This window comes from Heterocephalus glaber, unplaced genomic scaffold (assembly GCF_053883595.1).
Source record: "Heterocephalus glaber isolate CG9 unplaced genomic scaffold, H.glaber_assembly_v1.0 deba00001773, whole genome shotgun sequence".
NCBI lineage: Eukaryota > Metazoa > Chordata > Mammalia > Rodentia > Bathyergidae > Heterocephalus > Heterocephalus glaber.
The window spans coordinates 8,804,145-8,865,092 of NW_028258463.1; the positions used below are offsets into that span (position 1 = coordinate 8,804,145).

General features: G+C 60.3%; 1 protein-coding gene and 2 long non-coding RNA genes across 19 annotated transcripts; 1 reads left to right on the forward strand and 2 right to left on the reverse strand.

Annotated features, from left to right (window-relative positions):
• Positions 1–1,088: 1,088 nt before the first annotated feature.
• Positions 1,089–60,680, reverse strand: Srcin1 (SRC kinase signaling inhibitor 1). 17 transcript variants are annotated; one of them, XM_087202342.1, is made up of 22 exons: positions 60,300–60,672; positions 50,936–50,998; positions 39,200–39,498; positions 36,519–36,617; positions 30,923–30,946; positions 27,754–27,949; positions 27,098–27,296; positions 26,716–26,809; positions 25,479–26,350; positions 24,186–24,278; positions 23,931–23,974; positions 23,457–23,644; positions 22,587–22,762; positions 15,725–15,855; positions 15,491–15,638; positions 15,129–15,375; positions 14,245–14,479; positions 13,343–13,497; positions 13,084–13,236; positions 12,509–12,631; positions 8,484–8,630; positions 1,089–4,241 (listed from the first exon to the last, which is right to left on the reverse strand). In XM_087202342.1, the coding sequence occupies exons 1-22, from the start codon at positions 60,469–60,471 to the stop codon at positions 4,107–4,109; spliced, it is 3,993 nt and encodes a 1,330-aa protein (XP_087058468.1). In that variant the 5' UTR covers positions 60,472–60,672; the 3' UTR covers positions 1,089–4,106. The 17 variants fall into 17 exon arrangements, with proteins under 17 accessions (XP_087058468.1, XP_087058473.1, XP_087058458.1 ...); XM_087202344.1 differs by lacking the exons at positions 1,089–4,241; positions 8,484–8,630 and adding exons at positions 9,781–10,029; positions 10,932–10,989 and having other exon boundaries at positions 60,300–60,675; XM_087202332.1 differs by lacking the exons at positions 1,089–4,241; positions 8,484–8,630 and adding an exon at positions 8,647–10,029 and having other exon boundaries at positions 30,923–30,943; positions 60,300–60,680.
• On the forward strand, positions 27,285–28,902 carry LOC110344777 (uncharacterized). The gene is made up of 2 exons (XR_015447754.1): positions 27,285–27,393; positions 28,037–28,902. It is a non-coding gene; the product is annotated as an uncharacterized LOC110344777 (long non-coding RNA).
• LOC147821041 (uncharacterized) lies at positions 43,625–50,929 on the reverse strand. Its single transcript, XR_015447753.1, has 2 exons — positions 45,281–50,929; positions 43,625–43,848 (listed from the first exon to the last, which is right to left on the reverse strand). It is a non-coding gene; the product is annotated as an uncharacterized LOC147821041 (long non-coding RNA).
• Positions 60,681–60,948: the final 268 nt, after the last annotated feature.

The following is a 60,948-nucleotide window of genomic DNA, read 5'->3' on the forward strand; positions in this document are numbered from 1 at the left end:
CCTGGCACGCTCAGGAGCTCCCTGTGTACCTGCCTGTCGCAGCTATGGCAGGCTGCTTCCTGGTGCCTCCTCGGTCTACTCTCCCAGTTTTCCGGAACGAGGATGAGAGCGAGAAGGCCAGATCCGCTGCCCTCCTAAACGACCAGGAGTGACCCAAGGTAGATGAGGGCTGTCCCTGTGCGAGTCTGCGGGACCCTGGGGTCCTGGTGGGGGGATCCCTCGTGCAGCAGGTGTGCTAGTGGACAGCAGGCAGAGCCCCAGCCTCTGGCCCCCAGGAGAACACGCAAGAGGGGCTCCAGGTACTGCCACTACTTATGGGGCAGAAGTGACAGACCCCCAGCCCAGGCTTCAGCCGGGACACGGGGCAGCCTTGGGGACGCTCAGAACCTGCTGCACAGTGGCGCAGTTTCTTAGGGCCCACGCAGGAGATCAGGGCCGCTGTACTCCTTTAACGTGGAGTGTGTGTGCCTGTGCACTAAAGCACGGAGATGGGAACTGTGTTCATGTTACCACTTCAGAAGTCCTCAGGCTGCTACTCTACAAAGATGGGGGACACAATCAGACCCCTCATGGTTTGGGTGCGGGTCCCTGGTGCTATGGTTTATATCTAAAGTTCCTCAAGAACCTAAGGCGCTCACAGGCGGGGCTTGCTGCTAGGACTCTTGGCCTGGCGCGAAGGGCGTGGCCTGGGCTCCTCTTCCGGCTCCGCCCCCCTCCCCCGCTTCCGGCCGTCCTGCCCTGAGCCGCTTCCCTCCTTCATGCCCCTGCGCTGTGCTGTCCCGCCTCGGGCCCCCGGCTGAATCTTGCCCCGAAATAAACCTTTCCTTCCTTAAGTTGTCGGTGTCGGGTATTTCTGCCCCAGCAACAAGAAAGTGACTTAAGACAAATGGCTTTCTGGTTGTGTGAAAGCTGGCTTTGTCACCCGCAGGTGCAGGGCGTGCCCAGGGCCACCTCACCGATGGTCGTGTGTGCGACTCACTGCGCCCTCTTCGGCGTCCTCCTTCCTGGGGGGCTGTCAGGGTCCCCACCCGCCCCACTCTCCCGGCCCTCAAGGGTGAAGAACGAGGCAGCAGAGGACGGGAAGGAGATCCAGGAGAGGAAAGAGAAACAAGTTTTATTAAAGCCCCAAACACTCGGCTAGAAAAACCGAAAAGGAAGGAGAGAGCGGGGAGGTGGGGAGAAGAAAAAAGGACGTTGAAAAAGAGACAGAAAACACAGCAACCCTTTTCCATTTAGAAATTGTCAAGTTACACCGACAGAGGTCACAGAACATCCACAGAAGCCGTCACTGCTACACCAACACGGTCCCTACGGGGTGGATGGGGCGGGGCGGAGCCGAGCCTGGCCCGGGCCCTGGGGTCCGGGAACGGCGTCAGCATCGCGGCGGGGCGGGAGAGGGGCCCCATGCGAGGACGCGGCGGGCGGGCGGCTCGGCCCCGGAGTTTCTGGCAAGCACACACGGGCGGAGAGCAGCGAGCGCATGCAGCTGGGGCGCGGACGTGCGGCGGGCTTGGGGGCCGGCGGGGCGGGCCGGCAAAGGGAGCCAGGCGGGCCGGGCGGGGTGATGGGGCGCACACGCGCACACGCATGCACACGCACTCTGGGTCTGCACCAGCACACAGGTGCACCGCGCACATTGCCGCAGGCAGGTCACACGCACCTCTAACCACGCGCTTGTGGTCCCCACGTGACGACTCTCTGGAAGCCAGGCACGTCCGCACACACACAACACGTGTTCGCACGCGCAGAGCTCCCCCCACAGGCACACGCAGGCAGGCACACGCCAGTGCCCTCGCAGCTCACACGCGCCTTCGGGCTCACGTCTCCCCTCCCCCACACACGACAGGCCATGCCTGTGCACGCACACCTCATGCGTTTGCACGCACAGCTGAGCGGCCTCGTGCCGGTGCACACCCGCACACACCCAGACTGCACACAGTCCCAAGCAAGTACCTCCCAGCCCATTCGTGCTCAGGAACTAAAGCGAGAAAAATGCGGGTCCCCCTAGACTCTACTGGGGTGGTGGGGTGGGGTGGGCCCCTCCATCTGCCCCACTTGGATGGACGCCCCCTCCCCCACAAGGGACATCAACTCAGGACAATGACAGCGGGGTGCGGTCAGGTCAAAGGGCTGAGGTGCTGGGGCTAGCAGAGTAGCAAGCAGAGTAATGGAGCGGAGGGAGGAGGGGGCACCACTCCCCCCTCCCCTCCCAGGCCCGGATCCCTGTACCCCGGACCTAACCAGCGCCTCCCCGACCAGAGCCAGCCCCGCCTCTGCTGTCCCCAGGCCCCGCCCTGCCGCGACAGCGGCCAGGGAAGAGGGCCGTGGGTTCCTTTTTTTTTTCTTTTTTAAATATTTATATATATTTATATTACGTATATTATATATATATAATATGTAAATATATTTTTAAAACAATATAAAATGTTAAGACACTTCACTTAAATGTAAAGAGTTGCCTGCAATTAAAAGTAATTGCATCATTTATGAGGTCCTTTTTTTTTTTCCTATTTTCTAGGTTTTTTTGTGTTTTGTTTTTTTTTCCGGGAGGGATTTTTTTTTTTTTTCCTCTTCTTTTGTTATTTTTCAAAAAGGCTCGCTTGCCTTGGTACAAAAATGGTCAGAAGCTAGAAAACAAGGATGAACCAACAAAAACAGAAACCAAAAATAATCCCAAAGGAATGAAGAAACATAGCCCAGTTCCCTCCCTCCCCAACCCCCAGCAGGCCCCCAGGGACACCGGCTTTGTCCCCTTCCATGGCTCCTCTTTTCTGTGCTTATGGGGGACAATCCCCACGTCCCCTACCTGTGCTTCCTCTTCCTTTGTGCTCCAAATGGGAAACCTGTCCTCTGGGGACGCCACTCCCTCCTCCTCCTCCCTGTCTCCCTGCTGGGCCCTCTCTGCACCCCTGGGGACCCCAGGACTGGAGACCCAAAGCCTCCTTTCCCTCCCTCCTCCAGGCTTCAGGACCCACAAACATCTCATCAGTAGTCACCAGATCCCCACGTCGCACCCCGTCCCTGAAAGCTCTCAAGTCACAAAAAAGATGTTGAAGGCCAGTTTGTCCCCACCTGTGGGGTCAGAGCTGTCCTCACTGTCCTTCAAAACCACCGGCTAGGCTCCCCATCTCCCTCCCACCCTCAGGGCTCCAGACCTAGTCCCTTGGCCCTTCCCTGTCACCCACCCACACGCATTAAGTTAATGGCATTTAAAGTGCTAAATCAGGAAACTAAAAGTACCAAATGCACCTTCCCAGGCTGCCCTCTCCCGAGGCAGTGGCCCAGTGGCAGGCTGTCCCCACGGCCACCCTCCATGCCAGTGTCCCCAGTCCCTCCTTCTCTGCTACCACCCGCAGCTCCTCCCCACAAGCCAGCGGCTCCCCAGGGACACATGGCCTGGGCACCATGGCCACACACCCAGCCTGGGGCCGCTCAGACTCAGCCTCTGTCCCTCTGTGGTCCCCGCTGGTCCTTCTGGCCTGCAGCTGGACTGGACACGACAGGAAGGAGCAGAGTAGCAGCAGCGTTCAGTCTTGTCCCAGCTCAGACGGGGAGTGGGGCGTCTCCAGGACCAGGGTCACCCTCATCCCATGGTCCAGCCGGAAGCTGGGGTGGGCCCGTGTCCTCTGCTCCTCCGGGAAGGGATGACAGAGAAGGGGGAGGGGTCTCTTGTCGCTCCAAGTCTCCGTGGCTCAGAGTTTGTTTGGAGTTTTCTCAGGAGTGAGGGGAACGGGGGGATGGGTACAGGGCAGGTCGGGGGCTGCAGGATGGACTTGGGGGGAAGAGCGTGAGAGAGAGAAGGGGCAGACGATGACAGGAAGAGGCCGCTGGGAATAGGAGGTCAAGGGGAGGTGGTGTGTTTGGTTTTTAGTTAAACTATTCTGCTCTTTACAAAAAGATAATGAAAAGTAAATCATTAAAAAAAAAACCAAAAACACCAACAAGGGGGGATGAGAATAGAAGACTGAGAAGGCCCACAGGGTGGGGACCCTCAAGGGTCTAGCGGAGAGGGTGGGGTACGGGAGATGAAGGGAAGCGGACTAGGAAGAGATGGCAGGAGGAAGGAGGGGACGGGCTGGGGGGATGTGAGGGGCTTCTGGAAGGCTCTAGAAGGAGATGGAAGAATTCCTTGCCCCAAAGGAAGTCAATACGGGAATGGAGGTTCTGGAAGCCGAGGGCTTTTCTGACACTGGGCTCGAGGTCTCATTCGACCCGCTCATCTCTTTAGATGGTTTAGTGGCCTGGAATAGAAACAGGGGTCCGGGTCAGAGACGGCGGAGGTGGCCTGTGTGCCGGGCCCCAGCTGAAGCGTGAGGAATAGAAAACCTCCAAGATCCAAGAGGAGACACTGGAGGGGCATCGGGAGAGAGCTGAGCCCTGACTTGGGGGTGTAGGAAGGGGGGCTTGGCAGGGGCAGAAGAAGAGGGAAGGGGTGGGGTGGTCCACGGTTACTGATAGGAGAGAGAGAAGGTGGAAGAGAGACACCACAGAGGACGAGAGAGACCGAGCCCAGGACAGGTGGGAGGACAGGGGCAGGGGTGGGGAGGAGAAGAAGTGAAAGTTAGCGGCTGTAGCAGGGGACTGGCAGCGGGCTCGGCAGCCCAGCCCCGCCAGGGTCCCCTTTGGCCTCCGAGATGCTAAGATGCTGAGGAGGGGCCTCTGGTGGAACAGGGTGCCCTTTCCGGAGGGACCCCAGCCCACTTCCGGGGGAGAAGCACGCTCCGAACCTAGCTGCCAGGAAAGCCACCCAGGTCCCTGAGCAGTCCCCTGTGGAAGAGGGAGGCCACTTCCTTAGGGTCCCTCACTCCCAGCCCGCTCCCCTCCCAAAGACCCGTCTCTATCCTGGTTCAGGATGTGTGTTCTCTGGAGCTGTGGTCCCCAAGGTGTGCTTTGAGAGGTATCTGGGTCATCTTCAAGGGACAATGTCTGGCATGCATCGCATTTGCAGATTCCTGGCCCCAGCAAATGTGACTCTGCTGTGGGTCCAGGATGTGCAGGTGAAGCAGGTGCCCTGAGATTCTGACCCACCCAGTAAGACTCTGTCTCAAAAGTAATACTAACAGGGCCGAGGATTTAGCTCAGTGGTTCCGACGCCTGCCTCGCAAGCGCAAGGTCCCGTGTTCAATCCCCTGTACCAAAAATAATAATAATAATAATACTAACAGGGCTGGGGATTTAGCTCAGTGGTTCCACCGCCTGCCTCAAAAGCATAAGGTCCGGAGTTTGATCCCCAGTACCAAAACCAAAACCAAAACCTAACAATAAAAGGGCCGGGGATTTATCTCAGTGTTTCACTGCTTGCTGTGCAAGCCCAAGGACCCGAGTTCAATCCCTGGTACCAAAAAACAAAATAATAATAACAATAAAAGGGCCGGAGATTTAGCTCAGTGGTTCTTCCACCTGTCTCGAAAGCACAGGGACCCGAGTTTGATCCCTGGTACCAAAAAAAAAAAAAAAAAGAACAACTAGATGCACAACTGCCAGTTATGGATGCACCCGGGCTTCGCCACACTGCAGTCTGCAGCCTGTGCTGCCCCTCCAGGTTTTCCAGCCCCTCCTCTACTGTGGTTGCTTATCTGCTACTCAAAGGTTCCAAGACTGCAGCCACAGGACCCACTGATTCACCCATCCTTTGTCCCCCCTCATGGGCCCAAACTCATCCGGAGGCAACTGAGTGTCCTTACCCTGCGGTCCCCCACCGGGCTCAGTCCCGCCCTCCGCATCAAATGTCCTCCCCCAAGCGGGGTGGATGGGAGGAATCTCAGAGCAGCTGCCTTCTCCCCAGCCTCTGCACTTCTCTGCTGTCCCCAGGCGAGGTGTCACTCCCTCCCGCCTGTCCTCTGTTCTCAACCAATCTTTCCACTTCAAAGTTTCTTCTGTTCTTTCCCTTTAGCATTTTTCAAGGGGCTTGGTCTATTCCACGCTTTGGTCTTTGGAACCCGTGCCTTTTGGCTTGTGCCTCCACACGTGGGTGAGGTGTCCTCAGGAAGGTGGCAGAGTCCTCCTTCCCCCCACAGCCAGGGCCAGGCCTTCTGTAGCGCCAAACCCAAGGCCCTGGACCAAAGCTTCAGGCCCAGTGACCCCCTCCTGGGCTGCCTGGCCTTCTAAGCTGCCGCCTCTGAAGATTCCCTTCCTTCGGTTTTACCCTCGGATCCTCTCCCGTGGGTCTCAATTTTTTTCTTTTGGTACCAGGGATCAAACTCAGGACCTTGTACTTGCAAGGCAGGCAGCGGAACCACTGAGCTAAATCCCCGGCCCCCGTGGGTCTCCAGTTTGTCTGGAGAACTTGGTCCCATCTGGCACAAGGGTCAAAGGTCCCAGCTGCTCAGCATTCTGCTTTCCAGGATCATCCTCAGCCCCACACCCCTGCCTGGTGCAGGGGGATTCCAACCGGACGTGGATCACCTCCCCTACAGAGCCTGAGTCTGGGCCACTCCCAGTGCCACCCAGGACCAGCAGGAGGGGCCGAGCCCATGCCCCTTGGCCTCCACCCTGGAAAGTCACAGCCTCTGTGAGTCCTGTTTGTTGGGGTGGCCCCTCCGTACTGGGGCCCCCAAAGGAGACCTGCAAGTTTCTTATGGTCACAGAGGTGGGGTGTCTGTGGCTTCCATGCCCTTGATCCCCATACCCCTAAGGATCTGGCTCCCTCGCCGGGGGATCCCGAGCACAGATTTCAGGGGCCCTCACTCCATCATTTCCTTTTCAGAGCTCCGTGGTTTCAAAGCCCCTCCCTGGACCTGGCATGGGTGACCTCAGCCCCGCTGGGGTTTTCCTCCCCACTGCTCGTGTGAGGGGAGAAAGAGCCCAGAGAGAGTGGAGAACTTGGATGAGTTCTGGGCTGGTGGTGCTGTGTCCTAGCCCAGCTGATCTAGGGGTGGGCAGAAGGCACACACTGAGGGCATGGGGTGGGAGTGAGAACAACAGAGAACCAGGCGGCCAGGAAGAGCCCTGGCCACCTTGAGAAGGGATTCAGATTAGGATCTGGCGTGGCTTTCAGCTGCTGGGTGAAAGATCAAAATCTGCATTTTCCTCCTGGTGGCTCCCATCTGCAATCCCAGCACTCTGGGAGGCTGAGGCAGGAGGATCACAATTTTGAGCCCAGCCTGGATAATTTAGTGAGAACTTGTCTCAAAAGAGCAAAAGGGTTGGGGATGCAAAGGCCCTAGTTCAATCCTCAATACTGAAAAACAACAACGAACTGCATTCTGCAAAGTTCCTACAGGTCTTAGAAGACGGGCTGGAGGTGACAGCAGTCGCAGGGTGACTATGCATCTATGTTTTGTTCTTTCTTTTCCCCCAGTACTGGGCTGGGACCCAGGCCCTCATGCCTGTCAGGCTGGGGCCGAAGAGAGCATGGCGCAGGAGCTGATGGCCTCGGAGGTGGACGGGCGGGGTGCTGAGCAAGGCGGATCTAGACAGCCCGCAGGGGTGTGTGGGTGTCTACGTGGCCATGGGGCACAGAGGCGAGGGCGAGGCGGCAGAAGGGACAGCTGGCCACAGGGCAGGACACTGGGGAGCAGGGGCTGCGGCGCGCGTGTAGGGGGGGCTGTCAAGGCCCTGCTCCTCGTCTGTCTCCCCGCCTGTCCCAGGGTCACCCTAAGGCCTCAGAGTAGCAAGTGTGAAGGAGATACGTGTGCCTGGGACAGGCGAACGCCCCACAAGGCCAGCTGCTCTTTTGGCAGAGGGGACCTGCTGGACAAGACGGGGACACTCATGCACGGGGATGGGAGGGAGGATCGCTGGGGTCTGGGAGGAAGTGGATGGCAGAGGAGGGGCTTTGGAGGCCCCTGATGCCACACACTGCTGAGTCCCTTTCCACATGGAACTGAGCCCTGTCTAGAAAGAGGGGACTGAGCCTGCTCTCCCCGGGCCTGTCTCTGAGCCTGGAGCTTTGTGGAAGTCAGGGCAACAGGGACCCTCTACCATGCCCTCCCGGGCTGGGGGCCAAATCACCCCCAACCCAGCCCCTTGCCTAGATTGTGGGACCCTCAGAAATCCAGGCTTTGGCACTTTGAGGGGTGGGGAAGCCCGAGAGGGCGGAAGGTCAGCGTCAGGGTCAGGACCTTAGAAGGGCCCAGATTCTGGGGCTGGTGAGGTCCTGGACCCGTCCATCCCCTCCTCCAGGATGATGGGCAAGCCCCCCAACAGTGTTTCCTGCAGGGGTGGGACCTGGCTGAGAACTTTATTTTGCAGTACTGGGGATTGAACTGGGGGCCTTTGCTCTGAGCTACACCCTCTGCTCCGTTTTGCTTCTTATTCTGAGACAAGGCCTAGCTAAGTCGCTAGTGACCCAGACTGGGTGAACTTCCAATGCTCCTGCCTCAGGCTCCCAGAGTGCTGGGATCACAGCTGAGCATCACCATACCTGGCTGAGGGCTCCTGTTCTAAGCCAGATCCAACAAGTGCCACTAGAGGAGGCAGTCCCAGGGCTCGGGGGGGAGGGCAGTGGTCACTGGTCACGGGGACAGCAAGCCAGACCTCACCTGCTGCTGGGCCTGGATCCTCATGTACTCTGCCCGCTGCTTGCCGTGTTTGCCTTTGTCCGGGCTGCCCGCCTGGCCCTGGGCCGTCTTCAGCCTGGAGGCCCCGGGGGTCACCACCTTCATGGGCGGCACGCCACTGCCACCACTCTGCAAAGAAAGAAACTGGGTTGGAGCAGAGGCTCAAGGGGATCAAGACACAAGGGGGGTCTGAGCTGGGGTCTGGGGGGGGCCAGTACACCACAGGACAGCCTCTGAGCCCCAGCACCCTGGCAGCTTCCGGGGTGACAAGGGTGCCCCCGCCAGCCCATTTCCCTAGCCCCATGCCTGTTCCTGTGCCTGGGCTAGAGGGTCTTGAGGGGCAGCCTCAGGCCCACCCTGTCCTCCTTATGGGGAGCAGGTGAGGTGTCCACAGAGGTAGGCAAGGCTGGTTGGTTTTTTTTTGGTACCGGGGATCAAACTCAGGACCTTGCGTTTTCGAGGCGGCGGTGGAACCACTGAGCTAAATCCCCAGGCCTGGTTGTTTTATTTTTTTTTGTTTTTCCATACTGAGGATTGAACCAGGGCCTTCGAACTGAGCTTCATTCCTCCCACTCCACCCAAACCCACCCCACTCCTTTTAAAACTGTGACTAAGTTGCCCTCCAAGTTTGGAGGTTCCCACCTCAGTCTCCTTGTGTGCTGGGATTCCAGGCACATACCACCACGCCCAGCGAAGCCTGGCTCTTTGAATCCCCTCAGGTACCAGGCCTGCCCAGAGGGGCTCTGGGGACCCAGAGCCATGAACAGAGAAATGAGAGACAGAGAGAGTCCGAGACAGGAGGAGGGGGGCGAGGGGCCAGAGGAGGAGAGAACTTTATTTGCGGGTTTACAGGTACAGAGCAGAGAGGGAGAGGGCCCCCGCCGGGTTCCTGCCAGGCTGGGAGGGCTGACTCCTGGGTGAGCCGGCTTCCCAGCCTTCCCAGGGGCTCTGCCCGAGAGCCCCAGCCTGGCCGCAGGCTCCCTCGAGGGTGGGGAGAGGGGAGAGATGGCCGGCGCCCCTGCAACCCAGACTCCCTCCGCTCTGAAGGCCCAGAGACTTTGACCGCAGGACAGTGAGGGGGGACAGGAGAGGCAGCCACCTGGGGTCTGGGGAGTGGGGTGGAGGGGGCATTGGGGAGCCCTACAGTGGTGGGGGCTGCACCCAGCTCGCTCAGAGTGGCCTCCAGCTCCAGCAGAGTCTGCTCCAGGCTGTCCCTCCGTGCTTCGCAGTGGGTTTGCCCCCCGTAGCCCCCAGGGGTCTCCTGCGTGGGCCTCTCGGCGGTGGTGGGCTCCTGAGTCCCAGCCGGGGCTGGTGCCCAAGAACAGGTGGCTCCAGCCAGTCTCTTCCCAGCTCCCCTGTCCTTCCTGGGCCCAGTGGCTGTGGCCACCAGCTCTGGCAGGGCCTGGGGGGCGCCGACCAGGGTCCGGGGTCTTGGCGTGGGAGCTGGGCAGGGGCCTGGAGCCTCACTCTCTGCCTCAAGCGAGGAGGGGCCACACTCTGTCAGGATGATCCGGGGAATGCAGAAGGCCTGGGAGGGAAAGGAAGGCAGGGAGGTGAGGCCTGTGAACCAAGCTCCGAGCTGGGGTGTGGGTGACAGGCAGGGAAACTGAGGCAGGGAGGGTCCTCACTGGGCTTAGCCAGTAAGGTAGAGGGGAAGTGGGGACTAGAACTCAGGTCTCTTCCACCCCATCCATGCCCTGCTAGTTCCCGGTGACAATGGCCTCGTTCAGAGGAGCAAGGTACACACTTGCCTATCATGCCCACGTCAAACCTGGGAGTGGGTCTCAGGACCCCCAAGTCTGTTCAGTGGGACAGTGACATGGTGTGGGTGCAGAATAGAGACCATCTGGGTACCACGCAGGGTGCGATGCCCCTACACGTGGGCTATCTGCGGACTACACTCAACAGCGGAGACTCCAGCCCTGCCTGGCATGGGGTGGGCGTGGCACCTGACCAGAGTGAATCCTGGTCTAATTCTGTGTACCAGGCTGTGCCGGATGCTCTTCCACGAGCTACATCCCCAGCCCTTTTAACTTTTTTTATTTTAAGCACAAGGTCTTCCGGTGTTGCCCAGGCTGGCCTCGAACTTGATGATTCTCCCGCCTCAGCCTCCCCAGGAGCTGGGACGACAGGCATACGCCACAGCACCTGGCCAGCTCGTCTTTAATGCTTACTGCATCCCATGGAATGACTGTCCTTCTTGCTGTCCCCACTGTCTATGTGAGGGCCTGAGGGTGGGAGCTGTCATGGGATTCACCCACCATCACCAACCTGTAGCTCCCTAGTGGCAGAGCCAGGGTTTGAACCCAGACAGTCTGACTCCAAGCCCAGAGCTCCTTCCACTGAAAGGAGCCAGGGAGGGCTGCACGGGGGCAGTGGGGACCTCGGCCACCCTCCCAGGCCACCCACCCAGCCCTGCCTCCTGCTTACCTGGAAGTGGGGTGCAGAAGGGGAAGGCAGGGGGCAATGCCATGCTTGCCCAGCTCCACTGCCCGATGGCACCACAGGATGCAGACAGTCAGCCAGGCCCAAAGGCCAGGGAAGGGGCCTTGCCCGCCAGGACCCTTGAGACACTCCCCAGAGCCAGCCAGGGCAGGAGCCAGGTGCTGAGAGCACAGCCAGCCAGGAGGTGCCCCTTCCACACTGCGGGTCCCCAGCCCCACCCAGCAGAGAGCTCCACCCACCACCTGATGCCTGCCCGCCCCCCTGCCAGGGACCAAAGTGAGGGGACTCGAGCCAGGCCAGGATTCAGGCAGAGTTCCCTGTGCCAGGCGGAACTTCACGCGAGAGGCGAGTGTGCCAGTCCCGGAGCAGGGAGGAGGAGAGATCAGTCCCGCCCCTGGCCCCATCCTCCTCCCTCGAACACACGGTTCAGAGGGTGCAGACAGCAGCTCTGCCCCTAACTCCCAAGAAAGAATAAGGAGGAAGGAAGTGCAGCAGGACAGCAGGGAGTCAGAGGGAGGAAGAACTTCCAGTGCTGAGGCGGAACCAGCAGCCGAGGAGAGGCCTGGTTTCTCCCGTTCCTTGCTCCTGTCTGGGTGAGAGGGGCAGTGCTGGGAGGCTGGAGAGCTGCCGGGGTGCTGTTCCGGTCCCCAGGGAGAGGCACACATTGCAGTGGGGAAGCAGAGCCCCTCCCTTGGCACAGCTCGGAGCAGGGCATGGGAGGGACTAAGCAAACGCTCAGAACAAAGCCAGAGTTTTTAATTATTCTGTTTTTTGTGCTCCTGGGAATTGAACCCAGGCTACCACTGAGCCACATTCCCAGTCCTTTGTAAAAAACTTTTTGTTGAGACAAGGTCTCACTAAGCTGCCCAGGCTGGGCTTCAACTTGTGATTCTCCTTCCTCAGCCTCCTGTGTAGCTCAGATTACAGGCCTGTGCCACCATGCCTAGCTCAAAGTCAGAGGTTTGTTTTTGTTTTTTTGGTACCGAGGATCGAACTCGGGACCTTTTGCCTGCAAGGCAGGCATCGGAACCGCTGAGCTAAATCCCCAGCCCCTTGTTTTTGTATTTTTGAGACAAAGTCTCACTATGTACTCTAGGCTGGCCTTAAACTCACTCTAGCCCAGGCTGGCAGTGAATTCAAAGTGATTCTCCTGCCTCAGCCTCCTAAGTAGCTGGATTTACAGCCATGCACCACCATGCCTGGTTTAAAGTCAGATTTTGGACTAGACTCTAAGTCATTTTGTGAGTAAGATCCAAACTCCAATCATGGCCCCACCACTTGGGCCTTAGGCCAGACCTAAACCAGGCTGTAGACAGGAAGGGTGCTCAGGCCTCCCCCAGAGGACTAGAACCAGGCCTGCAAGAGAATGCAGACTGGGGGTCACCAGATACCCCGGCTGCTGGAGTCCCTCGGGGGCCACAGGGCCAGCCCAGCTCTGTGCCATCCTTGGTGTGGGGGTGGTGGGAGGTCGCGTGACCAGGTGGCAGCAGGTTAGCGTGAAAGGCGGACAGGCAGGTGTAGAGGCACAGGCAGAGAGCCGTGAGAGGTGGGTCGCCCGTTACCTTCCATGTAGGGCCCAGGGCTGAGCCCCCGGGGGGCCCCAGGTCCTGGGGGGACACCAAGGTGGGGATCGGCTGGCGGCAGGGTGTGGGGGGGAGGGAGGAGACTGAGCTTCTCTCAAACACCTGGGGAGCAGAAGGTGGGCAGGTTTGGAGCAGGGGACCCCAGGGAGGAGGGTGGTGGCCAATGACAGAGGAGGGTGGCCGGGAACGGCACAGGCCCCTCACCATGGCCACCAGCCCGCTCTGCCCTGGCTCTGTCTCCTCGTCCCAGCAGTCCAGGGCTCCAGGGACTTGGGGACAGGGGCTGCGGACACTTGGGTTGGGGGGTCTCCTACAGCAGCTGAGGCTGGGTGGCCCGCGGGACAGCCCGGGGAGGCCTCAGGACATCCGGGTAACAGGGCCTCGCCCCTCTCACTGCCTCAGCCTCCCGGATGCCAAGGAGTGGGGCTGTCAGGCTGCAGTGGGTCTGGGGCACTTGGGGAGGCTCGGGAACTACAATAAACCCCGAGGGACATGAGGGACAGCGGAGGCAGCAGGAAGGATGGGGGTCCGGAAGCGGCCGAGCCCCGACCCACCTCCAGCTCGGCGATGATGCGGTCCTCCTCGTCCTCATCCTTGATGGCGGAGGCCATGATGGGGGGCGTGGAGGCGGGGCGGGCCACCTCGGACACGGCCCGGCGCAGCTTCACCTGGGGCTTCTGCACCTCCAGCTCCTCAGACTCCGCCTTCTGCAAAGGCCAGGCCACCCTCAGAGCAGGCCCCCTCCCACCTGAGGCCCTTCCCGGAGCCTTTTCTGGCTTCCTCTCCTGACTCAGCCTCCCCAGGCAGCAGTACCTTGATAAAGGCCGAGTCCTTCTTGGTGGTGACCACCACCTCCCCAGTTCGTGTGGTGGTCAGGCCGTGAGAGGAGGGGAAGCTGCGGCGGGGTGGGGGTGGCGGAGGCGACTTGGAGGGCTTCTCGGTGCGGTAGCGGGGCACCGTCAGCTCATCTGCGGGCAGCCAAGGCACTATGGTCAGGAGCCTGCACCCTGGGGTCTCACCCTGCCTCCCTGGGGGGACTCCACCCCCCCCGTGCCCTCACAGGCACCCACTCATCTCCCAGGTGCCAGCAAGCGCCCCACCTCCCAGAAGTCCCCAGCCTCCCAGGTCCCCAGGGGCTGCACAGCTCTGGGCTCCAGGGCCCTCCTGGGCCACCCCCAGGGTGCCTTTCTGGTTTGTGAGTAGGTGTGGCTGAGATGCACTACTTCACCATTTGGGGGTCTCTAACATAGGGGTAACTACTGTCTGCTTCCGGGGGCTGAGAAATTGTAACAATTAATACACAGAAGTATTTGGACAGTTTGGGTGGGGGGCTGTTTTGTTCCGTTTTGTTTTTGATGGGACTGGGGACTCAAGATTGAACCCAGGGCATTTGCACCCAGTTACATCCCAGGCCATTTTATTTTTTGAGACAGGGTCTCCCTAAATTGCAAAGGCTAGGCTCAAACTTGCCACCCTCCTGCTTCAGCCTCCCAGAGTGCTGGGATTACAGGCATGTGCCTCCACCCCAGCTGGACGATTTTTATCACACAATAAATGCTCGATAAATGCAAATGTTAGCATTATTCTCCACCGAATTCTGGGCCTTTAGTGGTATGGCTGAGGGTGGCAGCTGACATCCAGAGCCTCACTGAGAGCCCCGTGGATGGACCCCGATTCTGGGATTCTGGGCTCCTCACCAGCCCCTCTCCCCATACCTGAGCCCCTCCTCCCGCTGGGCTCTGTTCGGGGGGCCGTCTTCTGGCCGTGGGGTGCCTTGGGGGGCTTGTGGTCCGGGGCGGGGGCAGGGCCCGGATGGGCCTTGCCAGCGCAGTCCAGGTCCGGGATGGCCTTGAGCAGCTCAGCCTGCGTTTCCTCCAGCAGCCGATTGATGTCCTTGGCGCTGTACTGGGTCAGCGCCGCCCGCTTCTCCTCCCAGTCCCGCTCTGCCGCCTGTGGGGGTCAAAGGTCAGGGGTCAGGGGGTCCACAAGCGAGGGACAGAAAGGAAGACCCAGCCCCGGGCCCCTCAGCCCTCTCCTTGGGTCGTCCGCGTTATTCCGAGGGTCAGAAATGCTGTGTTCATTGTACACATTGTTCTCTCTCTCTTTTTTTCTTTTTTGGTGGTGCTGGGGATTAAACCCAATGTCTAGCCGGGGATTTAGCTCAGTAGTTTTGCCGCCGGCTGCGCAAGCGCTAGGACCCGAGTTCGATCCCCAGTACCAAAAGATACCCCCAAAAAACCCCCAATGTCATTGGACTGAGCTGCATCCCCACTATTTTGTTCTTTTTCTTGCATTCTTTTTAAAATTTTGGGACAGGGTCTTGTTAAGCCACTAAATTGCCTAGGCTGGGTTTGAACTTTGTAATCTTACTACCTCCTGAGTGCTGGGATTACAGGGCTGCGCCCTCATGCCCAGCACACTGCTTCCATCCCTATGGCTTTATAAATATATTTTCTGCCCCCTGAAGGACTAATGTCACCTTCCTGATGTGTTCCAGACTTCCATCCGGGAACTGACCCCTCCCCCCCCAAAGGGTCGCAGGTGCGGGGCCCTCCCGCTCTGACCACAGCCCTGGCCCCGCCCCAGCTTGGCCCAGCACCTCCACGGACACAGCCTTGTCCACGCTGCGCTTCCCAGGAGCATCCAGGCCTTTGGTGGGGTTGCCGCCCTTCGGGGTGAGGGGGCCCCCCTCGGCCGGGCCACTCAGCTCGTGCAGGTTCAGCGGAGGACTGGGAGGCGGCATGTCGAAGTCCAAGCCCTTGCTGAAGTCAGTCTCCGCGGTCACCTTCTTGGGGGACTGACTCAGAAGGTTGTTGGGGGGCGGCCACACCCCCTCGTCCACTTGCCTGGGGTGGGGAAGGGGAGCCGTGAGGCCTGGGTGGGGGCTGGGGACAGTGGATGGATCGGGACTCCAGGGATCGGCAGGGCGGAGACCCCCTGGGGAACACGGCGGGCAGAGACCTGCGGATCTGGGCCAGTGCATCGGTGACCCCGCGGCAGCGCTTGAGCAGCCCATCCAGGCGCTGCGGCTCCTCCTTCAGGAACTTCACAGCCTCCACCTCCACGCGCAGCACCACGCGCATCTTGCTCTGCAGCCCAGGGAAGTGAGCTGGGGGGACAGGCGGGGTGAGTGGAGGGCAGCCCCACCCCACCCCCGACCAGCAGGGGCAGCGGGAGCTTGGCGGGCGGCCTCACCTTTGAGATCCGTCAGCGTCTCCCCCAGGTGCTTCAGCACCAGCGCCTTCTCCTCCAGCTCAGGCCCGGGCACCAGCCGGTGGCTGTGGGACGCGTCCCTCTGGAGCCTCTCCATCGACTTCTCCAGGTCACTGCAGCCACAGAGAGACCCGGTCAGTCCCTCTGGCCCCATAGGTCAGATCAGAATGAAAAGCCGCCCACCGGGCCAGTACCCTGGTGAAATCAGCGATGCCAAAGGTCAGAAAGAGACCAGAGAGCTCCCCTGCTAGGTGTGGTGGGACATGCCTATGATCCCAGCATCCAGGAGGAGGCTGGGACAGGAGGCTTGCCCTGAGTTTGAGGCCAGCCTGGACTACATACTGACACCGTGCCAAAAAGGGGGGGGGGGGGGGTCCAGGGATTTAGCTCAGTGGTTCCACACCTGCCTGACAAGCACAAGGTCCTGAGTTTGATCCCTGGTAGAGAGAGAGAAAGAAAGAAGGAAGGAAGGAAGGAAGGAAAGAAAGAAAGAAAGAAAGAAAGAAAGAAAGAAAGAAAGAAAGAAAGAAAGAAAGAAAGAAAGAAAGAAAGAAAGAAAGAGAAAAGAAAGAAAGAAAGAAAGAAAGAAAGAAAGAAAGAAAGAAAGAAAGAAAGAAAGAAAGAAAAAGAAAAGAAAAAGTAACAGCTGGGTGTGGTGGTAGCCTGTAGTCCTAGCATTCAGGAGGCTGAGGCAAGAGTATCACTGTGACGTTGAGTCCAGCCTGGGCTACACAGTGAGTTCAAGACCAGCCTGAACTACACAGCAAGACCCTGTCTCAAAAAGCAAAAAATAAATAAATACAATAAAGAGCTTTCCCAAAGGTGTTCTGGGCTTCCCTGGAAAGCTCTGATCTTTGGCAACAGTGCCCCAAACTTCCCTCCATTTAACCTGCAGCCTCTGAGTCTCACCTGGCCAAGGAAGCAACAAGAAGGTCCAGGTTCCACCAAGGAGCCTGGCAGCCTTTCAGAGGTGGGGAGGGAGGTGGCTGCAGGGCCCAGGGTCTCCTGTCTGGGGCACCACCACGCCCACCTCCCTGTTGTCAAAGGACCCAGCCCCTCAGCTTCCATCCTGGAGCCCAAAGCTGCTGTAGGTTTCAGCAACTTTTCACTAAGCAGGAGTCATTTAAGACCCCACATCTCTCCAAAATGTCAATAAAAAAGACAGACACTAGGCATCAGGGAGATACTGTAGCTGTTTTGCAAATGAGAAGGGGACTGAGACATGGAGGAAGGCAAGCCAAGATGGAGGGAGCCCTTGGGAGGGAGGGATGGGAAAAGGAGAGTAAAAGCAACTAAGATGTGGCGTGGACATCCGCCCACTCACCGCGACAAATGTAATCCTGACATGCTGCAAACATGCACTGACCAAAATTTTTAAATTAAAAATAAAGTAATATATATATGTGCATCCATGTTTATAGCGGCACACTTTGTAATAGCTAAAGCTTGGAAAGAGCCCAAGTGCCCAGCAACTGGAGACTGGATAAAGATGTGGTTTTTTTATAAAATGGAGTACTAGGCAGCCATAAAGAAAGAGAAACTAGAGACATTTATCGCTAAATGGATGCATATTGAGGCCATCCTCTTAAGTGAAATACATAGGACACACATGTGTAAATACCGAATAGTTTCTCTAGTGTGAGAAACTGAGAGTGTAATTAAGGATTAAAATGATTAAAATGAATAATTGATAATTTGAAATAGGAAGAAAAGTTTCAAAGGGGTAGGGGTGGCAGGAGGGGAAGGGGAGAGATCAGTTACAGGCTGGAATCTGGAAAGAATACATATATAGATTGTGTTTAAAACTATAGGAAGAGATGTAGGTAGAGACTAGGCTGGAGCTCATCAGTGGGTTGGGAAGGAAGAGTCACTGAGATCAAAGGAGAGAAGGGTGTGTTTCCAGAAGAAGCACATACAGCTAGGTACAGTACACGGTACTCGATAGTGTGATAAATGACTGTTACTGTTTTAGGTACTTATCATAACATGCTGTGCTTTTCATCCTTTAGAGCATAATCCTACTTATATGAGTTTACTGTAAAACAGTGTGCTGCTATGCCAGTGGTAGCCTCATGTATCTTATGTTTAACTGCATATTTGGATAATCTCAAGGGGCCATCACAGATGATTGATGTATACCTTCTGTTTGCACTTAGAAGTTGGTACTCTGTGTGGTACTTTGCGATACACACGGATGAAATTGCCTAATAACATATTTCTCAGACTATATTTCCATCATGTGTCACATGACTGTATTGAAATTTAAATTTTAAAAAATTTGGCCTATGTGGAGTCTACTAGCTAATTAGAACTTTTTTTCCTAGACCACTATGTGCTCAATATTAGTTTTGAAAATCTTTCTAAAACAAATCACATCCTTCGATGTCTTGTTAATGCTTGAGATGTTTTTTAAAATTATATGGAAAAATGTTTAAGTACTTTTCAGTTTTGCTTTGGTTGAGTTCTACTATATTTGAATATTATTATAGTATTTTTTCCCTTGCATTGTTTCTCTTTGAATAATTTTAATTTTTGTATGTGTGTGTGTTTGATGATAAAGTCATACTTTAAAAAATAAAGTAATAAAATGTAAATGAGGACAAGTCCCCACTCCTTGCTTTGAAAGAAGGCTGAAATCCAAACTCCCAAGTGAAGCCAAGAAGGGCACAGGGGTGGCAGATGAACACTTGCTCTAGAGTTGCAAGCTCCATGCTGCAATCCCAGCCCTTCTCTTCCGGCAGAGCCCACGGGCAAGTTAGCCACACTCTCGGGGCCTCAATCTTCTAACTCAAGAATCGGTGATGGTAAGACCCCCCCTACCCCTGCCTTTGCGAGGGTGATCCGAGCTCTCGTGGATGGCGCTGCCTCCTCACCCCGTCTGGCTTGCTGCCCTAATGGCCTGCTCTCTGGTCTCAGTGAGAAGTTGCCCCCAGTCCCTCCACTGGGGTTGAGGGTCTACTTCCTGCCACCCTGAACCCTCCAGCTCCGGTTTGCTGGGTTGTGGCACTCTCTGGCCCACTGGCCCCAGATGAGCCAGGCCTGTGTCTTCCAGATTTATCCCCAATTTCCAGCACCTGGCACAGGGCCCAGTGCCAACAGATGTCTGGTAAATAGCCGGGGGATGAACAAACACTTGGACAAAGCAACTGCTGCAGTGCATTGCCTCGGTTCCAGTTCCATACAAGAACAGTAACAGCCCTAGCCCACACGCGGGACTGGACATACATTTCTGTCAAACCCCATCTTCAGGGTCTCAGCTCAAGGCCGATGCAAATAACCTTGGGCTTTCAGTTCTATCAGCCAGCAGATCTGCTCTGTGTCATTAGTGAGTCTTACCAGCACCCTTATACATCTCCATCCAGCTAGCAGGGGAAAAGACAGACAGGCGGGAGCCAAGGCAAAGTCCTCTGATTCAGCACTATCAGGAGTGGCAACAGTTATTACCTCCGCTTTACAACTGGACAAACAGGGTTCAGACACCAGACTACATTTCCCAGCCTCCCTTGCAGTGATCCATGTGACTGAGTTCTACCCAGGGGGCTAGGAGTGGGAATAGATGTCACTTCCAGGCCTGGCCCAGGAGAACCTCCTAGAGGAGCTCCTCCATGCCCTCTCCCTTGCTGGTTGGTTGAAAGACCACGATCTTCTGCCTGGGGACAGGAAAGCCCCACTCAGCCTGGGCCCTAATTGGACACTGAATTCCCAAATGGAGAACCACCTTGCAAGCCCCTGAGAAGGAAATGTGTCTATTACTTTGAACCGGTCACAGTTTGGGAGCTTATTTGTTATCACAGCTGTCCTAAGTAATTCTTATTTATTTATATTTTTCCAGTACTGGGAATTGAACCCAGGGCCTTCACGCTGAGCTAAATCTGCAGCTCTTTTTCATTTTTTATATTGAGATGTAGTTCAGCTTTGTTGTTTTGTTTTGTTTTTCAGTACCAGGGATCGAACTCAAGACCTTGAGCTTTCAAGGCAGGCATGGCGCCACTGAGCTAAATCCCTGGGCCTCATTTTTTATATTGAGACAGGGTCTCACTAAGTTGCCCAGGCTGGGCTCAGACTTGTGTTCCTCCTGCCTCAGCCTCCCAGAGCGCTGGGATTATAGGCCTGTGCCAATGCACCCAGCTCACCCTAACTAATTAATAAGCTACCATAGCTAAGGCTTTGGCATTTAAAGAGGAAAAAGAGGCTCAGGGATTAACCAGTCCAAGGTCACAGAACCATTCTTGGGGAAGCACTGTCCACCAAGTCTGACCTCAGCCACCGCAGCTATGCTGCCATTCCATGCCAGACTGCATGACCACAGATGCACCGCCGTCTTCAGAAGCCCTGCTCTGCCAGAAGGGGAAGATCAGCTCTCCCCGCCTGTGTGTGCAACACCTGACTTCGTCAGGCCCAGCCAGTTTCGTTAAACGTCACCACTCCCAACATCACCTTTACTTAAAGGACCCTGGTGAGCTTCAGGAAGAGGGAACACTGTAACTCTCAGGCAGAAGGGACTGGACTCAACCTACACTTATTCCCTAATGAGACACTGGATGAAAAATGGCTGGGGGAGCCAGGCATGGTGGTGCCCATGTAATCCCAGCTACACAGGAGGCTGAGGCAGAAGGATTGCAAGTTTCAGTCCAACCTGCACAATTTAGCAAGACTCTGTTCCAAAATAAAATTTTTTAAAAAAATTTAAAAGCCCAGTGCAAAGGCTCTGGGATTAATCCCTACACCACACACACAAAAAAATGGCTGAGGGCTGGCATGTAGCTCACTTGTTTGAAATGTGCACAGCCCTGGGTTCATCCACAGCGCCACAAGAATGAATGAATGAATGAAGGAAGGAATACGTGGCGTGCTTTCCAGATGTTCATTTAGTCCTGGGAGGACAGATCCAGCTAAATAATTCTTCACTTGTGAACCAGAGACACAATTCCCATTCTGCATCAGGCAGGAGCCCCCATTGGGAGGGCGGAGAAGCCGGCCACAGGCAGATTTCCAGGTCCCGCAGGGGAGCGTCTAGGTACCAGGTTTGATGAGGGGCAGGGGCCGGGGCGTCTGTGCATCCCTGGATCTCAGAGGCCCCAGGAGGCTCTCGTAACAGAAAGTGTGTAAATCTGTCCTTTCATCTCACCCGCCTCTGCGCTTTCATACTTCCTTTAATGTCTTCCTAAAGTTCCTTTTGAAAGTTCTGACCCAGCTCCCCCTGTGGAATGGAAAGAGACAAGGACAGAACAGGTGGGTCCATGGCACCCTGGGAGAGAGAGTAGGCTGGCTCTGCTCTGCTTGGCCATCTGTCTGGATGTCACCAGCGATCACCCCTAGGGTGCGGGATGGCTACTGTCCATGTGATTTCATCTCGGCCACACAGTATCACGGGGACCCTGGCCTCATACCTTGTTAAAACATGCACATAGCATTGGGTTGTATGGACCCTGGGCTGACGATTAGTGGCCTTCTCAAGGAGCCCCTTAGAAGGGTTCCCAATATGACTCAGGGAAAAAACCAGGCTCCTGTGAGCAGCTCTCCTGCCTCCTTTTGGTCCCTGAGTACAACCCAAACCCTACCCAGAAAGAACTGCAAAAGGGCCAGGGATTTAGTTCAGTGGTTTCGCCACCTGCTGCGCAAGTGCAAAGACCTGAGTTCGATCCCCAGTACCAAAAAAAAAAAAAGAACTGCAAAAAAAACCCCTAATACTGGACACAGATGAAGACTCAGGCATTCGGAGAGCAGGAACTGCCCTGATCACACAGGCCCTCCAGGCTGGAACTGGAACCAGGTCCCCAGGTCCCTTAGTAAGGCAGGAGAGAGACCAGGTGTAGGCACTGAGGACACGGCTCCACAAAACAGGGTCGAAACAAAGAACAGGAAGAAGTCCTAGACCGCTGAAGAGAGCATTAGGGGATAAACCATGCAAGGATGTCTTCAGCCACCTAAGACCGCCTCAGAGTGTGGCCAAGCTGCAGACTGGCCGGGTGAGCGTGGACAGCATGGTTCACTTTCATCATGGGGCCTTGGGAGGTTGCTCACTTCCTCGCTGGGTATGAAACCCTCTACCCTAGCAGCCATTAAGAGAAAGCGCTCCCTACTCTGTCCTGTGAAAGTGCCTAGGCAGAGTCCTCACTGGCAGCTCTTTTTCCGGTCCCCTTTTGCTTGTTCTTACTTTCTTAATAAGCTACCCTCCTCTACCCATGGTTTTGTTCCTCAGCACCATAAAACACAGCCCTTAGATTGGGTATCTCGAGTGCCCTCCTTCTTGGACTGCGGTAAGCGGCCTGGGAAGCGGCAGTGGGTGGGTGGGGTGCCCTCTCCCCTCACCGGCGCCGTTTGCTAAATTTGAATTCGAGACTGTCTTGTCCATGGCTGAGTGCTCGGGGTGGGGTGTTCTGGTCCTCCTCTCTTCCAGAACACTGGAGCCCCGTTTCAGCCGTGCCATTAAGGGAGGAGGCTTTCCCTTCGCTGGGGCTGGTCTGGGGGACTAAGACTGGTGCTGACTGACCGGTGACAACGCCCCTAGGTCACTGTGCACGAGTCACAGGCCAGAAGGAAAGCAGGCAGAAGGCAGAAGGAAAGCAGGCGGCGGGCCACAGGGGCCACAGAGAGCCAGGCGGGTCACTGGGAAGCAAGACCACAGCAAAAGGAGGCACCGGGCCAGGAAGAGAAATCGGGAAGTATGCCAGGTGATCAGAGGTTTGTGGGTCACAGAGAAACCAGGCCACGGCGGAGGACGTCAGGCTTCAGAACAGACCCACGTCACTGCGACGGAGCTGCGCCTCCCGGGGAAGTCAGGCTGCGGGTCAACCCAGGTGCCCGCGCCGGCCCCTCCCTCCGCCGCCGCGCCCAGCCTCACTTGAGCTGCTGGGTGATGAGCTCCTCGTCGTTGAGGTAGCGCAGCCGCTCCTCCTCCACCAGGGTGCGCTGTCGCTGCAGTGGGTCCTCCTGCCGCCGCGCCGCCTCTGACACGCGCATGCTCAGCTCCGCCTCCGTGCGCTTCAGCAGCGTGCGCACCGACTCCTGATTCTGGAGCTGCGGGGCGTGAGGGCGGGCGCGTGGACCAGGCTGGGAGGCAGCGGGGCTCCACGGGCCCGGGCAGAGGGAGGGCCGGTCGGCAGGGGAGGGAAGGTGGCAGGGGGAAGTTCTGGGAAAGCAGAGGCGAGACAGCGGGATGGGAACAGGGGGCCCCGGAAGGACTTCCTGACCGTGGCCGTGTGGCTGCGGCTCGGAGCAGCCTGAATGGGGTAGGGGCTGGGAAGAAGGGCTCTCAGCACTGGGGCTGACAGTCTGGGGCGGTCCGACCTAGTTCCACGCCCAGCTGACGGGAGGTGGGCGAGATCTTAGCGGTCGCCCAGATGGCCACTGCCCGCCCCCTCCCCAGCCTGTCTCTGCGCATTATCCTCACCTGATGAGGAGCGGGCACGGCGGTGCCAGGCCCCTGACAGGTGGGACCATCTGCCAGGCGGGGCGGGGCAGACCGGCGGGGCTCAGGGAGGGGGGAGGACGTCCCCGAGAGGTACTGATGAGGACAGATGGGCCGAAGTGGTGGGACCGAGGCGGGGGGGGGGGAACTCGAGAAAGACAAGTGAGGCAGGCAGGGGCGAGGGCTGGAGAATCAGACCCGGACCACAGAGCCGTGAGGGATTTCGAGGGAGCTGGTAGGGCGGGGAAGGGTAGGCGGGGTAGTGGGAGGAGTCTGGGGCGGGGTGCCCGGCAGGGGCGGTACCTGGAGCTTGCGCAGCTGCTGCAGCTGGCCGCGCAAGTCGCTGGCGCTGTTCTGCAGGCCGCGCAGGTGCAGCTGCATCTGGAGACGGCTGACTGCCGTGGGCTTCTCCGCAGGGGCGCCGCTGGCCGAGGGCGCGGGAGGGCCGGACACCGGGGTGGCCCCACTGCTGCGGCTGCCTGACCCGCACTCTGCAGAGAGGGACATTGAGGATGAGAGAAAGGGCACAAAATAAGCCTGAGAGGCGCCAGGGCAGATCCTCCCCAGGCCTGACCTCACCCTGTAGCCAGAGGCACATGGCCTCCTTGTGCTAACAATGGGGTGCAAGGCACCAGGCAGTGATATCTTGGACTAAAATGACTTCTTTATTCACTAAAAGCCCACTGATGTCATGACCGTGAGACACCCACTTTATAGATTGGGAAACTGAAGCTCAGAGGGCAAGGACCTGTGGGGATGGAGGGCAGGGTCACTCACGTGCTGAGGGGGTGGCTGCCCCATTGGACCCTTCAATCTTCTCACTGTGGCCCAGGGAAAGAAAATGGGCATCAGGGGTCCAGGCGAGCCCCAGACCGTCAGGTGGAGATATCGTCTCCTCCAGCTCCCGGAGAAGCAAGGGACTCAAGGTCGCACAGTGACACATCGACAGAGCTGAGCCCACGCTCCCAATGCCCACTACCCACTTCCTGCTCCAAGCCCAGGCCCTGGCCATGGTGGCAGAGAGGGGCTCACCTGGGGGTCTCAGGCTCCGAGCCCCGAAGGAGGGCGCTCTGTACCAGGCCCGTGAGACTGGCGATCTGCTTCTCCATGGCCTCCATGCGCTCCCTGGGGAGGAGGTGGCTCTCAGCAGCCCTTCCCCAGCCTGGGTCCCTCCTCCCTGGCCCCACTCCTAACACTCGTGACCACAGCAAATGCCTTCCATCCCCAGCTGCCAGCATACAAAGGGACCCCGTGCCTAAGGACCAAGCCCCTGTGTCCCCACTGTGCGTTCCCAGCTGACCTCTTCATTCTCGGCATAGTCCCCACACTTTTCTCCCTGCCTCTCAAGCCATCCCAAAGCCCCCAGTAGCCTTGAGAAGCCCTCCTCCCACAGCATCCAAAGGAAGTACAAGAAGTTTTTATGTCTCCCCCTAGACCAGAGCAAGGACTGGCATCAACAGAACCCAGTGCAGTGTGCGGTTGGATAATCTCTTTTTTGGGGGGTGGAGGGACAGGGTCTTGCTACATAGCCCAGGCTAGCTGGAACTTGCGGTGATTCTCCTGCCTCAGCCTCCCAAGTGCTGGGATGACAGGCGTGCTCCATCACGCCTGGCTGGCTTCTCTCTCAGGAGTGCTGTCTGAGGGCAGAGGTCAGGATGGCACTGAGTAATGGGCCAGGGGTCTGCAGCCTGGAGACTAAGGAGCGGAATGGGGTTCTCTCTCTGTCCCTATTTTTGTTTTGTTTTTTGAGACAGGGTCTCACTATGTAGCCCAGTCTGGCCTCGACCCCCTCAGCGATCCTCCTGCCTCAGCCTCCTGAGTGCTGGGATTATAGGCATGCACCAGCATGCTCCGTCCCTACTTTTTTTTTCTTTTTTCTTTTTTTGGTACTGGGGATCGAACTCGGGTCCTTGTGCTTGCGAGGCAGGCGCCGGAACCACTGAGCTAAATCCCCAGCCCCGGCCCCATTTCTTATCAGCACCCCTCCCTAGTGCACTTCAGCTGGCCCTGTGGTGGACAGCTCTTCGGCTGCCAGTGCCTTGTCCCGGTTGGAAAGGCACTGCAAAGGGCTGGTTGGGCCCCTTATCTACTGTTGAGGAAACTGAGACTCAGGTGATAAATGCAAACCCAGGTCTCAAAGTCCGTTTCCGGGCCCCTCTCACCCACCCTTTAAGACTTTCAGATGGAAGAGAAATGGCACTGCCCGGCTGTCAAGGGCCAGGTGTACCAAGGACCCTGGGATGTCTGAGCCCCGGAATGGTACCCGTAGGCTACGCCCTCGGTGGCGCCTGCTCTCCCCACCCCACCCTCTCGAGTGCCCCTCACCTGGTCTCTGAGTCCTTGGCTGGCACTGGTGGCCCGAAGCCCACGAGCGCGCGCTCCCCGGGCCCGGGGAAGAGCTCGGGCGGGGGGACCCCAGTTCCAGAGGCGCCTCCGGTGCCGCTGCGCGTCTTGGCCCCAGGACTCTCAGCGAAGACGGACGAGGAGCCCGAGTCCTTGCGGAAGGACTGGCGCACGGGCGAGCCGCGGCTGGGTGGGCCCGAGTAGGGGCTGTGGGGCGGTGGAGGTCCGCCGGGGGGCGCCCCCACGTCCGCCAGCTTCTGCGGCGATGAGGGCGGCAGGCGGAAGCTGTAGCCGTCGCCGTAGAGCGCGCCGCCGCCGGCCGCCGCCTTGTAGAGCGAGTCCTCCAGGTCGGACTGCAGCGCGGCGGCCGAGTAGGTGCTGAGCGAGCGCACCGAGCCGCGCTTGTAGAGCCCGCCGGCGCCCGGGAACGCGAAGGGTTCGCCGGCCGCCGCCAGGCTCAGGCGGCCCTCGTGCAACAGCCCGTAGGGGTCGGCGTACAGGCCCTCGCCCTTCACCAGCATCATGCCGCCCGCCTTGCCCGCCAGGTCCTCGTCAGGCTTCACATCGCGCCGCTCCAGGATGGCGCTGGGGCTGGGGCTCACTCCCTGCGCCCCCGCCGTCGCCGCCCCCGGGGCGCCCCCCAGCCGCTCTGCCGCATGGTGCACCGGGCTGCCGGCGTACGAGGGCGGGCGCCCCCCTGCGGCGTAGGACAGGCGCGAGCGCGACGGCGACCCCGAAGGCAGCCCCGAAGGCAGCCCGGGCGGTGGCGAGCTGGATGCCAGGTGCGGGGCCGGCGACAGGTTGTTGAGACGCCGCGTGGGCGACGACTCCCGCGACGCGTACACCATCTCTCTCTGCGGAAGACACCCCAAGACCCCACGGGCGGGTCACAAAGGGGTCCCTGCCCCTTCCTTGCACCCCCCCCCCAGTCCAGTCCGTTTTTGTCGCATCCTGGGCCCCTTCCCATCAGGGTTCCCAGCACGAGGGTCAGTGGCAGCTGGAGAGCCTCGACGGGGCCACCCTTAACCCACGTCACAGTGGGGCGGGCAAGGGGAAGGGGCGAAGGGGAGCAGGAAGGGCCCCTCCAGGACCCCAGTTAGCAGGGCCTGCCCTCTGCCTCGTTCATCTCCCTTCTCCCGGTCCCCGACATTCGCCTGCACCCCGCCTGCCAGGACCCACCCACCCAGTCTCCCCAGTGCCCCGGGCATCCCAGCTGTACCCGGAGGTCCCCGTTGGTGAGGTGGGATCCAGGGAAAGCAGCGTACAGCGGCTCCTTCCGGTAGATCTTGATAATACTGCGGTCTTGGATGTCCCTGGGGGGATGCAGAGGGTCACCGCGTGTCCCCCAGCCTGCACAATATGGAGGGGCAGCTGCTCCAGGCAGAGATGGGTGGCACGAGGGACGAGGACTCCTAACCCCTTCCTAAGTCCTTCGGGCTGCCCGCCACCCCCTGCACACAGCAGCTCCTGCCTGGCCCACCCCTCCTCCTCAGGCTGTTTTCCGGTTAACCTGGGCCCGGGGAACCTGCAGAGGCGGGAGGTTGGGGGGTGGTGGAAGGAGCTGGGGGAGGCCCGCCCACCCATCCCCAGGCCGCGCCCACCGGACGTCCTCCAGCTCGTAGAAGACATTGCGCGCCTCGTCTTTGATGAGGATGGCGGTGTTGGGCGACTTGAGCATGCCCATGGTGAGCTTTTGCGGGAACATGTGCGCGATGAGCGCGTGGAGCGTGTCCAGGCTGCTGACCTCGTGCGTGATGTGCACGCGCCGCGTCTCCTCCCCGAACTGCAGGAACAGCACCCCTGCGAAAGACACCCGAGGAGAGCGACGGGGGCTCTCGGGAGCTGCACCGGCCCCACAGCGGCACGGGCTGAGGCCCGACGCTGCCCCCGAGTGAAGGTGAACCCAGGCGCTCATGCTGCCGGCTGCCCGAACACCCACTGGACCCCGGGCAGCCGGAGCCCGGATCGGGGCGTGGGATGGGACCAGGGCAGCGCCGGTGGGGCAGAAACAGCAGAGTGCTAGGGAGACAGAGGGGGTAGTTAGAGAAGAGGGGGACAGAGAAAGGGAGAAGGAAGTAGGGTTAGAAAGGGCAGAGAGAGAAGGGCATAAGGGATGGCGAGGGAGAGGGACGGGGAGGAGGTCTGGGGGGGCGGGGAGCTCTGAGCGGGGCCAGTGCGAGGGTGCAGGGGCCGGGCTGGGAGGGGCGGGGAGGCGGAGCCTGCGGCGGAGGCGGCGGGCGCTCAGGTTGGGCGGTACCTGGCGAGCGCAGCTTGGTCTGGCTGGCAGAGCGGGAAAGGGGCAGGCTCTGGCGGAAGCGGTTCATCCTGCTGAAGCCCAGGGGTAGCTCGGCCTCCGACATGGTCTCCAGTGACTCAGCCGAGGCGTAGGACAGCTTGGCTGCCTGGTCCGCCAGTCCCGGCTGGGCTCCCTGAGTGTGGCGCGAGCTTCGGGTCTGCAGGGCAGGGCAGGGTGAGAGGAGCTCAGCCACAGCCAGCTCACAGGAAGCCGGCCGGCCAGTGACACTCACACGCTCTCACAGGAGGGGCTCCTGCACCCCAGACTCTCCGTGTGCCTGCAGGACAGTCCCCCCATCTCTCGCTCGGGGCCTTGGCCTCCCCGGGACACCTAGCAGCTTAGCACTGGGCAGAGGACTCAGGCACCCCCAGAAACCAGTCAGAAACCATCTGAGCGGGAGCCTCGGGCAAGCCTGCTATTTTAAGCTTCCAAAGAACAACAAGAATTTGTCACCGAGGTGAGCAGCAGAATCGTTGAGCAAATTGGGGCATTAGTTCCAGACATTAATTAAGCGGCGGGTTTATGAGCGGCGAATTTATTCAGAGAGTTGGGGTGGGGAGCAGGGGAAGCAGGGCCCAGGGAGAAAGCAAAGAAAGTAAGGAACTCTGGGGTCCTGGTGTGGGGAGGCGTGGGCCCTGTGGAGCTGGCACGAACAGTGTCCTTGCTTCAGAGTGACCCAGACAGCCATACCAGACCCCTCGGAGCCAGCGGACTACCTCCCTGGCCCAGTGCGCATGCGCATCCCGGCTCGGTGCACGGGAGCACATGGCATGCCTGCCAGGCTCCGGTCCCTCCCTGCCAGGCACGAGCTGCTACACAGCCAGCCAGGCCCCAGCAGGACACCCCTTCCCTGAGGCTACAGCTGAGGGAGAGATCTGGCTAGGGGTAGAAGGGTGTCCCAGGACAGCACGATGGTCTATCCTGGGGGGGAAGGGGTGTCATACTATGATTGCAATTGTACTTTAAGACCCTACTTCTCTCTTGTTCATTTTCCTGTCTTCTGCTGCCATGAACTCTTGCCCCTCTGCCACCCTGCCTTGCAGCCAGCCAACTATGGACTGAAACCTCTACAAATTGTAAGCTAAATAAACCCTTTGTCCTCTTAAAAAAGACCCTACTTTTGGCTGAAGCCTGGGGCTGTCACCGGGGACACAGCCTCTGCCCTTCTTACCCAGTCCTTTCCCTAAAACCAAGTTGCTGTACATTTGTTAGGTAATTTTTTTTTTTCCGGTATCAGGGACAGAACTCAGGACCTTGTGCTTTCGAGGCAGGTGTGGCGCCACTAAGCTAAATCCTTGGCCCTGATGCTGTACATTTATTTAAGGGAGTTAAGATAATGAATGAGACCTACACCAGTCCATGTTACATACATTAAATGCATGGATATATTATATATACATTTATTGTCACAAAAATCATGTTCTGCCAGGTGTGGTGGCACATGCCTGTGATCCCAGGACTCGGGATGCTGAGGCAAGAGGATTGCCACGAGTTTTAGGACAGCCTGGGCTACATAGTGAGTTCAAGGGCAGCCTGGACTACATAGCAAGAGCCTGTCTCAAAAATCAAAACCAAACAAACAAAAAGAATCATGTTGCCCAATTGTATTTTTCTGTAAAATAAATTGTCTGTTTTTAATAACAAATCATTCAAAATCACTAACACTAGCTAGCTCTGGGTTGAGAGCTTTCACTTTTAACTTTATACATTTCTCTACAAAATTGAGTGAATTGTCCAAAATCAGAATATATTACTTTTATAATTTTAAAAAGACAGTAATAAAAAAGCATCTCTAGAAAGGAATAATTCATTCTCCTCTTCAGCTCTCTATTTCCCCAAATCCTGATTAACCCTAATTAATCTCTATCTTCTTACTAGCTCAATTTAATGTTCCAATTGGATTAGCGCTCTGGAAAAGAGAGAACATCTTTCTCCAATTGGCATTATGCCCAGCTGTCCCCAAGGTGGCCTTGAGGGCTTGGGGACAGAGAAGGTCAGAATTGGGGTCATCGAGAGGGTTCCAGCTTCGAGCACAGTGAGCCCTTGCAGTGGGTGGCAGGGGTCTCAGAAGGAGGGGCAGTGTAGGAAGTAGCCCCAGGAAGGATGGCGAGCCCTGTGGCCCTGTGGGGAACCACGGCTGGGCTGGTGGTCCCAGGGTTGCTAGGCAACTGAAAGGTCAGTGGCTGCCAGGCTGAATTAGGCAGCTAGCACATGAGGCTCCCTGCAAGCTGGGTGCTGCTAAGAGCAAGCGTTTTTCTCACCTTTTTTCTATCTTTACAACAACTCTATATAGTACAGGCATTGTTCCACTTTACAGAGGAGAAACTGAGGCCTGGGTCATTATGTAAATTGCCTCAAGTTACCCTGCTACTTAGCAGCAGGCTGGACTTTGCCACCAGGCAGCTCTGGCTCTCTCAGGCCCTGCATTTCACCACTACTACATAGCTCCTCCATCCTCCAGAGGCTGAGCTTGACCTGAATTCTAGGATTCCATGATTCCGATTTGAGAGCCCTTGCAGTGCTCCGGAGCACCCACTCGAACAAGCCTTGTGGGGGATGGAGGGTGGGCACCCCCGTCATGAGGCCTGGGATCCCAGAGCTGGAGACTCTGGGAAACAGGCAGCAGTTGAACCTGCTCCCCCAGCTCTGAGCCCAGGCACGGGGGATGGGCAAGGTGCCCAAGAAGGGCAGACAGTGCCCAGTGCTGGACAATCCAACCTCTCCGGAGGAGGCAGGAAGGCCCCACCCCTGGGCAAAAGGTTTCAGGTACAGGGGCCCTGAGTGTGTCTTGCCTGGCACTGAGCAGGCCTCCCCATGGAGGCCCAGTCCCTGCCTCAGCTGGAGGAATGTCAGGCTCCAAAATACCCCTTGCTCCAAAATACCCCTGGGGGCTGCAGAAACTTGGGGACAGAGGGTCAGGATCTCCAGCAGGGGTCGCCCGAACTCCCCCTCTGGGTCCCAAGCCCCCGGCAGGTGAGCCCAGATTTGAGACGCAGCAGCCACGGCCTGTAGCCCACCACCCGTACCAGAGGGGGTCCGTGCAGATGTACACCCGGTGCCAAGCATGTGCAAGGGAGGTGGGCAGGGGACACATGCAGTTGTCATGGCAGCAGAAGCATCGCACACTGACCTTGAAACTCCAGTAGTTTGGCTGCTGATGGAAATAAGAGAAGAGATGGTTAAGAGGGGGCTGGGAGGGGCAGGGCAGGGCAGAGACCCTTGGAGCTCGGTCCTCAGACCTGGCTCATGGGCCCTTCACCCTTCTAGGAGCAGGAAGGAAGCAGTGCCTGAACTTCCCATTTCCACTGGGACCTGGTCACTCGGGGGGCCCAGGATGGGCAGGCTGCAAGCCTACTGGTGGGAGCAGGAGAAGATTCCAGATGTTGGCAGCCAAATTCCAGTTAATAGGAACTATCCCCAGAGAGCCACAGGTAGGAAAGGGCACAGATGACCATGACACAGGGAACCTACAAGCATCAAAAGAGGGACGATGACATGTCAAGGCCATGGGGTCAGAGGTGATGGCTGCTGGTTTTGGCAGGCCAGGAAAATTTCCCAGAAAAGGTGGCACTGGAGCAGGGCCTTAGAGACTAAGCAGGTAGAGATGGGGGGAGAGGTGCACCTAGTAGAAGGGACAACACCGGGAGGGTGTGACAGACACTCGGAGTCCAGCTCAGCTGGTGCAGCCTGGGAGGAGCAGGCTGGACTGCAAAGGGGACTGAGCCAGGCAGTGGAGGTTTAAGTGGGGGCAAACAGAGAGCAGGCAAGTGGGATGCGAAGGGGTCCCACAGGCCTGAGCCAAAGGTGAACACAGGGCCCTGTGGGTCAGAGAAGGACAGTGACACCCCAGAGCTGGGCAAGAGGTGGGGTGCTGTGGCAGCAAAGGGAGTGAAGGAGGCTGGGTCAGGCACAATGTCCTGCAGCGGTAGAGATGGCAGAGGAGCGACCCTATATGCCCTCACATTCCTACAATGGGGGGACTGAGATTCAAGATGAGTAACCTGGGGTCCTCCTGCATTCCCTAGAGACCAGCAGGCCCTTCCAGATGGCTGGGGACAAGGAAAGGGCGGCCCTGAGGCCAGACTGGTTCTTGGCAAAGCTGAAGGCACCCTGCTGACCAGTGCCAGCCTCAGCAGGAGGACAGAGGCAGCAGATGGCTCGGCTCTGGGGTGCCTGGCACAAGCAGACAAGATTCCCCAGGCCTCAGTCACTTGCAGGGCACAGGGACATCGGGGGTTCCTGATGGGAGGATGCCATGTAAGCGGGTCCTGTACCACCGAACGCTTTCATGGCAGGGGAGATAGAAAGGGGCTGAGTGGGGGTCCTGTGGGTGGAGGCTTTGCCCTTTGGGTGGGGGTGGCACAGGCCAGTTCTCCTGCCGGGGCTGCCCCTACCAGGAACACAATCCTCATCTCCACCAAGCGCTGGATCCAAAACATGAAATCATCACACACCAGCCATGAGAAGCAGACACCAAAGTCTGTACCCGAGCTAAGGCCTGGAGTAATCTCCGGACGCAGGCCCCCCCCCACACCGGGGTTGCCAGGGGGTGCTAACAGGCTCCAGCCACAGCTGCTGGTGGCCTCGGAAGTGGAGGGTGGTGGAGGGAGTGGATGCACGGGGGTGGGCAGAGTCAGGCTGAGGGCACTGGGAGGTTTCTGATGGGAGTCATCTCTGCAGAGAGGACCCCGTACCCTCTCTGGTCTCTTCCACTTTACAGGACACAGGCAGCCTCGGGTCTGCACAGAGCAGTGCACACACATACACATCCTCAAGTGAGGACACTGTGGATACACCCACAGCAACCGAACACACTCGTCTGCAGGGACAGCGTCACCAACAGCCCCAGAAACTCAGAGATCCTAGGGACACCCAGGTCCCGTGCACACACGCGCAGCCCAGGGCCTGACTCGTGCACACCCACGCTGTCACAGGCACTGCGCCTGGTCTTGGAGCACAGGCGTGGGCACTGCTTGATCCCACCCTTAACCCACCCCAGTGTTGGGCCCCTAAATAACCAGCTGTGGGGCACATTCAGAATGGCACACAGCACACACTCTGGGCTCAGGAAAAAGCCCCCCTCCTTCCTCCTCCTAGCTGGGGGTGGGCACCTCCAGCCACCTCTGCCTGACCCAGGCCTAGGATGTCCCACACATCATGTGTCAAAGAGGTGACCCCGTGGATCCAAAGAGGCCAAAGATGCCCCCCCTTCCGGGGTCGGCACAGTGAGTTGGGGGTACCCTGTGCAGGTGACTGGAACCCCCCTGAGAAGGAGGCAGGGGCAGGGCCTGGATACAGTCACCCCAGCTGTCCCCTCAGTGTGGCCTCCCCCAGGGACCCAAGCCTGTGCCTATGCCTGAGACAGTCACTGGAAGGGACAGGTCACAAAACAGCACAAGGGGAGGATGCGGTGGCATCAGTATCACAGCAGAGGTCCATCAAGCCCCAGGGAAAGGCAGATGGAACAGGTGCTGCGAGAGTACTTGAGGAACCTGGACATCCGAGGGGCACTGGGATCAGAACTCTGGGACCAGAACCCTGGGACCTCTGGCTCAGCCCCGTCCTCAATCAGAAAAGTGGGGAGAACAAGCTGCTTCCACACTGGCCCCCAGGAACCAGGCACATGGTCTCCTGGCAACTCCAGGTCCCCAAAGCCGGAGCCACAGGGAAGAGGCCGCTGGGGAGGCGACCGGCTTTGCTCTTCCCAGGGTGCTCCGCCCCTATTCTCCAAGGGGGACCCTCCTGTCCAATTTCCAGCCCCCTGTTCCTGGGTGTGGGTTCCTGCTGTGTGCCCAGCCCAGCGCCCGGTTTGGAGCAGGTTCTCAACTAATAAGTGGCAGGAAATAAAAGGAGCAGCCCGGGGGAGGGGTGCAGCTCAGGCCCTGCTCCCGGCACCTCCTGGCTTGTTCCCAAGGAATTCCCAGCCCCAGAAAAGCCCCGTTAGGAGGTCTGGCTGGCCAGCAGGAGAACAGCCACTACCTAGCAAAGCGGGGTCTCTGCCCCGTACTCGGGGAGGGTTCAGGGAGGAAAGAGCTGCGAGGGGACCTTGCAGAGAACCCCGCTGGAGCTGGCGGGGAAGACACCTCCGGAAGCCGGGCAAATGCGCGGGTTCTCAGAGGAAGATGGAAGGCAACCTTCCCTCGGGACAGGGCTCTCAGAAAGAGGGAGGGGGCTTCCCCGGGGACCTCCCAGGCCAGGGGACTGCAACAAACAGCTCTTTCCCGCTGGGGGTGCGGAGTGCACGCCCCCTCCCTCGAGTCCTGGGGGTGCCCCTGTGCTGCAGCTGCCCTGACCCCCAACCCGGCCCTAGGAGGGCGGGGCTGAGCCCGCAGGGACCCAGCCGGGCCAGCCAGGTCTCTGCCCTCTTCTGGGCCAACGTCCCCTGTAGTAGATGCGCGCATGACCCCTCCTTGACCTCGAGCCCCACAAAGCACCCTGCAGGGGCAGCCCACGGGTGCGCAGCCTGGCGCGCTCCGGCGCACACACCCACCTCCAACTCGCGTGAACACCCGTCCCCAAAACACCCGCCCGTGGCTTGGGGCGAGGCCAGCTCCCATGGCCACGCACACGCGCGACCCTCTCTCCGGCGTGCGAGCGACACCCGCGAAGGTCATGACTTTCCGGGGCTAGGGAGGGGGCGCCCGCCCTCCGCGTTTGGGCAGGGGGCGGCCCATGCGGTAGCCCCGAATGCGGTGGGGGAGGGGAGGGGGCGTTTCTCAGGATCCGGAACCCGCAACGGCTGCGCCCCAGATGCCGCACCGCCCCTCGTGGCCGCCGCGCGGACGCCCCCATCTCGGTGACCCTCACTCCCTGCCGAACCCCAGCAGCGCCCGGGCTCCGCAGCCGCTCTCCCTTACCTGCGGCTACCGGTGCAGACGCCAGGGTCCCCGAGCCGGGTCCCGCGTGGGCGGGGAAGGAGGGAAGGCGTCCCCGCTCCCCTCTGCGCGCCCGGGCTGTCCCCTCCCCCGGCTGCCTCCACCGCCGCCGCCGCGGTGCCCTTTGCTGCAGTGCGAGCGCCGCCGCCGCGCCGGCCCGGGCCCCGGTCGCCCCGGTAACCACGACTCCACCTGGCGCGGCGCGGCGCGCGGCCGTGCACATCCAGCCGAGGCCCCCTCCCCGCGCGGCCCCGCCGAGAGAGAGCGTGGCGGAGGCTGGCAGCTGCGTCGCCGCGGTCACCCGATCCTCCGGCCCGCCGCCCGGGACTCGGGTTGCAGAGGGGGGAGGGCGGGGGGCCAGCCCGGTGGCGGCGTGGGGGAGGGGCCCCGGCCCGGTCCCTTCCCAGGGTCCCCTTCACCATCCCAACCCCCAGCGTCTGACCTGCCGCCACCTTCCCAGCCCCCAGGCCCCCTCCCGGGGTCTCAGCTGTGCACCTCTGCCCTTTTAATCATGCCATGACTTCATCGCTGACAAAGTGTGGGAGGCCTGCAGTGCTGAAGTTTCTTTGATGGCCTCTGATCCTGCCCTGCTGTGTGACTCTGGCCCTTTGCCCAATGTCTCTGGTCCTCTGCCTCAGGCCTGGGGTATAAGTGGCCCTTCCTGGGCACGCCACCCTCCCCGGTCATTACCAACCCCAGGCAAGGTCCCACAAGCTCTCCCAGCCCCCGCAGGAGCAGACTCCAGATGTGGAGACTGGGCTTTACCCCTGGGACAAATGAGCTCAAGACACCCAGCCCCACACCTGCCCTGCCCACCGCCCTAAGCCTCCTCCCGGAGGACCTGAACCTGCCTGCGAACACTGCACCTGTTCCCTGCCCGTCCCCACCCCGTCCCTTCCACGCCGGCCCCCACACACCCTTGGTACCCAGCCCCAGAGGCAAACACATCCCTGTCCTTAAATTCAGCCAAGATGGACCCAGGAGTCGGAAAGAAAGCAGGCTAAACGCCCATGAGGGCTGCCAGCTGTGGCAGTCTAAAGCCAGAGCTTGGTTATGCCCTGCTCAAACGCCCGTCCTCTGGAAACATATTTCTTAGGTGGTCACAGTTTTCTCCCATTTCATTTTCCTTGGAAGTGTCAAGCCCTGTCACCCTTCTCTAGGAGGCGCAGGCGTCCCCAAGTCCAGACCTCCCTGAGCTGCCCCTCCCCACCACACGCCGACTTCCAACCCCCACACACACACTGGGCCACAGATTCCTATCTTCCCCTGTCCCTGTCCTGGCCTGAGCTGGCGGCCCAGCCCCGGAGTCCTAAGCATCCTTCTGTCTACACTGAGATCCTCTTCCCCACCAGGGAAACAGGCCTGATGGGGACCAGGGCACCAGGGGCTTGATGTCTTAGTCTTCTAAGAACTGAGGTTAAGCCTTGGACCTAGCAAGGGAAGGGGGACCCCATGCAGAACTTCCTGATGGCTCAGCTCAGAAAAGGGGAGGAGGTGTGGCCAGGGGACTAAGGTGATCTTTGGTGGGGGAAAGAATAAGAGGCCCCTGCAGACCCACAGAGCAAGGCAGGATTGTCCTGTTTAAAGGGGAAGGGGATAGAATATGATTTTAAATTCTGAGTATTGTCTCTCAAAAACTCCCTTCTTCCAAACCAAGCAGGTCTAGGAGGCAGGGGCAGGAATGGAAGGTCAGGGGACATGTTGGTACAGGCCACAGAAGTCTCCTGAAATTGGGGTGGGGGGGCAAAATAAAAATTTGGAATATCCCCCCCTCTAAAAATTAAAAACCAAAAAGCCTCCCCAAAGCCGAGCCCGCCGTGGGTCTGGGGCCAGGCGGGAGGTGTGACTCACCTGGGCGGGCTGGCCAGCCCCGGAGGGCGTGGAGTCACCATGCAGGTGGGAGCAGAGGGAGCTGAGGAGGCACACGGGGTCCACGGTCCAGCCGCCAACCTGCGTGTGTGAAGCGGGGGACACCCCATTAGGGGGAGTGGGCTGGGGCCGTGCAGGGCAGGGCGGGGTGCTCCTGGGGCAGGCGATGGCACGTAGCCCTTGCTGCAGGGGACAGTGGGTCTCTTCCCTTGGCTGGGTCTCAGTCTAGGGCCTGGGGTCTGCCTGGTCTCACACATGGGATCAGGGGGCTGGGACGGCCTTCCCTGCAGACACCCCTGGAAGGTGTATGTCCAGGTCCTGACTGCACCCCGCCTCCTGTGCCCTCTCCCCTGCACACCTGGCCTTCTCCATCTGCTTCCTCACCTAGGTGTCACCTCCACCTTACAGAGAAGGGACCCCTGGGCAGGAATGGTCTCCCTTCAGCAGTCCCTGCCCCAAAAGCTCATCTGTCTTTCTTTGGTTTTCTTTCTTTCTTTCTCTCTTTCATACCAGGAATCAAACTCAGGGCCTCGCACTTGCTAGGCAGCCTCTGCACTGCTGAGCTACATCCCTGACCCAACACCTGTCTTTCTTGCCATCTCTGTTGAAATGATGTCCTTCTCCTATGCCAGAGCCACCTGGCCTGATTTCTTCTGGCCCTGTGCTGGGTCTCTGGCCCTCAGCTGCACCCTTTCTCTGTCCGTGCCTCCTTCCCTCAATGTTTGCTGGTTGCGGCACGTTTAGACACAAGCACTGCGTGCCAAGGGGACGAGCCAGGTCCTGCCACTCACCCTCTGGGGCGGGAAGGAAGTCTGATAGAGGAAGGAAGCTGAGTGGCGAGGTCTGACTCCCTCCCTAAATGTCTGCTGAGGGCTAAGTGCTCGCTGGCCCAACACGCTGGGCGCTACGAGGCCCACCAGACAGGTCCACACCTTCTCCCCAGCCCTGTGCCCCCTGAAGCTACTGCCTGGCTGTCCCCATCCTGTTCCAGCCAAACCTCCCCGGACAGGTGCGTGCTCACAGCTCCAAGGCCCTGGCGTCCCCGATCACCCTGACCCCTGAACCGGCTGTTCCTCCGCTGCACCAGGAGGAACCAGCTCAGCCCCGTGGACCCACGGCTCCCCATGGCTGTCCCTGTGCCCACCCACTGGACTTCCGAAGTGCAGGTAAGCCCGCTGCGCGCCCCTCCTGCAGGGCCCTTCCTCCTCCTCCTCATGGTGGCAGGTTCCTGGTCCCGCTCTCCGACCATCACAGTGCTCTTCCCCCCTGGACTCCGCTCTGCCTGGCTGGCCCTGTGCTTCCACTCGTCAAGTTTCCAGCACCCCTGTCCCTCCGCAGTTGGTCTGTGCGCATGCGCCAGGGGCGTGGCTACTCCAGAGGCCCCGCCCGCTCCTCGCCTGCTTATATGCCTCTCCACTCCCTCAAGCCTTTCCCACCCAGCTACCGGTATCTCCTGTCACCCAGGTGTTTTCTGTCATTGCCTCCTCCATCCCGGCAGCAAACAGCTCTCGCTTAGTGCCCCCCACCACGCACCCCTTTCCTCCGCCCTCCTTGATCCACTCTTCCCTTCTTCCTCTCCTCCTCCTCATCGGAAACAACCCCAGCCCTCCCGGTCCCCACCCTCTAGCCCCACTTCGTCAGCTGTCCCCGTGCGTCCCACTGCCTCCCCCCAAGCCTTCTGTACCACCCAAGGGGTCTGTACCACCCCCCAAAGCAATGAAGGCCTATGCTCATGCCACTCCCCCGAACCCCCTGAAACAACCTTCTCTTCCTCTCCCTGTGCAACCCTGGCACCCACCTAGACCGGGTTAGGCTGCCTCCTCCTCCAGGAAGCCCGCCCCCTTCCGGACTTACTGTGCCCGTCATCCAAAATGCAATCCTCCTTTCTCCCCAGCTAGAGGCATTTGATGGCAGAGCGAGGGGAACCCCAGGGGGGCGGCCGCTGGACCCCGCTCCCAGGAGGACTCCGGGTGACACTAGGGGACCCACAAGGCACCGGGACGTGTCCCTGTGCCCCGTTCCTGCAGGGAGGGTGGGGCGGGGCATCCAGGAGTACGCGGAAAAGGGAGAGGGAGCTAGACAGGTGGGAGCAGGGACTGACACCCCAAGGCTTGCTGGAAAGGTGGCTGCTGGGATGCAGACCACCCGATCCCTTCTCCCGGTGACAAGGCCTGCGTCTCCGCAGACAGGAGGACTCAGCATCCACAAATCCGAAAGGCAGGACTGGAGGAGACGCGGGTGCGTGCGCGGGGAGGGGCACCCGGGACCTGAAGGATCCCACACAAGGAGCCCGAGGTCCCGCTACAGGCGCTGAGGCCCAGCTCCCCTCTAAGCCTCACTGGCAGAAGTGAGAAACCCAAGGCCTCCAGCTCCGAGTCACACAGCGAGTGTGGGGGCCGGAGAGCCGGGGAGGACGGAGGTAAAGGCCTCCTTCTGACATGGTCCTCGCAAGGCCCGGGACCCCCAGATCCAGCCTGCGGAGGCCCCGAGCTGCCCAACCAAGCACCCCAACTCCCTGACATCCCAAGGGCGGGCGGGGTGGGATCCCGCCTCAGAACGCTCAGAGGGGAGGCGTCCCTGCCCTTCCTCCCCAACCCTCGACGCCTCTGAGCTGGGCCGCACCTGGGGCGCAGCGGTACCCCCACCTCACCCGGCCCACTCACCTGCTCCCGCATGCGGTCCTGCTGGCCGCGCAGGGCCAGCGCGTGCTGCGGGTACTTGCTCTTCAGGTGGTCCATGAAGGCATCGCGCTTGCGCTCGGCGTCCGCCTTCTGCAGCCCGCTGAGCGCCTCCAGGCTCTGCGCGGCGATCACAGTGTGCCGCCGCTCGGACGTGTGCACCAGGCCCACGTTGGAGAAGCGCCGGCCCCCGGCGCCCCCGCCCCCGCCCCCCAGGGTCCGGTACTCCCGCGGGTACTCGGCATCGTCCGCAGACAGCATGGGGGGGCTGCTCCGCTCCGGATCTGCGAGAGGGGAGAGGGGCGCGCGGGGTCACGGTGGAGGGACCCTTCCCCCCCCGGGATCCCTAAGGGGCGGGGCCTAAGGGCCGCCCATCCCCCACGGGGGGGCAGAAGGGGGCAGAAGGGCGGCCCGGGTGGGGGTGGAAGGTGCAGCGGGAGACAGGGGAAGGGTGGGAGCAAGGCCAGGAGGCAGTTGCTCGCTCCTCCTCCGAGGGTTTGGGCAGTCATTCTTAAGAGCAGCCCCCTTCTTCAGGCTGTCCTCCGGGAGGGGGACACATGGGACTGCCTGTCTTCCACAGAGTCCTCTAAGAGGACGTGCCCCGGCCCCCCGGACCAGCACTTGAGGTCACAGGACCCTGGGGCTGGGGCTGTAGGGAAGGGGCCGGGCAGGGCTGGATCCCCAGGAAATTCGGGGGCTGCCCAAGGGCCTGGGGGCCCAGGAAGGGGCCCAGGGACCCCTGCTCCCCTCCCGCCCCAGAGACAGACAGATGGACGGACAGGAGAGGCTGGGCACAGAGAGGACAGTGAGGATGGGCTGGGACAGACTCAAAGGAGAGAGAAGCAGACAGAACAGCCCAAGCCTGCTGGCCTGTCTTGGTGTCTCCTCCCAACAGACACAGGCTCAAGTCCCTAGAGAGGTGCACAAGGGACAGAGGACAGCACAGAAGCGGGGAGGGCAGGCCGGGGGCAGAGGTCCCCACACACAACTCTCACTCCCTTCCCTGACCCTCCAGCACCGAGCTCCTGGCTGCCCGGGCCCAGCCCTGCCGCTGACACCCTCCGGGGACATCACCAAGTCCTGGCTCAGAGATCACCTGGCCCTGGAGTAGGTGCCCCAGCCACATGCCTTGAGTGAGACAGCTCTGTCCCGTCTGCTCCAGAAGTCACCTCTTTGGGAGACAAACAGTCCCCCGTACAGCACTGCGCCCCACATCCGCCACCTGAGTGGCAGCCCTCGCCGTGCGATTCCTCCCCTGACACTGCCACCATCCTCAGGCCTGCTGCCAAGCCTCAGTCACCCTCTGCCCAACCACATGGGGAAAGAGAAGGCCCAGCTGCACTTCAAGAAAAGCCGTGGGCAGGTGTGGTACTGCACACCTATAATCTCAGCACTTGGGAGGCTGAGGCAGGAGGATCACCATAACCTTGAGGGCAGCCTAGGGCTAGTAAGACCCTGTCTCACAAAACCAAACACACACACACACACACACACACGCGCGCGCACGTGCGGACGCACACGCACACATGCTCCCCGCATGGCTGAGGTGTGTACATTGGGGCTGCTGCCCATGAACCCCACGGGAAGAACAGCTCCGGGCGCACAGCTCGGCATCTCAGCAAGGCCTCCCCGTCCTCGCCACTCCCCCAGGGGCCCCAACACTGCTGCGGGGGGTGTTACTGTGACCCTTATTTCAGAGAGGGCTACCAAGGCTCAGAAACCCCGTGACAACCCAAGCCATGGGACCAACAGAGTCCGGCCTGACCTGGTATCTACTGGGTTTGCTCAGCCACACGGCCCTTGGTGGAGGACAATTGTTACAGGGACATCACTGATCACTGCACCACACTGCCCCGCACCCACTGGCTTCCTGTTTCCCTGCTGCTCCCCCTGCCAGGGCACAGGTCTCCCTAAGGCTCCCGGGTCATTGTCTGTCCCTGTTGTCATTCACCATCCCCTGCTGTGCTACCAAGCCAGGTCCAGATACAGAGCAAGGGCTCCAGGAGAAACACTGTCGCATAGTTTAGTGGCCCGGTGTCGGTTCCATGGCATTTGTTGCGGTTTATATCCCGATCCAACCCCCACCTCCTGCCCTCATAGGCGGGGCTCTGGGAAGGGGACTGGCTCCAGGGGCCGGGGCTCGTGGGTGGATGACCTACTAATGAGTTTACAGCTAAAGGCAAAGCTGGGAGGTGAACCCTGGTCTAAGGGAATAGCCTCTGTGGGTGTGGCCTGGAAGGGTCTATCTTCCTCCTCCCCCCTTGATCTCCCTGAGTTTTTGTTTCATTTTGGTTTTGTTTGTTTATTTTTTGAGACATGGTTTCACTGTGTGTACTTCAGGCTGGCCTTAAACTCACTATGTAGCCCAAGCTGGCCTCTAACGGTTGGCGATCCTCCTGCCTCAGCCTCCCAAGTGCTGGGATAACAGGCGAGCACCACCACACCTGGCTGATCTTTCTCTGCTCCTGTCTGCCATGCCATGAGCTGCTGCTCTTCCACTAGGCCCCTGTGCCATGTGCCTAGGAGTAGCCGACTATGGACTGAAACCTCTACAAACTGTGAGCCAGAATAGACCTCTCCTTTAATTTATGGATGTCAGGTAGTGTTGTATCTTGGTGACAAGAAAGTGACCGAGACAACATTGATCCTTGGGATGGCAATAAGGTAGTAATTCCTCTTTTGGGGGAGACAGGGACTAGGGACTGAACCCAGGGCTTTCACACTGAGCTACATCCCCAGCCCCCTTGTTAAATTTCTTTTAAATTTTGAGACAGGGTCTCCCTAACTCCCTAAACTGCCCATGCTGGTCTGGAGCTCACGATCCTTCTGCCTCAGCCTCCCAGGGTTCTGGGGAGACATGTGCACCACTCTGCCTGTCTTAGCTTTCCTTTTTTTTTTTTTTTGGTACCAGGGATCGAACTCAGGACCTTGCATTTGCCAGGCACATGAGGCACCACTGAGCTACATCCCCAGCCCCTCCTCTTTCCTCTTAAATAAATGTATTTAAGTTCAAAGTGGGTTAACAAAAACAATATTGAGTTAGTACAGTGCAAATAGCTCCCTGATACGGAGAAGACTGGGGAAGACAGTGGCTGACGGAGTGGAGCAGAACCCAGGGGCGGCGGGGAGGCATCTTCCTGAAAGCCCTGGTGAAAGAGGGTGACCTGAATAACACATGCGTGGGGAGCGGCCGGGGGCTCCAGGACCTGGACCTCCCTGTTCCTCCGGTCCTCCCCACCACCAGCTCGGAAGGAAGAGTGGGAGCTTCCTCTGCTAAGGGCCTGGACCCTTCCGGCCTCTCTGCCCTGCTGCTTGTCGTGTCCTCCCCGGAACCATCAGCTCTGGAGCCCAGCCTGGCCCCACTAAGCCAGGGCACTGCCTGCTGTGCTAGGCAGCCTGGCTCCTCTGCCCTCCCAGCACCCTTGGCACCGCAGCTGCTGACATCTAAGACAGGTCTCCAAATTCCACCCTCAGGGGCTCTCTCCTGGCCCAGAGAACTCCTGTTCCTCCTCCCTGCCCCCTCCATGCCAGTCTCTCCTTGGCTATCTTTCCTGGGGGAGCATGCATGGCTCTGAGGCTGCAGGGACTGGGGGGACCTCGGGACTCACCCTGCTCTCCCAGGCAGATGAGGGAGGGTTGAGGGGCTGTGGGGAGCAGATAGACAGCAGGCAGCACTCCTGGCCAGGAGCTGGCACTGGGGTGGCAGAGAGGGAAGGGGTAGAGAGATATCTGCTCATCTGAGGAGGGGCCATGCCAAGGGGGGGGCTTGGAATGGAAAAGCCTAGGAACCCCTTTAAGAACCTTCTAGCTTGGTGTGGTGGCACACGCCTGTCATCCCAGCACTGAGGAGGCTGAAGCAGGAGGATTGTCGAGAGTCTGAGGCCAGCCTGGGGTCCATAGTGAGCTCAAGGGCAGCCTGGACTACATATCGAGGCCCCGTTTTAAAAAACAAGCAAATAAAAATTTTAAAAATTTAAAAACAATCTTCCAGATCTTGGCTTTATTTAACAAGGAAGGACCCCGAGGTTCAGAGAGAAGGATGGCGCGTGCAGGTGATCCGGGGTTCCACACCTGTTGCATGGATTCAACTTTTTTCTGTGGGGCCCACAGGGACTGGGAGGAGCAGCCTGGGCTTCTAATGGGGGTGCTGTTCTGGAAATGACTTCACTCCCCCAGCCTGTTGGGCGCCTGAGGTCACGCCTGCCCAGGACGAGGTGCAGGAAGATGCCAGCACGCGTGACAGGGAGCCTCAGCAGGAAGGGAAGCAGAGGCTGGGCCTGGGCAGGGGCCTGTGTCGCCCTCCGTTCAGACCTGCGGATGAGGAGGCGGCGGGCGCCCCCCAGTGGCTGGCCACGAGTAGAGGCGCAGGTGCCCGCCTGTGAGGAGAGACACCGTTACTTGCTCCAGCAATTCTAAATTCCACCTTTATTTATGGCCCCGATTTATTTTTATCCCGCACTGCATTCTTTTACATGCGATCACTGTCACTCTTCAGGAGAAGGAAGATCCTCCAGCTCGGCGCCACCGTCTGCTAAACCGGCAGGCCCGTCCCCACCTGGCGTCCTTTCCCCGGATGTCACCAGTCCCTGTCCTCTGGCTGCCTCTGGCTGGGCGACGTTCACACATGACATCATCTTCAGAGGAGAGAACGGAGAGCAGGGTGGGGGAGAAGGCGGGAGAGAGACAAAGGGGACAAGCGGAGGGAGACGCGCCAGGGCTGGGGAGCCCCTGCGGGCCGCCTGCCCCTCAGGACCCCGTCTCCTGCCCCTGGTGCCCGAGAGGCCAGGCAAGGTCCCTCCCAGGGAGACCAACAGTCACTCCAGTGGCCCTGACCACAGGGGCGCCAGGTCAGGAGCCCCGGCACCGGGCAGGGCAAAGACAGTGTGCGATTGATTGCTGGAGGGCGGAGGGCCCCAGAGTGCCGCGCATGCGCACACGCACCCACACCACCCTCACACGCGTGCACACGCACAGCTCCTCCCGAGGCGCTGCCACCAATTGTCCTAGCAGCTCCATCCACGCAGCCCGGAGGTCAGAGGTCAACCAGGGACCCGGGCCACTCAAGCCTGACAGAGCTTCTGGGAGCCGGGCCCACCCCGTGCCCAGTGAGGGACTCGGGGTGCCTGGCTCCGTGTCCCCCGGTGCCTGCCCCCTCACCCGGCCGCCTGTGTGTGGGTGCTTGGAGCTGAGGCCCATCTGTGTGTTTTCTAAAACTAGCTTTTCCGCCTCACACCGAAGCAACCAAAGTCATTTTCCGGGCAATTGCCTTTCAGTAAACATTCCTGTGTAATAGCCCCCCAAATTGCTAATGCCCAGAGCCCTGTTGAGTCTCCCTGTCACTTGGACAAGGGACTCTGAGCCTGGCGGGGTGCGGACTGGAGGGAGGAGCCGGCTCTGGCCCAGGGTTAGACGGAGGCTCAGCCCAGCTCCCCCCCAGGGGCCTGAAGGCTCACCCCAAGACTCTCCACCCTGAGTGCCAGGCCACCTCGGGAGAGACCGCCTGGGCTGGGAGAGAGCATGGGGAAGGACCCAATGCAGTCCCTTCCTGGTGCCGAGAGAGGCAGGCCTGGGGGACACAGGGCACGGCCGAGTGAGCTGGCATCACCAGGTCCCCAAGGAGGCCCAGCCCCCCAGGGCTGAGAAGGGAGACAGGAGAGTAAGGGGGGCAGAGCCCACTGCCTGGGCACCACGGGTGGCAGGGAAGCTGAGCAAGGCCAGAGGGTATCAGGAAGCCCCGGGCCGGTGACAGCCCAGCCCCTCAGAGCCACCGTGAAGAGCGGGGACAGGTCACTGTGCCTTCATGGCACAGGGGTCATCACATGGATCCCCTTCAGGGCGTGGCCTGTGCCCCTGGGCTCTCTGCCCAGGAAGCTCGCTCGGGGTTGAGGGACATCGACGACAGGGCCCAGGAGGGAGCCGGGGAGGATGTGGGAACTGCCACTCACAGCTTCAGCAGGCAGAAAAACACAAACCAATTTGCACAAATTTAAAGCCCACCGAAGGCCACTTAGTGGGTAAATGAGTTGGAATCTAATGAAGGGGCCTCACAGGGCTGGGGGGACTCACCTGCCCTGGAGAGCTTCCCACGGGGACCGAGCCTGTCCCTTGTCCCCTCCCGAAGCCAGGGGGCCTCCCTGATGGCACGGGGACCAATCCACCCAGGAGAACGGGACTGGGGTGGTGTAGAGACCCCAAAACTACCTCCAGAGGGGTACAGGGCTGGGAGCAAAGATCCCAGGCTTGGCCTCAGTGCCCTCTCTGGGTCCTGCCACCCCAGCTCCCCCACTGCTATCACTCATCAGGGCCCTGGCAGGAGAGGCCACCTCAGCTCCCATCCCTTAGCGAGGAGGAGGGACATCGCCAGACCTTTCCCCTGCCACCCTGCCAGTGCCAGAAACCTCGGGCTGCACCCAAAGGCCGTTCACCGGGGAGCTCCTCCCGGGAGCTGGAGGCGGAGCCAGAAGTGAGACCAGGTGTCCCAGCCCTGGGGACAGGATTTTTCCATTTCGCTGTTGCGCCTCCCAGAAAGCAGCTGTCAGGGGCCCTCCGCAGGCCACAGGCTCTGGCAGGACACCACATGACAACCTCAAGTCAGAGCACAGTGACGCCGCACCAGCTGAGGGGGTCAGGTGCAGGGCACCCTGCCCTGTACCTGGCCCAGCCCAGCATGCAGCAGCTGGGTCCCAGCAGGATGACCCCATCCCACGCTCCGATGAGACCCCCCTCTTTCCAAACAGCCAAGTGAGAATCTGAGACACAACCCTCCCTGTTCTCCCCACTCCAGTCCACCCACGCACAGCCAGCAAGCTATAGAATTACCAAAAATCGGTGAATTTGAGGGTGAGGAAGCTCTGCTCAAACCCTGCTCTGCCAACTGATGACTTATGTGACCTTGAGGAGGTCAGGGGCCTCTGTCGGCTCATTTGTTTAAAAAACAAAAACAAAACTCCTCCCAGTCAGGTGTACAGGTTGTGCACTGCACAAAGGCATCAGGCCAAGGAGGTGAGGAGCCCCAGTTCCTCCCTGAGCGGCCCCTGGTGTCCTGACTCCGCTGTCAGAGGTGCGCCATCCCCGGATGGTGGGCTTTTGCAATCAGCTTCCAAGGAAGACTGGCCTAATTGGCTTCCCTGGGAAGGGAGGGGGTGGAGATGCAGTCTGAAGCTGGAGCTGGCAAAGCTGGGAACAGCCCTGCATGTGCCCACTCGGTGCCATGTTCACACGCTAGCTCCGGCGTGGCGTCTCCTCCACTCACGCGCCTGGGAAGGTGTCCTGTGGGCTCTTGGAGAGGCAGCCAGCAGGGAGGGGAGAGCAGAGCTCTCAAGGGCAGGGAGGGAGGGAGGCTGCCTGGGCACCCTGCCCCCTGGGTACCTTGGTGTGGGAGCACAGGGCCCTCCCTTGCACCCCAAAAGCTGGGTCTGGCAGAAGCATGGCCAGAGCAGGGCAGCCGATCCCCACAGGAGACCCCAGTCTGCTGGCAGTGGGGGAAGAGCCTCACAAATCGGTCACCCGGTGGCACCTGGGAAGCAGTGTCCACACTAAGTATTCATCCAGGGCCTCATAAATATCAGGCATAGCCAAGCGTGGTGGTGCACACCCATAACCCCAGCACTCTGGAGGCTGAGGCAGGAGGGTTGCAGTGAGTTCAAGGCCAGCCTAGACTACACAGAAAGACCCTGTCTCAAAAAAACAAAAACAAAATAAGGGCCAGGGATTTAGCTCAGAGGTCCCACTGCCTGCAAGGTCCAGAGTTTGATCCCCAGTACCAAACAAATAAACAAACAAAATACTGGGTAGAAGACCAGGCCATCCCCAGACCCTTCTGGTCCTCCTGGGTCAGGCCTCATTCCGGCCCCATGACCCCAGCTTGGAGACAGCTCCCTCAGCCCCCAGTGACCCAACTCCTACACAAGCCCGGCGGCCCAGGCCCCTCCCTGCATCCTCAGCCCCACCCACCTCTGCTGCTCCAGTCCCTCACACATGGGCCGGGTCAGCGAGCTCCAGCTCCAGCTCAGGCTGAAAGGCAGTGGGCACCCCGTTCCCCCGTCTGACCGGGCCAGCCGCGCAGTGATGCCACCTCTGATGACCCGCCTCGTAACACAGTCACCTTGCACCCCGAGCCACGTGACCCTCCTTGCTCTCTGTATTGCTCGAGGAGGGAAACTGAGGCTCAGGAAGGCGCAGGCTCTGGAGGTCGGGTGGATAAAGGGGGGAGCCTGATCTCAACTGTGGGGTCCTCAGCCAGATCCCCTTCTCTCCCTTCACCCTGCTGCCCTCCGGCAGATGCAGATTCTACCACCAAGTCCCCCCAGCCAGGCAGAGGGGCCCCGGGGCTGGGACGGGGGAGGGTAGCAGTCTTGGAGAGACCCCAGAACCCCCTTCCACGCCTAGCAGGTACAAAGCCTTCCCTGTCCCCAGGCTGTGAGGAGGTGAAACTGCAGGTCCTCCCTGTCCACCAGTGCCAGCCAGCTGGGGCTTGGATCCCTCCAGGAATGGGAAGCTCACTATCTGCACGGCCCGGTGCTCTCGGGCTCCTTCCTCAGTAGGAGCCACAGTCTGCGCCCACCCCCCTTCAGGGCAATGGGAGACCCCAGAACCATCTTTCCTGCCCTCCGGTCGGTCTCGGTCGCAGGCTGCCCTGACCGGCCCTGCCCCCTCCCGTGCTCCCGCCGCCCCTCCCCCGCGCCTCCCGCGCTGTGCCCGGGGTGTCTGCACCCGCGTCCCATGCTTGAGCGGAGGCTAATTCGGGCGACTCATCAGACAGTAATTACGGGGGACGAGCACGCTGTCATCTCCGCAGCTCGGCACCTGTCACCACGCCGCGTGGGGGCCGGAAGCTGAGGGGGAGGGGAGTGGAGGGAGAGGAGTGCCCGGTCCCTTCCTGCCTCCCCACGGGCAAGGAATGCGTGACATCTGGCGGTCAATAGCCACGCAAGACTCCATGTCATCCAGTGATGGCAGGTGCCATGGTCACCTGTGGACGTAGCGGTGACCAAACAGCAGGCAGAAGGGCACAGCAGGTCAAAGCGCAAATCTCACCTCGGCCATGACCCATAAGTGTCACCTTGAACAAGTCATTCTTCCTCTCCAGACCTCAGTTTCCCCAATGGCAAAACAAACACAATAATCTAGCACCATATATGGCATGTGTGTGATCACGTAGTCAATCAACAACCAGTACACACGCCAGGGTTGGCAATGCTGGATGTTGAGATCAACAAAACCAAGGAATGCGCTGCGGCCACATGGGGATCAGAGATTGGGTTTGGCTGGGGGTGTTTTGTTTTGTGTCTTCAAATTTCAGTAGCAGAAAGAGGCAGTGGTAAAGGGAGGTGGCAACGAGATACCTGCCACACTGCGTTTCGCTGACCTTGCTGTCTCTGCATGGTCCCGCACACAGTAGGCGGCTGCCAACTGTTGAGCGACTACACCACTGCACATATGCTAGGCGCTGTTCTGGGAAGAGGAGCCACAAAGCAAAGGCGCAGAGGAGAGGCCGGGTCTCCTGGAGCTGCGGGCGCCCCCACCTGGCCACCGGAAGTCGTCTCCGGAGGAGCAGGCTTGGGAGAAGAAGGCGTCCCCGGAACAAGGGGGATCCCCCTGGCCCAAAGCGAGGCGGCAGCTACTCCCCCTGCGGCACAGGCGGGGCTGGGCTGAGGGCGGCGCTGGGGTTGGGGTGCACTGCTTGCCCCGTTAGGCCTCTCCACCGCTCCCCAGTAGAGAGGCGGCACCAGCCTTGAGCCCAGGGGCCACTGCGAGCAGGAAGTGAACTGCAGGCCATGAGTGGCCCCGCACACAATACACACGCTGATCACCAACACTTTCTCAGTTACCAGTGACGGGTTTTCTCCTGACTCGGAAACCACGGGAGAACCCCTCCACCCCCACCCCGCCTTCGCTACCCGGCGTCCTTCGCTGCCCCAAGCCACAGCGGGAACATGGTGGCTTCTACCTGAAACCAGCACCGACGGGTGTGCACGCCTGTGATCCCAGCACTCAGAGGCTGAGGCAGAAGGATTGCCCAGCCTGGGCTACATAGTGAGTTCAAGGCCAGCCTTACATAGAGAGACCCTGTCTCACCCCCCCAAAGTAAATCTTGGAAGGTACTGAGCTCCCTGTCATTGGAGGTATTCTAGAAGATGGTGAATGAGAACATATTCTCTCTCTCTCTCTCTCTCTCTCTCTCTCTCTCTCTCTCTCTCTCTCTCTCTGTCTCTCTAGGCCTGGGTCCCCCTGCCGTTTTTGTGGAGAGGGGGTGATTAGCAGGGCCAGGGGGGAAAGGCCTAGGGATTCATGTGGCTCTGCCTTCTCCTGTGGCAGCAGGAGAGGACAGGAGGGAGGGAGCAGCATCCGTTGCTCTTTTAGGAAAATGGTAATTTTAATTAAGAGGCAGCCAAACGAGTGCTCTGCACATTGTCTCAGAGCAAAGCTATTAACCAGAAGAAAAAAATAATAATAAAATAAATAAAAAGCCATCAGGAGGCTGGGTGTGGTGGCTCACGCCTGTGATCCCAGAGCTCAGGAGGCCGAGGCAGGAGGATGGCCACAAGTTCCAGGCCAGCCTGGGCTATAAAGTGAGTTCAAAGCCAACCTGGACTACATAGTGAGACCCTGTTTCAAAAAAACAAAGAAAGTCATTGCGGTGGCAGCAGATGTCACAGTGGCAGAGCCCCCCACCTGGGTTGGGGACAGAGGCTGGAGCCTGACACCCCAAGACAGGGCTCCCCAGGCCTGACGGGAGGAGGTGGGCAGCATCCCCAGCACCTAGTACAGCCGGCCCAAGCCCGAGGACAGGGCGGGCACAAACAAGGCTGCAGGTGCCAGACCAGCGCACTGCCTTTTCTGTTCTCGCCAGCCTGCCAGTGTGTGTATGTGTGTGGGGGGGGTCCCTGCTGCTCTGCAGGCCAGATGGATGTAGCTTCCGGGGGACGGGGCCCATCCAAGGCCCCCAACTCCCATGTCGGGTGCTCCAGCTGCTGGCTGTGGGGGCTCCGTCTACACCCACCCCCAGCTGGGCTCCTGGATGCCCTCTGCCCTGGCCTCAGCAATGACCTGACAATGAGCCCAGGCCGAGTCACTGCTGCCTGCTGGGGTCACCTCAAGGGCACCGTGAGGTCGGGGGACACGAAACGGTGACAGCACACACAAAGGAGCTGCTGGGGTGCCCCAGACCTATGTCACCTCCCCGGGTGGGGGACAGGGCCCCACAGTCAGCTGCCCAGGCCCCAGATAGAGGCGTCATGGAGGGTGGGTCACCTGTCATGGCCACGTTGGACTCCGTGCTGGCCAGGGGCTGGCCCAGAGCGGCGCTAAGTGGGCCCTTAGGGGATCACTGTGTAAGTGACCTTGGCTCATGGGCTTGCATGCACCTGTGCACCCAAGCCTGAACGGGGCTGGAGGTGGCCGTCTCCACCCCATCCCCTAGCTCTGGCCAGCACAGGAACACAGCATCCCCCTGGACCCCTGCCCAGGCCACGAGCCCCTCCGCAGGGGACCCCTGCCTCTTGTCCTGTCCCCAGCCCCAGACCACACAGGGGCTTTGCAGCACGCGCACACACCAACATGCACACACACACACGCACATGCACACACGTGCACGTTTTCTGCCAGGCAAGGCGCCCTCCCCAGAGTCGAGGGTCCACTGTCCCCTCCCCCAACGGCGGCCCCCCCGGCGGGGGAGGGGCTCTGACTGGGGGGAGGTGCCTCCCTCCCCCTCTTACTAACCTGGAGACTTTAAACAGAGGGAACAGAGTCCTGCAGGCTTCCCTCCCGCCGCTCGCTGGAGCCCTGGGTGAGGGACAGGAAAGGAGGAAAGTCGTGAATGAATGCCAGGAGGACAGGCCGGGCCAATCGGAGGGCACTGGACAGAGGGGGGCGGGGTCCCAGAGTGGGCAGGGTGAGGACAGAGCCCTAAGAGCTGTCCCTTGCGGGGGGGGTCACCAGGGTCTCAGGGGATTCAGGATAGAGACTGGGTGTTGGAGGAAGAGTGAGGACAGGGGGGTCAGACAGCAGTGGGAGACAGACAGGACAGACAGCAGGACGACATGGAAAAACACGGTTCCCAGAGCTGGGACAGGACACTCATCGAGCCAGGCCTGGTTCTCCTCCCAGAAATGACCGGGTTCCCTGAGGTGCCCACGCGAGATCCCAAAGGACAGCACTAGGAGGGGCTGTCTCGGCCCCCACCCAGTGTCACCCACCCTGAAAGGCAAGGGGCTCAGGGCCAGAGCAACCTGCCACGCACCCATCACTGCTCGCTGCCCTCCCTGTCGACAGAACGCCCCCACCTGCCCCAGCACCCCTGCCCTGGGCTGGCCCCTCCATGGCCTGCACTGGAGGGAACACGGGCATCAGGCATGGAGGCCGAGGGCCGCTCACACTCCTGCCTGCCCCGGCGGGCCCGGCAGGGTGCCCGAAGCCAGCCATTGCGCCCACCTTTCTGAACAGTCCCTTGCACTCAGCACCGCCTCCTGCCTGCACCCTGAGCAGGCCTGGGGCTGTGGCCTGGGCACCCTGGGGCGCAGCCTCCCTCGCTGGCCCAGGCCCATCCCAGGCCCATCTGTATCCACAGCACGTCCCTCGGGGCCCCTGCCCAACTCACGTTTCCAATTTTCCCACTGATTGCCCAAGGCGCGGACATCCCGGGAAGAAACAGATGTCATCCCCAGATGTTGGGATATTGAGCGGGGAAGAAACCAAGAATGGTCACTAAGGGATCTGGGCCCGAAGGGCTCCTGGACAGGCCCATGGGGCAGGCGGATGGGCAGAGGGGAACAGGAGCTGGGAACCCTGGCTTCTTTCCTACCCCCAGACCCAGGGGCCGCCCCGTGGGCTAAGGTTACAAAGTACCGGGGATTTTGCCTAATCACTGCATGGATCGGCAGCTGTCCCAGGAAGAATCCACCACTAACACCCTCAGGCTACAGGTGAGGAAACAGTTCGGAGAGGTGAAGCAACTCGCCTCAAACCACACTGCAAAGGGACGGCCGGGCTGGGATCTCGGCCTGATCTGTCTGACTCCAGCGCCCTGAGCTCCTGGCCCAGGGGTAACCTCCTTCCCTTCCCTCCTGCCACCTCTGCCCTCCGCAAAGTTCTGTCTGAAGCCTAACCTCTTTCCATTGCATTCTCCAGCATGGACTGTCTCCCGAGAGCAGTGCGACTGCCTACAAGAAAAACATTTTCTTCAATATCTGTCTCATTCCAGGCATGGAGCCAGACTATTATTATTATTGAGGGTTTTTTGGGGGTACCAGGGATCAAACTCGGGACCTTGCTCTTGTAAGGCAGGTGGCAGAACTACTGAGCTAAATCCCCAGCCCTGTTGTTGTTGTCTTTGAGAAAGGGTCTCATTATGAGTTCAGGCGGGCCTTGAATTCAAGGTGATCCTCCTGCCTCAGCCTCCCAAGTGCTGGGATGACAGGTGTGTGGCACCCCACCCAATGAAGGGAGATGATTCTAACCCTGGGCTGCCAGATGAGCCAGGAAGGGGAGGCGCTGTCGGGTGGGTCCAAATTTCCTCGACTTCAAACTTAAGTGACTTCTAGCTGTTTGAAGCCCCTTCCTGTCCAGACAGAGGGTCTGTGATCCCCCTAAGAGCCCTTGCTTCCGGAAGAGCCTTCGGTTTCAAATTCTAAGTCACTATGCACAGGCTTGGGGGACTTCTCGGCCAGTCTGGCCAGCACTGGGGACCACAGTGTGGGCAGGGATGGCCCAGGAGAGGAGCAGAGTGCGCGGGCTGCGTTGCAGGCTGCAGCGAGCTGTGGAGAGAGCTGAGCTGGATTGTTAATTCTTCCCCAACGAGGCAGCTGCCAGTGCCTGGGGTGATGCCAGGGACGCCCACTGCATCTAGGGGACCACGGGACACATTCCTCCCGTCTCCTGCGTCTCCTGAGCTGGGTACACACACCTCTATGGGGCCCCTGGAGGGAAGGGTCCTGGGCTGGGACGTCTCTGTGGGCTCAGGGTCCAGGAGCCCCACTGTGCGCCTGAGTCCGGAGTCTCCAGTGTGCTCTGTGGCTGGGATGTAAAGAAGCCAGTGTGCTGGGGTGAGGATGCTCTGGAGGTGGGGGTGGAAGGACGGGAGAGCCCAACTCCTCTCCAGTGTTCAGCTGCTCCATTCTGTGACATGCAGGCAGCCAGGCGACCCAGCTGGCTGCCAGGGCCAGGCACCAGGACAGTGGAGTGGGGGAGCTGAGCCACCAGGACAGGCCCTATGGAGGAAAATACGGACTGGACTTCCATCCCTGGGTGGAATGGAGTGTGACAAAGGTAGTTTTGCTGGGGTGGGAGACAGTTTGTGATTTAGGCAATGGCACGGTCCTCCAGCTGCTCCCCTAATCCATCTTCTAAGGCTGCAGGATGGGTTTGGACAAGGTGCACCTCCGGCCCAGGAGGCGCCTTTTGTGTGACACAAACAAGTGTGCATAGGCTCAATATTCCCTTGGCTCAAATCTCCATATCTGGTTTAGCCGAAATTGGGAAACATTCTTGCTAGCCTTCATGTGCCAAACCAAATATCTCAGGGGAGAGGACACGGGTGGACCTGTACCAACCGGAAGGGAGCTCCAAGAAGCCTCGCCCACCCTCTTTACTTTACCAAGCATGCTGAAGACCAGAGAGGTGACGAAGCTGCCAGTGCCGCCCAGCAGCACCCTGACACGGGTCCAGCTACTTCTTCAGAGTGCTTTGCCTCTGTGTCCTGGGGGGCAGATGAGGAGCTTCCCCGCTCCCTGCTCTCCCCTCCAGCAGCCTCGCTCCTGAGGATCCCCAGTGGTCATCGGGAAGGTCGCACTGACCCGTCCTCGCCCCCAGGTACGGCATGAGCCCCCTTCCTGGCGCTGCGCTTCCCTTCCCCGCCAACCTCCACTCCTGCTGCCTCGGTGTGGGCTTGTTGGCTCCCACACTGCCCTGTACAGACGCGGGGAGTGGGAGAGGAGCAGGTTTCCGGCCTCCAGACCCTCTGTCAGCCTACTCAAAGAGGAGGAGGAGAGTGACGGGTCCCAGGATAGCGGGCAGGGGTTGGGACAGGTGGGATGGGGGACAGCAGGCGGAGTATGGGACAGCGAGCTCTTCTAGGAATTGCCCCTCCGGCCCCTCATCCTATGCCAAACCCTAGAATCATTAAGTCTTCTTTGGATTCCCAGACATCCATCTCTCCCTCATACCATTTATGGGGTGGGTATATGTGTCAGACCCGTGTGGGGTGCTCTGGCTGCTGTTTCATCTGATCTCCGAGACAAGCTCATAATCAGAAACCCATCTGCCCCGGGGGCGGTCCCCCCATGAGTCTAACCTAGCCCTCTCTCTCTCTGTCTCTCTCTCTTCACTTCCTCTGATCCTATCCTCCCGGGGGTGCAGGGCAGTTTGGGTCCTGTCTTCAGAATCTTGTCACAACCCAGCAGCCCTGGGTCATCTCTGGGCTACCAACTTTCACCCCAGCCTGGCCCTCTAGGACAGGTGACGTAGGGTGAAAGGAGTCACTCCATGTAGTCCAGACTGGCCTTGAACACTCGGACTTGGCCTCTAGAGTCCTGAGGTCACAGGCATGCGCCACCAGGTGCAGCCCTCTGAGCCCTCTGGAGCAGGAATGAGGGCAGGAATCGCCTCCACCAAAGCCAGCACCGCTCCCCCAGCCTGCCCAGGTCCTGGGGCCACACTCACCTCCCAGGGGACACTCAGCCTCCACTTCCAGCTCCAGGCCAATGGGCGAGGGCAGTGGGAGTGGGAGACGGGCCCTGGGCCGGTGAGGGTGGTGCTCTCCCCCTTCAAGCAGGGATTATTAATATATGCAAAGCATGGGCAAATCACCCAGAAGAGAGACACAACACCAAATGTCAGGAGAGACCTTGGAGATCATCAGTCCACGCCCCCTCACTGCACAGGTGAGGACTCGCTGGCCCCTGAGGCAGCAGAGGACAGTTTCCCACCCGCACACTGTGGTCCGGTCTTTCATCTGGGGTCGGGGGTTCACAGCAGGACAGAGGCAGCCCAAGGCCTAGCTGGAACCCCCAGGCTTCCTGGATCCCCCCCACCTCAGACAGAGCCTGAGGGGCTGGAGGGGAACAGGGTGCAGGGGCAGTAGCAACATGTGGGGGCAGAGGGCCCTCGGCTGAGGCTCTGGGCAGGAAGAAAAACACTGGAGGTGGACAGAAGCAGTCACCCAAGTGTCTCGGGAGGGGAGGAAGAGCCAATGCCAGGGCAAGGTGCCACACGCGTGCATGGGCGTGCACACACACACACACACACACACACACACAGACACGCGCCCGAACACGCATCCCTGAGTGCTCTGCAGCCCTTCGACCTGGACTCTGACAACTATGGCACCTGACAGACCATAATAGCCAGCCCATCCTCCCTTCCCTCGGAGGCTGCGGCCATAGCCGCTCCCCTCTGGCTCCACCACCTTGCAGACAGTCCTAGAAAGCAGGACTGCAGCCGCAGGGAGGAAGGGAGGGGGCAGCCAGAGGAAGAAGGGGGGACGGAAGGACAGAGAGGGGGCGCCAGGCAGGGGCAGGGGGAGAGGGGGCAGCGAATGAAGGGCAGAGCTGGAGACACCGAGGGGCAGGAAGAGGGGAGGCCACCAGGGGAAGCTGGCAGAGATGGGGGGTGGATGGGTGGGGGAGAGAGAGGCTGGGGGTGCTCTGGGGCCCCAGGGACTGGAGGACAGTGCTGGGGCCCAGGCATGGGCTCCAAGAGCTCTGACAGTGAGGTCCCTAGGCTGCCTGGCTGGGGGGGGGGCATGCCCCTGCCCTCTGCCCACCTCCCTCACAGGGGCCCTGCTGCCAGGAAATGTCCCCCTCCCCCTCCCCCTCCCCCTGCCCCCTCTCTCCCTGGGGGCAGGCAGGAGCTGCTTCCCAGCCAAATCCAAAGCCTTCATCTCCCCTTTTCAGAGCCCAGAATGAAAGAAGGGGAAGCGAGTGCAGCCCTCAAACCCGCTGACGGCCAGATTTTTATTATCTTTGCTCAAATGGGCCCTGGGAAGCCACGGAGATTCTTCAAAGAGCGCCTGAGAGCCTCATTGAAGCCCGCACCTGCGCGGCCCACCCACCCACCAGCACAGCAGGGGCATCGGGGGCCAGGGGCAAAACCTGGCCCCCAACCCACCCTAGGGAGCAGAGCCAGGCGGCCAGGGGCCTCACCCTCAGCACCCTGTGCCCCGGCAGGCCACCAGGGCAGGGAGCCAGGCGCCACCACCAGTCGAGGGTGCGCTGGACATCTAGGCAGCTTCTGTCCCTCTCCGGGGCCCGAAGACACAAATGGAGGAAGAAAACAGATCTCCTTGCCAGGGCCTGGAGGAGGTAAGTGCTTGGGATTCCTCGAAAGAGGAGCTTTTATGGCAAGCCCTGGCTCCTTCCCCTGGACTCTGTACCACCTAGCATCCACAGGCTCCTCCAGGCTCCCCTCGGCGGGCTCTCTTCCTACCCCCAGGCCCACCAGGCAGGAGGAAAGCCCTATGAAGTATCCTTCCTCTAGCCCCAGCCATGGCTCCCAAGGTTCAAATCCACAGCCCTTCCTCCCTTTTCTCCCCAAGACCTAACCCAAGGTGGGTAGGGCTGGGGGCTCAGCAGACCAGGGCTTCAAGGAGCCCAAGCATCATCCTCACCACTTCTAGGGCTTGAGATTTTGGCAAGGATCACCAAGGCTGGCGCTGGGCAGATAGTGGCATGCCACCCGTCCCCAGCTCTGACCACTCTCTGGAGATCAATACCCCCAAGTCAAAGACAGAATCAATGGTTCTAATTAAACCCTTTTTCCAGGGTGGGATGCTGAACAGAGAGACAGAGACACACACACACAGAGAGAGAGAGAGAGAGAGAGAGAGAGAGAGAGAGAGGGGCTATCAGAGGGGTCCTGCCTCCTGGCTGCTACCCTCATGTCTTGGAGCTATGAAGACCCCAGACCCCTGCATTAGACAAGAAGGCTAAAAGAGCAGCAGGGGCTGGGGGTGTCTCCACCCCTCCCCTATGGGGCTCCCCTCCACTTGGCTGAAATCTCAGGTGCCCCTTCCAGAAAGATCTCCAGAGCACTGACAGCCGGAGCCAGAGGGGATCCACCCACATCTCCATCCCAGCCCTGAGGGGCTGCATAGACAGAGAGCCACCATCTCAGAAAGAGCAATGGGGGGGCACTGGACAAAGATCCTCTTGTCCCCAAGGGAGGGTGGCAGGAAGCCAGGGCAAAGCCTTTGCACTTGCTGCCAAGGGTGCCGGGGTGCCAGGCAGTCTGGGTGGGGAGCTGGGGGCATTATTCTTGGGGCCCCCTCCCCTGCACCCAGAGCCGAAACCCCATCTCCTGCTTCCGTACCAGGCCACCAGCTAAGTCTCTGCTCCCAACAACCCCCCCCCCCACCTTCTCGGAGAGCCCTTCCAGTGTGAAATCCGGTCCCCTGCACTTGCCTGGAGTGGCCCCAACACCAAGTGGAACCAGCAAACCCCAACACGTACACCATAGCTGCCCCCATACATACACACACGTGACCGTACCAAAATCCACCACCATGCCAGCTGCCACAACGACGACAGCTCATATTTTCCACGACAGTCTCCATCTAATGCATCATATATTTTTTTAAAGGCCAGCCAGAGAATAGGGAAGGGAATGAGAGCGACTGAGGCAGAGTTACCCAAGCAACTGGCTCAAGGTCACCCAGACCAGGCTATCCAGGCAAGAGGAAGGTACCCCCCAGCCCCAGCAAAGTGCTCAAACCCCACCCACAGGGACTCGGGGACCACAAACCTGAGAGCTGTCTCGTAGGGGCTCTTCCCCAAACAGCCACCATTGCCTTTTGAAAGGGTACAGTCAGGGACCCTCAGCGCAGCTCCGGGACCCCACTTCCCTCAAAGTTGGGGTTTCCAGGACGCTGCTGATCCCCCAGTATTGGGAACAGGGGCTGGGGTGCTAGCTCCAGGAGCCGCTCCCCGCCCACGCCCCGACCCCCGCGGCTCACCTGGCTCCCCCCGGCCCCCGGTGTCCCTCGGGCCGGCCTCCTCCCGGGGAGAGCGTGCCCTGCCCTCCGCCGTCCTCTCCCACCAGGCCAGGGCAAAGCGCCGCAGGCAGTGCCAGGGCTGCATGAGGAGGCGCGGGGCGGGGGGCGCTCTCTGGGCAGCCGCACGCGCCCCGCCGGGCCCTGCCAGCCAAGCTGCGGAGGCACCGGCCGGCCCCCTCCGCCGCCACCAGCATCCTGCTGCCCCTACCGACAGGACTCGGAGCCGGCCCGGGAGCTTCTGACGTAGCAGGGGGGTGCGTGCGACGGGGGCCGAGGGGCGTCCCCTCGCGGCCCCGCCCCCTGCGCCCCAGCCCCCCACGGGTCCCTCCCTGCGCGCTCACCCGGGACGCCCTCCCCAGGTGGGGGGCGCCCTCCCCTGCCCTCCGGCCCCTGCAGGAGGAGGGATTAAGACACGATCGCCCCTCCCCAGGCCCCTCCCTCCCCGCCGCGGAGCGGGGAGCAAGCAGGTCCCCAGTTTCTGCGACTGCCGCTAAGACGCAGAGGTCTCCAGGGCTAGGGCCAGAAAGTGGAGGGGGTGGGGTGTGGAACACAGCTGGTATCCTGGCAACGCCGCCAACCCCAGACGCACCCAGCCCCTTCCTCTCCAGGGAGCCGGCGCAGACCCCATGCCGGGACTGGGGGGGCCCAGGATGTGCTTCGCTCCTCCATCCCCTTCCCCTCCCCCTGCGGTCTCCGGCCGATGCACCCCTCCCCTCCCCCACCCCTGCCCGCCCACCCCGCTGCGGCCAGCCGGCCCCTTCCTCCCTACCTCTCCCCCTCCCCCAAGCCCCTCTCAGCTCCAACCCCGCGCGCCCCTCCCAGGGCGGGCATCGCACCCCCGCCCCCCGACTCTGGCCTCGCCAGCCCCGGACCCCCTCTTAGTCCCAGCGCGCTCTCGCCCGGGTCCGCCGCCCCTGCTCTCCCCACCTGCGCCCCGAGGGTCCGTCGCCCCCGCCCCCGGCCGAGGGGAAAACACACAAAGAAAACAGAAATACCTTCCACTAAGCATGGAGGCACATTAGGGAGGAGAGGACAGGGACATGCCTTGGGACGGAGCGTTCCCCATCGGGCGGGCGGCGGGGGCGGGGCGGGGCCCCGGGCCGGCCGGCCTGGCGCTCGGCCTCTCGCCGCCTCGCGGGCTCCTTGCTCGGCCCCAGCCCCGGGGCGCGGTGCCAGGCGGGCGGGCCGGGGGCGCGGGCCCCGCCGGGTGCACCACCTGGGAGGGCGCCGGCGGCCAGGCGTGTGGGTGCGCGCGCGCGCGGGCGTGTCCCCGAGTGTGCGAGAGCGAGTGTGAGTGTGTGAGTGTGCGAGCGCGCGCGGGCGGCTGGCGCGGGTGTGTCACTGCGACGGGAGCGAGCGCGCCGCGGGCACGCGCGTGTGGCCGGCTGGTACAAAGGGCCGCTGGGGGTGGGGGGCGGCGGGGGAGGGGAAGGGGGCGCCGCGCCGCCTCGCGCCCTCCGGCTGCCCCGCAGGATCCCGCCGCGCGCGGCCGGGCCGAGGTGCGGGGCGCGCTCACGCTGCCCTTCTCACTCCACCTGCGCCCCCAGCCGTCCTCGCTTCCCGGTAGAGTCCAGTTTGCCTCTGAGGTGTCACCCGGAGAGGGGGACGTCTCGAGGGTAGGAGAGCCTGGGTCTCCACGCCCCCAGGGCGCCTTGGGGCGGAGCGCACTCGGGGCGCGCGCGGCGGGGAAAAGCGGGAGCCCCTCTCCAGCCAAGGTGACCTCGGGGCGCAGCGGCCGCCCTACAGAGGGAGACTCGCGACCCTCCTCGGCCTCCGCAGACGCCCCAGTCCGGCGCCCCTCGACCCTCAGAGCCCGCTCCGCTGGAGGGGCCCAGCTCCCCGGCGCCCCCTACTGTGTGCCTCCTCGGGCCCCCACCCTACTCCCGGTTCGGGTTGAGCCCCTCCTGCAGGCGCCTGCGAGAACTGCAGCGGCGCGAGGGGAGGGAGGGGCGTCCAGGCCCCTCTTTAGAGAGGGACCCCGAGATAGGGCGCTCCAAACCGTGCCTCTTCGAGCCTCGAGGGGCGGCGCCGTGGCCACCTCCACTGCTCTCGGGGCACCACCTGAGCCCCACCCCTCCCGGCCCTCAGCGCTTGGCCTACCTCTAGGCCCTGCAGACGTCTCCAGCTCTGACCCAGACCCGGGCGACCCCTCCTCCAGCCCCTGCTCCGGCGGCTGCCTCCCTCCGGTTCTTCCTGTCCTTTTGCTCCCAAGCGTCCCTTGGAGAGGGGCAGCTGAGCTAAGCCCCCTGTCCCTCTTATTTACGCCTCTCATCCTTAATGCTAGTTCAGATAGCAGAGAAAGGGGTACCGTGCATGTCTTGGCTGTGGGACTCCAGGCAGAGTGGCGGGTTCGCCAAGCGCCCTGAGAGGAGACCCCACCCCGAGAGGCCCAAATGACAAACCGGTTTCCCCACTTCCTGATCTGCTACCCACTGGCAGCCTCCTGGGGCGCTCCCACGTTCCTGCCCGCCCCCAGGCCTGCCTCTGAGCCAGCCACACTCCAGGCCAGGGGCAAGGTCCCCGTGCCCCTCAAGAGCAATGTCCACTTGCAGCGCCCAGGTGGGCCGGCCAGGCCGGAGGAGGAGGAGGGAAGGGGCCCTTGCTGGCTCCAGCCGTGCCCAGGAGGACAGCCAAGAGCTGTCCCTGACGCGCCGACTGGGCACACGACCACAGCAGTCGACACCCTGACTTCTGTCCTCCTGGGCCAGCTGCCTGTCCCTCTGCCAGCTGGGCGGTGCCCATCTTCTGG

Bases quoted from the DNA above. Each gene is read 5' to 3' on its own strand.
- Srcin1 (XM_087202332.1), bottom strand. From the start codon at position 60,471: ATGAGAGGCGTAAATAAGAGGGACAGGGGGCTTAGCTCAGCTGCCCCT. The intron at 15,856-22,586 runs GTGAGGCTGGGC...CTGTGGCTGCAG, and splicing joins CTCATCACCCAGCAGCTCAA to TGACCTGGAGAAGTCGATGG. The intron at 13,237-13,342 runs GTACTGCTGCCT...TGGCCTTTGCAG, and splicing joins AGGACTCGGCCTTTATCAAG to AAGGCGGAGTCTGAGGAGCT.